This window comes from Balaenoptera physalus (genome assembly GCF_965194825.1).
Source record: "Balaenoptera physalus genome assembly, chromosome: 10".
Lineage (NCBI taxonomy): Eukaryota > Metazoa > Chordata > Mammalia > Artiodactyla > Balaenopteridae > Balaenoptera > Balaenoptera physalus.
Window position 1 is genome coordinate 72,912,523 of NC_138889.1, and position 72,089 is coordinate 72,984,611.

A 72,089-nucleotide genomic window follows, 5' to 3' on the forward strand; every position below is an offset into this window, starting at 1 on the left:
TAGACTAGTATGATTAATACTTGTGGGTATTTTTTTTTTTCTTTTTCTTGTGGGGTAAGTCCTTGGTGATTAAAACCCTGCAAGATCATTAAGGACATAGCATGGAGGAACTCAGTGCCCGGTATCCAAAAGAAAGAGCAGAAGTAAAAGACTTGGTCCTGAAGAGTCTGGCTGGGAGATGTTTGCAGATAGAATTTGGGGATGGGGAAAGCAGAGCATCCCCCAGAGAAGTACGGAAGTGAGAGAAAACTCAGTCATGAGAAGGTATGCAAAGGGAAATTTGGGAACTCTAGGAAAGGTAGACTCCGTAGCTCTGCTCCTTGGGACTGTGAACTCCTCAAGGGCCAGCCTGTGTCTAATTCATCTTTGCTACCCCAAAGCCTAACACAGTGCCTGGGCATAGTAGCCTTTCAATGAATGTTCACTGAGTAAATATTAGCTAATATTTCTTGAATGCTTACTATATGTCAGGCTGGCCTAAGTGCTTTCTATACATTAATTTGTTTAATTTTCACAACATCCCTAACACAAAGATACTTTCATTATTGCCATTTTAAAAGGAGGAAACAGGCACAAAGAGCTTAAGTAATTTACTCAAGGCTACATGGGTAATAAGTGGCCCAGCCAGGATTTGAAGCTATAGAGTCTGGTTTTAGTGCTCACATTTTTGGTGATTTGTGGAGACTTGTCACCAAAATGTAGGGAGTTCATGAACCATTAACCCTCTTGGTTCTTTGCCAGAGAAAGGGGAAATAGAATTCCATGATAATCTTGGGGGGTGGAATAGGGTCTTCCAGAGGCTATACTTTGTTTTCTGCCAGAAAAACAGCCAATTTAATCTCGTTTAATCTTCTTGATAACCCTATGTGATAGGCAGTATTATTTTCATTTAGAAAATTGAGACTCAGCAAGATAAAGAACATGTTCAAAGTCACAAAGCTAGTAAATAGCAGAGTCAGTGTTCTTTTCATTATGCCAAGGTTCTATGTCAGGTAAAAACTATAGTTCCTGGATTATCTTTGATCAGAAAATGAGGCTCAACCCCCCGCCCTCCCTGTATGATACCCTCACCATCTGAAACTTGCTCAAGACAGCCCAGTGTGGTAGAAAGTGCAACAAAAGATAAAGGGACATTGCTTTACTGAAGAACATGAGTTTGTTTAAAATAAAGGCCCTAGACAATGAGCCAAATGGTTAGAGAGACATGAAGGTGATTCTAAAAAAGGAGAATTGAGTTGCTGCCTTCTGGGCTGAGCCATCATCCTGTCTGAGAAGTCCAGAGACCAGGATCCCAGCCTGTGTTATAATTACAGAAGAGTTCAGCTTCCCCGAAAGAAGCTCCCAAAACGAATCCTGGACACCATTCTCTTTAAGCAGAGTTGCTCTCTGCTTTTACACCTGGGTCTGAGGAAGCCCTTTGCAAGTCTGATTGGCTGAGCCCAGTCACATGACCAAATCCTAGCTCAGAACCTGGGCTCAGCCAGTCTCACAATCCTTGACTTTGAACCTGGAGTGAAGAATGCAAAGAAGCAGGCGTCATGATGGAGAATTTGCTGAGCATGATTCTTCGGCAGTTTTCTGAGCTCCTCAATATGCTTTCAGTAAGATACTCCCAAAGACGGATGAGGTGGTCAGGCTCATTCTGCAGCCCCATTCTGCTGCCACGTCCAGGTTTTGCCCAGATTCTTGTCAGGAACCACACAGCCTTTAAAGTCCAAGTTGAGAAATGGGGCTGGCAATTAAACAGGGAATCAAAAGCATCAGCTGAAAGCTGCCTTGGTAGTATGGTACCGTGATTCTCAACACCTGAGTTGACTTCCATCTGTGTGCTCCTTTTGGAGTCACTAGCCTTCACTCTTGGAACTCATCCCTGGGCCTATATTCATCCAGGATGCTCAGTTTCTGTCCCAGTTTTAGGAAATTGCCCATATTGGTATCTGAGTCTCCAGCCCTCTACTCACTGTACCGAATGGACCTTCAGGGGAATCTGACCCTCCCATGCATATCCACTTTCAGCTCGCAGACAGCTCTCTTGAGATGGACTAAGCTTAACCACAGGGGAAGAAGGACCATAAACCTTCAAAAGCCAGGAGGAGACTTGGGTAGAAGCTTGCTTTACCTCTTAGTAGTTGTTTGTCTCAATCTCTCCAAATTTCAATATCTGTAAAATGGGAATAGAAATGGGACCTATCATAGGGTTGTACTGAAGCTTGAATGAGATAGTGTATTAAAAATCTGTTCAATAAATGATCTCTCACTTTCACTTGAATTTGTATCATCCATCTCTTTTCTGTCCATTGTGACAATAAAGAAACATCTTACTAGTGCTCCTTGAATCCCATAACTAATATACTTAATGTATACTAATATATTAGACTACATAATACACAATATACTTAGTTATTTTACACCTATTATTTCATTGGCTCTTAAGACGATTCTTTTGAAGAAAGCAGCGAAGGATTCATGTCTGTTCTACTGAGGTCTGCATCTTTCAGCCTTTAAAATGCAAACAGTCTGCTCATGGGAGTGACCTGTTATTTGCTTAGAGATGTTCCCCATTCAGCCATTTCCCAAGTTACTCATACTTTGTTGGCTTAAAGGTTTAGCCCACTTTTTGGACTGATGCCTTTGGATTTAGTGAACAAGCTCTGAAATATCTACTTGATTCTACTTCTTGGGTAATCCTGTGGATTATTAAATCTCCTTATCAGACCATCAGAATTTCCCTGTTAGAGGCTACCCCGCTGCTCACTGGTTCCACTCAACAGCAGTCACGGGTAAGAGGCACTTGCCCCTTGGCAGCCCAGTTTCCAGCCTGACTTGGTGTTTCACCACTGGTGACCTCATTATACAGAAAACTCTTTCAGTTTAGACAGCTTTCCTAAGAGTTAATGCTGCTTCCTTATATTTCCTTATAGTTCTTATACTTTTTGTGTCTTCTAATTCTCTATGGTTAGATCTTATGTATTGCTATGGTGCACACACATAATCATTCCTTTCCTTCTCAGAAAGTAAACACATGGGCTCTGATGGCCTGCAGGCTCTTAGCACTCTCGGTAAAATTGGAAGCCCGTCCAAAATATAGGGTCTCTCTTCATTCTCCGGTCTAGATCTCTAGCGGACAGTAGCTGGTATTAACAATGGTCCTAGGCTAGTCTGGGTTCTGGTCTAAGCTTTGTCTCTAACTCCATGGAACTTGGGCACATTATTTCACCTCTGTAGATTTCAGTGTTTTCATCTGTAGCACTAGAATAATTATATCTGCCTTGATTAATTCCCAGGGTAGTTGTGAAGATCCAAAGATATGTGAATATATTTAAAAAAATCATAAAGTAGCATATAAATGTGTGATGTTCATATTATTAAATTTAATGCTAATCAAAGTAATTGGCTAAGAACTAAAATGTACAGAGAAATGAACCATTTTAATTATTGGTCAGATGTTAACATTACCAGTTAATCGCTGAAATTCTGACTTTATGAAAATATTTTGGGAAGACTGGCTGATACTGAGCCAGTATTTATATTTTAGCAGAAATAACTAAGTAGATATTCAAGAAATATGAAATCAGGATTTCCTCTTTAGTGGTCTTTCCTCATCAGACAGGTAAATACAGAAAGATGAATTATTACCCAGTTAAGAAATAACATGAAAGATTTTTTTTTTTTAATAGCTAAGGTTAGGAAGGAGCTTGTCAATTCCTAATGTGTGCCTGTGGTGGGTTGGCTGCATGAAATATGTTGCATCATTTAGTTTTGACAACTCTACTGTTCAGTAGTCACTATCGCCCCCATTTTACAGATGAAGAAATTGAGACTTGGAAACAAGTGACTTGCTTCTAGCCACAATGTTAGTAGATGATAGAACTAGGATTCACACTCATGTCTATACTTCCAAAAATCTCTGGACTTTTCACCACCCCTTAGCTTCCCCCACCAGGTACTGAAGAGTCCAGTATGCCACATAAGAAAGGATCTGGAGTGGTAGTAATTTCTGGGAAGGATAAGAAATTAGTGAGGACATCTGAGAAATCAGACAGACAGCTGCACAGACAGACAGGCAGACAGACAGACACATACACACACATACACTCTTTTCCTTTCCCTAGTCACAGTTGTTAGTTCCACTTACATTCCAATCCAATTGAAAGGAAGAAACTTTGGTCTGTATTTTTTACTCAGGCACTCCAAGCATCTAGAACAGCATCTAATATATAACAGATCACAATAAATATTTGCTAGATGGATGAATGAAATTCATTAGTTTACTTGGTAAATAGATGGACATGTGAATAGATTGGAAAAATAGGTATCAGTTTCTGGTACTATGTTTGCTTGTTTTTGCGTAAGGTATTTGAAATGGTTAATGCCTGGTGCAGATGTTCCAATTCAACAATGTACTGGTCCTTTTCACAGCTCTGTAATCCTTCTCCTGAAATTGTTATTGCAAGTTGGAGATAAACATACCACAGTTCAGTTCAAAATTGGGCTCCTCAGTCCCTTTGGTTCATTTCCTCCCAAATTCATGAATTCAGGAAGAGCTTGTCAACTCTCTGAACGAGACGACTGTGGCAGAACAAATTTATGAGTCCAATCAGAAATGAACAGAAGTGATTCCACTGGTTTGATGGATGTGCCTCAACAAATCCCTGCCTCCCCCGGAAGCTGGGCGGTTGGAGGAAGTTTGAAGAGAGGACATGAGAAATCTATTTGTGACGCACTATGCATCCCGAGTGAATGGGCCTGGAGGTAAGGAAGGCAGCAGGCTGCATCCATCAGCATCGCCAACATCTGTCCTCCCTTCCAGCCACTCCACTGAGGCCCACTGACCACAGTCTGTCACTACATCGAGTGCTCAGATGTTCTGCTTGAGCAGAATGTTCACAGCACTAGTGTCAGGGTGAGCCCAAACATTATAGGGAAAAATGGAACTAGGGCGGAGGAAGGGTATAGGGCAGGGCTAGCAAACTCCCCCAGTCATGGCCACCAGGTTGCTAAAGGAATCAGTGTTCCAGAGGACTGGATTCTGTGCTGGAAAGACCTATTCCCACCCCCAACCCCCTTCATATCAGAAGTTGTGTTGACATGTGCCTGAGTTCATTCTACCCCAACTCAAGCATGCAGATATTCCCATGCCTAACTGGTGCTGTTCGGCCACAACCAGCTTCTTGGAAATCATAATCTCAGCCAATGTATTGGATACTTCCTGTGTACCAGGTTCTGTGCTAGGCACTTCAAGACATGATGTCTTTGGATCCTTATGATTAGATAGAAATCAGAGTCACCTCTATTTCACAAATGAAGAAGCTGATGCTTAAAGAAGTTAAATAATTTATCTAGACTACACAGCTGGTAAGAGGGAGAGCAGAGATTCTGTCTTCCCTAGAGCCTGAACCCCAACTCACTGAGAATTGCCATTCTCTGAACTTGAACAACTGTGGGAATACCCCATTCTCACCCCCAATCCTTCAGGTTTGGCCTCTTAGCTTCTCCCAATTCCCAGTCTCCCTTATCTCAACATGGGCATTCAAATGCTTTGCACTTTGTCTACACCTATGATTTACCTCAACAACCACAGGTTCTCTGAGGCTTCCGGCCATGTTGTTCAATAGCTACAATTTTTCATGCAGCTCCCAGTATTTCTGCATAATAGAAAAGCAAAGGGGAAGCAGAGAACTCTTTGACATTGGTGAATCAGGACTCACGGGAGTTACGGTGTCATTAGGAATGAGGTGATGGGGTCTCTGAGAAATATGTAGCTCAGAGGGTTCTAAGAGCAGTTGTAGAGTTCAAATCCTGATTTGACTGCTGTGTGACCTGGGAAAATTACTTAACTTCTTTGGTACTCTAACACCATGTCTGCAAAATGAGGAAAATTGTTCTTACAAGACAGGACACCAGGTGCCTGTAAGGATGAAGTATGTGGGGTCTATGGCCCATTGCCTGATGCTTAGAAGATTAACCAACATTGATTTCCTTGAACCCATGTTATGAAAGGGATGGTTTCTAGAGAGTTCCTCACTGAGGAGTAGTCCCAATGAATAAAACATCGGGTCTTCTGTGCTAGGCTGATCCTCCAGCCCCAGAATCCAACCCCCAAAAGTACTCTCCTACCTTCCTCCTGAGCTCAGATGTGCCAATAACATGGAGCTTACTGATCTTTGGCTCAGGGGACACTCTAAAGGGGAGAATGGAGCCTCCTTTCTGTGAACACTCAAGAGGCCCTCAGAGGGCAGGCACTTCCTAGATATCCCCTTGGTGCTGCAGCTCCTTAGATAGGACCTCATGGATGTCTTCCAGCTCTTACCCAGACCTACTTTTGCAATCTGCACAGACTGATGTCTCCTGGCTTCTTGGCGCAGAACAGAGAAACTGAAGAAGTTTCCCTGACGTGGGAGCTCTCAGCCAGGTCCAAAGAGAAGAAGGAAAGGCAGGAGAAGGGAACTACTACTGACTGCATTCTGTTTTGTGCCAGGTTCTTCCCTCCTCACTGCCTGCATTATCTCCAAAATCCCTAACAACAAGGCTTATGGGGTGGGTATTGTCTCCCCCTTTTTACCAAGGTAGAAACTCAGAGACCTTAAGTGACATGGCCAAGGTCACACAAGTTTGAATCTAGATCTGTCAGAAGATAAGCCTTCTCCTTTAGCATGCTTCCTGACGTGGGAAGGGATGATAGGGAAGTGAAGGGACAGAGAGGAAAGGGACACTGGATTCTGATTCCAGGGCAGAGAACATGCGGCAGTGAGATCTGTGGTTCTGAATGTCAGACTTGGGTCTCAGACATCCCCTTGCATGTACCTCTGAGTCTTTGTTTCCTTAGGCCAAGATTTCAGGAAGACAATTGTCAGGTGAAGCTTGGACACCTGGTCTCCTCTGCTTGGAACCAGGGAAGGTCATCTCATAATTAACTTTGTGACACAACTCATTGGAATGAGAAGGGTATTCTTCAGTTGTTTTGTGGTGCAGAACAAATGCCTCATTAATCAGAAATACATCAACCTGAGCCCAAGCACTAATAATGTGAGGGAGAATAATGAGTTGGCATCACTTGGGACACAACTGCAGCCACAGAGCCATTCTTCAAAGGAGCCCATCATGCTTGGACTTGCAAAATATTCACAGGAGGGGTGAAGGGCAAGAGATGGGGGAGAGAGATGCAGAGAGAGGAAGAGGGGCTCTAGCAGCTCTCCTTCAGAGAAATTGGGGAGCAAGTGAAAGCACAGCGTTTTGAGGACCATGATCCCGGGGCTAAGAAGTAGAGTCAAGGACCAGACTATTTTGGGGTTTGGGACAACATCCCAGAAGCAAAAAATCTACCCCATGGGGCCACACTGCCATGGGCTCTTGGTTCCAGCATAGCCTCTCTGAGCCCATCCAGACAGGAACACAGAGATAGAGATGGGACCTCTAGGTCATGTGCTGGTTTCAAATCCATAAGCTATTACTTCATTTGTTCCTTTGCTCATTCATTCATTCACTGATCTTATCACCCATTCAATCAATAAATAGTCATTGTGGAGAGTCTTGACTTTGAACTGGAAAGACATCTGATGAATGTGGCCACCCTGGTTATCTCATACCAATCAAAAGCTCTGACTGACTGCTGGGTCATCGTAGACTTCCCATATGTTGAATCACAGGAGAATATCATCCCAATATCCCAATTAATGAACCCAGTTTTAGCTATCTTTGATTTATAAAACTGAAAATAAATTACTACATAATTGGTGCACTTTATTTGCAAACAAAAAATTTGAAACAAGATTTAGTGGGACTGGTGAGAATAAGAGGTCCTTGGTGATAAAAAAAGTAAAAATCATCTGAATTAGCCCTAATCCCTCATTTTAAACATAAAGAGACCATTGCCTTCCGAGAAGGAGGCTTTGCCCAAAATCAGCACAAAATCGGAGACAAAGAAGGAATTGAAACCCAGGGAGTCTTGAGTCCTGGTTCCATACCCTTTCCATCACATCATGTCATGAAACCTTCTGATGCGAGGTAGATAGGTGATCTTCCCAGTCATGATAGGACTGGCCTAAGCCCTTAGGAGACAGGCCAACTTTCCCAAGCAGAGTACATCCAGCCACTTGTTGGGGTGTCCATACGCTTGCTGGCTATGCAGGAAGCTGTTCTGAGCTTCCACGCTCCTGGGTCTCCTCAGCCTTCCTCAGCCTCATCCCAGGCCAGAAGCTGGCCCACCTCAGAATAAAGCCACCCTTCCCTCTAACTCAGAACTCAGTCTCCAGCCATATGGGGGTCCCCTTGAAAGAACACGGGGCTCAGGAAAGAGCTTGGAGACTCTGACAGAAAATGTTGAAAGGCTGAGAAGATTTCACAGGAATCCAAAGTGAAGTAGATTAGAGTCAGCAGAAGAGAACCTTCAACTGAACAAAGATATCATCTGAGGAAGGAATTCTTCTTTTTCTCAGTAGAAAGCATCTTTTATTTAGGTAACTGTTTCACAATACAGTGATAAATACACCTGTTGGTTTTAATATATTGAGTGAAGGCTATTAGGAGTTAAAAATATTTTTATTTTTAAAATGCAAAAAAATGTTTATTTATATTTTAATCCAAAGGTCTAATGTGCAGTCAGTCAGACTTCAGCCCCCAAATATCAGACATGGGAGAAGTTGGGGAGGGGGCTTTGTTGTTGAAGTGATGGGTAGGTGCAAACAAATAGTCTTTAAACTATCTTCAAATAGTCAAAATGTCTTCACCCAGGAAGGGATTCCTCTTTCAGTGACCTGGAGGGGAATGGAATGAATGCTGACTTCATACTTTGCTCCATATTAGGACCAAGTCTTATTTTACTTTGCGAGACAAGGCTTATTGTAGGAATGGTCCTAGAATGGGACCAAATCTAGTCAGTACTTTTCAGTCCTTACTCTACAGTCCTTGACTCTTGAGCATTCTTTCCTTTTTAAACTCTTTTCTTCCTACTGCCTCAGTGGTACTTAAATAACTAAATATGTGTGTCTGTGTGTGTGTGTGTGTGTGTTCCTGATGCTTTCCAGCCCTCCACCCTTCGCCCATTCTCTTTGTTCAAGGCCCTAGGACTATTCCATATTCTCTTTCCTCATCTCCAGTTAAAACCTTTTACTGTATCACCATCTCCTTTAACATATAGACTCCTTAAAAATGGCTTTTTCCCCATGGTCTGTTCCCTGCCTATTTGGTCTCATCTTTCCCCATAGTCTCCTTGAATTATGTCTAGTATTTGGAATGCACTTCTTTATTTCTTGCATCTAAGATTTTTCACATATAAGACAGGTTTATAGATGAGGAAATCAGGGCTCTAAGAGATGAGATAATTTACCTAAGGTCACATGATTGTTAGGAGGAAGCCAGAACACTGCTTTGGGTAGCCTGGTTTCTTTCCTTGGAGTCTTGTGGGATCATGTAGCATGCAGGGTAGACAGATTTCGATAACCAGGCTCTCATCCAATATGGTGATGCTTTCTCCAGTAGTACCCATGATTCTTTGCCCTGCCAGCAGGTGAACTGAAATCCACTGTGCTCTAGACGCAACACTGGGGAAGAGGAGAGGCTCACTGGTGCCACCTAGTGGCTAGTATGCTCTATTTCACTGTGCCCTCCAGTGCAGGGGCAAAGGGTTTCCCTGTGCTTCACTCAAGTGCAAGAATAACTACACATCTGTGACCACCTAGATGGGGGGGGTGGGGGAGGGAGGTCCAAGAGGGAGAGGTTATATGTATACATACAGCTGATTCACTTCATTGTACAGCAGAAACTAACACAATATTGTAAAGCAATTATACTCCAATAAAAGGAAGGAAGGAAGGAAGGAAGGAAGGAAGGAAGGAAGGAAGGAAGGAAGGAAGGAAGGAGAAAGAAAGAAAGAAAGAAAGAAAGAAAGAAAGAAAGAAAGAAAGAAAGAAAGAAAGAAAGAAAGAAAGAAAGAAAGAAAGAAAGAAAGAAAGAAAGAAAGAAAGAAAGAAAGAAAGAAAGAAAGAAAGAAAGAAAGAAAGAAAGAAGAAAGAAAGAAAGAAAAGAAAGAAAGAAAGAGTATGAGATTAAAAAAAAGAATAACTACCCATCTCACCCTCATCTTCTTCTCCTCCTCCTCCTCCTTCTCCTTTTTACTTGCTGTCTCTTCTCCATCTTCTTCCACTTCTGTTGTCATTTTTCTACTCTTTCTTCTTTCTCTTTATCATCCTTCCTCTTTTTTTCCTTCTTTGCCTTCTTTTTAAACATTCCCTTTTTCTTTTCCCTGCAATCCTCAGCAGGACAGCATTTTTGATCCTGACTCTCATTGGTCTTTGGCCTCTCACTTGTTATAACAGGAGATCAACAGCTCTCTCTCTTCTCCTCTGCCTCGCATTCCCAGTCTTCTGCAAAGGTCTCATCCTACAGCACTGTGCTGTGTGAGGCTTGAGGATCTAAGTCAGGACACATGTGTTTGCGTCAGGGATTGCTTTAATTAGAGTCTATGAGACTTCAGGCAAGTCATTTCATTACTGAGTGCCTTTGCTGCCTTACTTATTGTAGGGATAATCAAGACTACTTTGCTAGACTGAGGTGAGGATTAAATGAGACAAGACATGATGATGGCATCTTGTCAGCTACAAGTTCTCAAAACCACGGGGCCTGGAACACCTGCTAATTCCTGTGGGGTTACCATCCTCCACGTGCCCCATCACCCAGCCTGTATTCTAGGCACCACTGGTCCCTCACTGCCATCCTGCCCCGTCATAGCATTCTGACCATTGCATTCGTGCCTTTGCCCACATCCAACTTGCGCATTTGTCATCTGCCAGAGACAAGCTCCTATGTCAGCTTTGCCAGAGGCCTTCCTTGCTGCAGCTCCTTAAACATCAACATTCCCTCCAGCACCATGTTCTTCACTCTATGCCTGTGGTAAAGGCTTTTCTACTCAGTTAGGTATAAGCAACAGACGAAGGAGAAATTATTTGCCTTTTAAATTCTCTGTGGCACTAACCTAGCTCTGAGTACAGAGGTGACTCTCAGTGAGTACTTGATTTATTGATTTCCTAAAGCTCTCCAGAGTGCTGCTTAATTCTAGTGCTGGGGAGTAGAAGCCTGAAGGCTCATGAACTATGTCAACACCCCTCAATTTTTTTCTGCAGAAATCAGTGCATGAAAGCATTAAAGGATCAGACAGAAATGGCTTTGAGCCCCAACTCCACTACTCCCTGGCTGTGTGGTCTCAGGCATAATACTTAACTTCTCTGATCCGTATATTGCTTTTTTTCCTGTAAAATGGGACTATTACTAGTATCTACCTCATAGGTTTGTTGTGAGGATTAAATAAGATAATGGTTATTAGGTTCTTCCAAAAATTAGCAATAGATTCATTTTAGCTCCACCCTCTCTACTTTTTCCCAAATGATTCATCTGTCATGATTCCCTTCCTCATAGTAGAGACTGGTCTGTCAGATGAATGGGAGAAATGAGGAATCTGTAAATACTGATGGCTCAAGAAGTCAAAGACACATTCAGAAGGGCAGTGACCTTACAGTCTAGTCATTTAGAGGCAGCCTTGCTGCTTTTTAATGCTAGGGACATTTTAACATGCCTTCTCCTCCCCATTTTCCCTTCCCAAGGCATGGGTACAACAGATACAATCATTGCACACCTGTTCCTATCTCATCCTTGAGCCCAGCCCACATCAAAATGACCTTAGCAGAATCTCCACTTTTGTGCTAAAAAAAGTCTCAAGATGCAATTCCACCATTGGGGCAAGATGGGTTCCCCTACACCACCAAGCAATTCTTAGACACCAGTTGGGTATCCTATAATTCAACTCAATTCTGACACTATCTATGCAGAGATAGCATCAGATTCCACAGGTTAACAGCTCAGTCCCACAAAACGGTCCCCACTTCAAATGCCGATCACAAGTCCAGATTGTTACCTGAACTTCTGACTGACTGGCTATAAATCACAGGTTCCCATAATCCCCTTTTGGGTTTGATTAATTTGCTAGAGCAGCTCACAGACTCAGGAAACCTGTTTACTCACTAGAATAACAGATTATTACGAAGGATGTTAAAGGGTACAAATCAACAGCCAGATAAAGTGATTCATAGGGTGAGCTTCCAAACAAAGGAGTTTCTGTCCTCATGGAGCCTGGGGCTCAGCCTGGTGGCAGGAGAACTTTTTCTAGTTCCCAACCTGGAAGCTCTCCATGTGCCCTCCTTTTGGGTTTTTATGGAGGCTCCATTACACAGGCATTGTTGATTAAATCATTGGCCATCAGTGACTGATTCAACCTCCAGCTCCTCTCCATTTCCCAGAAATCAGGAGGCAAGACTGAGTTCCACCCTCTATTCATGGTTGGTTCCCCTGATAGCCGACTCTCCCCATCCTTAGGTGTTTTCCAAAAGTCACCTCATTAACAGAAGCCCAGTAGTGATTGTGGAAAAGGGCTTGTTAGGAATAACAAGACACTCATTTCACCTTTATGGCTCAGAAGGGTTTTCAGGAACTGAGGACAAGAAGCCAAATATCATAACAAAAGATTGCTCTTATCACTCAGGGAATTCCAAGGGTTTTGGGGAGTTGTGAGCCAGGAGCTGTGGACAAAGACCAAATATGTATTTCTTATAAGTCACAATATCACCCCTGCCAGGGAAGGCAGTGCTCAGACCAAAAGGAGGCTGCTGGTGAGGGCTAAATACTGTTGAGATAGGGACCAAGTGGTTCTAGTAAGGGGCCCAGGCACAGAAGTGCAAACTAAAATACCAGAGGTGTCAAAGCAGAAGTAGCTGCCACCTAGGAAGGCAAGTTAAGAAATGTCACCATCCCTCAAAGCAAGTAAAATGGCTGATACCCCAGTGGGAAGGAAGGTATGGCCCCCAGAAATTCCTGTTAACTTCTTTGGCCCCTAAATTGCAATTTTGGCAAGGTTTTTAAATTCATTTTCTCCGTGAGAAGGAAGAAAAAAATTCTTTTTTAAATTGAAGTATAGTTGATTTACAATATTGTGTTTTAGGTGTAGAGCAAAGTGATTCAGTTATATATATATTTTTTTTTTTTCTAGATTATTTTCCATGATAGATTATTATAAAATATTGAATATAGTTCCCTGTGCTATATAGTAAATACTTGTTGCTTATCTATTTTATGTATAATCACTTGTACCTGTTAATCCCATACTCCTAATTTATCCCCCCCCCCTTCCCCATTGGTAACCATAAGTTTGTTTTCTATGTCTGTGAGTCTATTTCCGTTTTGTATATAAATTCATTTGTATTACTTTTCAGATTCCACACATAAGTGATATCATATAATATTTGTCATTCTCTGTTTGACTTACTTCACTTGGTATGATATTCTCTAGATCCATCCATGTGGCTGCAAATGGCAATGTATCATTCTTTATTATGGCTGAGTAATATTCCATTGTATATATGTACCACATCTTTTTTTTTTTTTAACATCTTTATTGGAGTATAATTGCTTTACAATGGTGTGTTAGTTTCTTCTTTATAACAAAGTGAATCAGCTATACGTATACATATCTCTTCCCTCTTGCGTCTCCCTCCCTCCCACCCTCCCTATCCCTCCCCTCTACGTGGTCACAAAGCACCGAGCTAATCTCCCTGTGCTATGCGGCTGCTTCCCACTAGCTATCAGTTTTATATTTGGTAGTGTATATATGTACATGCCACTCTCTCACTTTGTCCCAGCTTACCCTTCCCCCTCCCTGTGTTCTCAAGTTGATTCTCTAGTAGGTCTGCGTCTTTATTCCCGTCCTGACCCTAGGTTCTTCACGACTTTTTTTTTTTTTTTTAGATTCAATATATATGTGTTAGCATATGGTATTTCATTTTCCTCTTTCTGACTTACTTCACTCTGTATGACAGACTCTAGGTCCATCTGCCTCACTACAAATAACTCAATTTCGTTTCTTTTTATGGCTGAGTAATATTCCATTGTATATATGTGCCACATCTTCTTTATCCATTCATCTGTCGATGGACACTTAGGGTGCTTCCATGTCCTGGCTATTGTAAATAGAGCTGCAATGAACATTCTGGTACATGACTTTTTGAATTATGGTTTTCTCAGGGTATGTGCCCAGTAGTAGTGGGAGTGCTGGGTCGTATGGTAGTTCTATTTTTAGTTTTCTAAGGAACCTCCATACTGTTCTCCATAGTGGCTGTATCAATTTACATGCCCACCAACAGTGCAAGAGGGTTCCCTTTTCTCCACACCCTCTCCAGTATTTATTGTTTGTAGATTTTTTGATGAAGGCCATTCTGACTGGTGTGAGGTAATATCTCATTGTAGTTTTGATTTGCATTTCTCTAATGATTAATGATGTTGAGCATTCTTTCATGTGTTTGTTGGCAATCTGTATATCTTCTTTGGAGAAATGTCTATTTAGGTCTTCTGTCCATTTTTGGATTGGGTTGTTTGTTTTTCTGATATTGAGCTGCATGAGCTACTTATAAATTTTGGAGATTAATCCTTTGTCAGTTGCTTCATTTGCAAATATTTTCTCCCATTCTGAGGGTTGTCTTTTCATCTTGTTTATGGTTTCCTTTGCTGTGCAAAAGCTTTTAAGTTTCATTAGGTCCCATTTGTTTATTTTTGTTTTTATTTCCCTTTCTCTGGGAGATGGGTCAAAAAGAATCTTGCTGTGATTTATGTCATAGAGTGTTCTGCCTATGTTTTCTTCTAAAAGTTTTATAGTGTATGGCCTTACATTAATCCATTTTGAGTTTATTTTTGTGTATGGTGTTAGGGAGTGTTCTAATTTTATTCTTTTACATGTAGCTGTCCAGTTTTGCCAGCACCACTTATTGAAGAGGCTGTCTTTTCTCCATTATATATTCTTGCCTGCTTTATCAAAAATAAGGTGACCATATGTGCGTGGGTTTATCTCTGGGCTTTCTATCCTGTTCCATTTATCCATATTTCTGTTTATGTGCCAGTAGAATACTGTCTTGATTACTGTAGCTTTGTAGTATAGTCTGAAGTCAGGGAGCCTGATTCCTCCAGCTCCGTTTTGCTTTCTCAAGATTCCTTTGGCTATTCGGGGTCTTTTCTGTTTCCATACAAATTGTGAAATTTTTTGTTCTAGTTCTGTGAAAAATGCCAGTGGTCGTTTGATAGGGATTGCACTGAATCTGTAGTTTGCTTTGGGTAGTATAGTCATTTTCACAATGTAGGTTCTTCCAATCCAAGAACATAGTATGTCTCTCCATCTGTTTGTATCATCTTTAATTTCTTTCATCAGTGTCTTAATAGTTTTCTGCATACAGGTCTTTTGTCTCCTTAAGTAGGTTTATTCCTAGGTATTTTATTCTTTTTGTTGCAGTGGTAAATGGGAGTGTTTCCTTAATTTCACTATCAGATTTTTCATCATTTGTGTATAGAAATGCAAGAGACTTCTGGGCATTGATTTTGTATCCTGCTACTTTACCAAATTCATTGATTAGCTCTAGTAGTTTTCTGGTAGCATCTTTAGGATTCTCTATGTATGGTATCATGTCATCTGCAAACAGTGACAGCTTTACTTCTTCTTTTCTGATTTGGATTCCTTTTATTTCTCTTTCTTCTCTGATTGCTGTGGCTAAAACTTCCAAAACAATGTTGAATAATAGTGGTGAGAGTGGGCAACCTCGTCTTGTTCCTGATCTTAGTGGAAATGGTTTCAGTTTTTCACCATTGAGGATGATGTTGGCTGTGGGTTTGTCATATATGGCCTTTATTATGTTGAGGTAAGTTCCCTCTATGCCTACTTTCTGGAGGGTTTTTATCATAAATGGGTGTTGAATTTTGTCAAAAGCTTTTTCTGCATCTATTGAGATGATCATATGGTTTTTATCCTTCAGTTTGTTAATATGGTATATCACATTGATTGATTTGCATATATTGAAGAATCATTGCATTCCTGGGATAAACCCCACTTGATCATGGTGTATGATCCTTTTAATGTGCTGTTGGATTCTGTTTGCTAGTATTTTGTTAAGGATTTTTGCATCTGTGTTCATCAGTGATATTGGTCTGTAGTTTCCTTTCTTTGTGGCATCTTTGTCTCATTTTGGTATCAGGGTGATGGTGGCCTTGTAGAATGAATTTGGGTGTGTTCCTCCCTCTGCTATATTTTGGAAGAGTTTGAGAAGGATAGGTGTTAGCTCTTCTCTAAATGTTTGATAGAATTCTCCTGTGAAGCCATCTGGTCCTGAGGTTTTGTTTGTTGGAAGGTTTTTAATTACAGTCTCAATTTCACTGCTTGTGATTGGTCTGTTTGTATTTTCTATTTCTTCCTGGTTCAGTCTTGGAAGGTTGTGCTTTTCTAAGAATTTGTCCATTTCTTCCAGGTTGTCCATTTTATTGGCAAAGAGTTGCTTGTAGTAATCTCTCATGATCCTTTGTATTTCTGCAGTGTCAATTGTTACTTCTTCTTCTTCATTTCTAATTCTATTGATTTGAGTCTTCTCCCTTTTTATCTTGATGAGTCTGGCTAATGGTTTATCAACTTTGTTTATCTTCTCAAAGAGCCAGCTTTTAGTTTTATTGATCTTTGCTGTTGTTTCCTTCATTTCTTTTTCATTTATTTCTGATCTGATCTTTATGATTTCTTTCCTTCTGCTAACTTTGGAGTTTTTTTGTTCTTCTTTCTCTAATTGCTTTAGGTGTAAGGTTAGGTTGTTTATTTGAGATGTTTCTTATTTCTTAAGGTAGGATTGTATTGCTATAAATTTCCCTCTTAGAACTGCTTTTGTTGCATCCCATAGGTTTTGGGTCGTCGTGTTTTCATTGTCATTTGCTTCTAGGTATTTTTGGATTTCTTCTTTGATTTCTTCAGTGATCTCTTGGTTATTAAGTAGTGTATTGTTTAGCCTCCATATGTTTGTATTTTTTACAGATCTTTTCCTGTAATTGATATTTAGTCTCATAGCGTTGTGGTCAGAAAAGGTACATGATATGATTTCAATTTTCTTAAATTTACCAAGGCTTGATTTGTGACCCAAGATATGATCTCTCCTGGAGAATGTTGCATGAGCACTTGAGAAGAAAGTGTATTCTGTTGTTTTTGAATGGAATGTCCTATAAATATCAATTAAGTCCATCTTGTTTAATGTATTTTTTAAAGCCTGCATTTCCTTATTTGTTTTCATTTTGGATAATAGGTTCATTGGTGAAAGTGGGGTGTTAAAGTCCCCTACTATGATTGTGTTACTGTCGATTTCCCCTTTTATGGCTGTTAGCATTTGCCTTATGTATTGAGGTGCTCCTATGTTAGAAGCATAAATATTTACAATTGTTACATCTTCTTTTTGGATTGATCCCTTGATCATTATGTAGTGTCCTTCTTTGTCTCTTGTAATAGTCTTTGTTTTAAAGTCTATTTTGTCTGATATGGGAATTGCTACTTCAGCTTTCTTTTGATTTCCTTTTGCATGGAATATCTTTTTCCATCCCTTCACTTTCAGTCTGTATGTGTCCCTAGGTCTGAAGTGGGTCTCTTGTAGACAGCATATATACGGGTCTTGGTTTTGTATCTATTCAGCCAATCTGTGTCTTTTGGTTGGAGCATTTAATCCATTTACATCTAAGTTAGTTATCAATATATATGTTCCTATTACCATTTTCTTAATTGTTTGGGGTTTGTTTTTGTAGGGTTTTTCCTTCTCTTGTGTTGCCTGCCTAGAGAAGTTCCTTTAGCATTTGTTGTAAAGCTGGTTTGGTGGTGCTGAATTCCTTAGCTTTTGCTTGCCTGTAAAAGTTTTATTTTCTCCATCAAATCTGAATGAGATCCTTTTGGGTACAGTAATCTTGGCTGCAGGTTTTTCCCTTTCATCACTTTACATATGTCCTGCCACTCCCTCTGGTTTGCAGCGTTTCTGCTGAGAGATCAGCTGTTAACCTTATGGGGATTCCCTTGTATGTTATTTGTTGTTTTTCCCTTAGTGCTTTTAATATTTTTTCTTTGTATTTAATTTTTGATAGTTGATTAATATGTGTCTTGGTGTGTTTCTCCTTGGAGTTATCCTGTATGGGACTCTTTGTGCTTCCTGGACTTGATTAACTATTTCCTTTCCCATATTAGGGAAGTTTTCAACTATAATCTCTTCAAATATTTTCTCAGTCCCTTTCTTTTTCTCTTCTTCTTCTGGGAACCCTATAATTTGAACGTTGGTGCATTTAATGTTGTCCCAGAGGTCTCTGAGACTATCCCCAATTCTTTTCATTCTTTTTTCTTTATTCTGCTCTGCAATAGTTATTTCCACTATTTTATCTTCCAGGTCACTTCTCCGTTCTTCAGCCTCAGTTATTCTGCTATTGGTTCCTTCTAGAGAATTTTTAATTTCATTTATTGTGTTGTTCATCACTGTTTGTTTGCTCTTTAGTTCTTCTAGGTCCTTTTTAAACGTTTCTTGTATTTTCTCTATTCTATTTCCAAGATTTTGGATCATCTTTACTATCATTATTCTGAATTCTTTTTCAGGTAGACTGCCTATTTCCTCTTCATTTGTTAGGTCTGGTGGGTTTTTACCTTGCTCCTTCATCTGCTGTGTTTCTCTGTCTTCTCATTTTGCTTAACTTACTGTGTCTGGGGTCTCCTTTTCTCAGGGTGCAGGTTCGTAGTCCCCATTGTTTTTGTTGTCTGCCCCAAGTGGCTAAGGTTGGTTCAGTGGGTTGTGTAGGCTTCCTGGTGGAGGGGACTAGTGTCTGTGTTCTGGTGGAGGAGGCTGGATCTTTTCTTCCTGGTGGGCAAGTCCACGTCTGGTGGTGTGTTTTGGGGTGTCTGTGACCTTATTTTGATTTTAGGCAGCCTCTCTGCTAATGGGTGGGGTTGTGTTCCTGTCTTGCTAGTTGTTTGGCATAGGGTGTCCAGCACTGTAGCTTGCTGGTTGTTGAGTGGAGCTGGTCTTGGCGTTGAGATGGAGATCTCTGGGAGATGTCTGCCGTTTGATATTTTGTGGAGCTGGGAGGTCTTTGGTGGACCAATGTCCTGAACTTGGCTCTCCCACCTCAGAGGCACAGGCCTGATGCCCGGCTGGAGCACCAAGACCCTGTCATCCACATGGCTCAGAATTAAAGGGAGGAAGAAAGAAAGAGAGAGAGAGAGAGAGAGAGGGAGGGAGGGAGGGAGGGAGGGAGAGAGGGAGAGAGAAAGAGAGAGAGAGAGAAAGAAAAAATTAAATTAAATTAAATTAAAAAGTTATTAACATAAAAAATAATTATTAAGAATTTTAAAAATTTTAAAAATAATTTAAAGAAAAGAAAGAAAGGAATTAGAGAGCAACCAAACCAAAAAACAAATCCACCAATGATAACAAGCGCTTGAAACTACACTAAAAAGAAAACAAAAAGAACGGACAGACAGACCCCTAGGACAAATGGTAAAAGCAAAGGTATACAGACAAAATCACACACAGAAGCATACACATACACACTCACAAAAAGGGAAAAAGGAAAAAATATATATATATTCTTGCTCCCAAAGTCCACCGCCTCAATTTGGGATGATTCGTTGTCTATTCAGGTATTCCACAGATGCAGGGTACATCAAGTTGATTGTGGAGATTTAATCAACTGCTCCTGAGGCTGCTGGGAGAAATTTTCATTTTTGTTCACACAGCTCCTGGAGTTCAGCTTTGGATTGGCCCCGTCTCTGCATGTAGGTCGCCTGAGGGCGTCTGTTCTTCGCCCAGACAGGACCGGGTTAAAGGAACAGCTGATTCGGGAGCTCTGGCTCATTCAGGCCGGGGGAAGGGAGGAGTATGGAGTGCGGGGTGAGCCTGCGGCAGCAGAGGCCGGCTGATGTTACAACAGCCTGAGGCGCGCCGTGCGTTCTCCCGGGGAAGTTGTCCCTGGATCACGGGACCCTGGCAGTCGTGGGCTGCACAGGCTCCCAGGAGGGGAGGTGTGGATAGTGACCTGTGCTTGTACACAGGCTTCTTGGTGGCGGCAGCAGCAGCCTTGATGTCCCATGCCCGTCTGGGTTCCGCGCTGATAGCCGCGGCTCGCGCCCATCTCTGGAGCTCCTTTAAGCGGCGCTCTTAATCCCCTCTCCTCCGTGCACCACGAAACAAAGTGGCAAGAAAAAGTCTCTTGCCTCTTTAGCAGCTCCAGACCTTTTCCCGGACTCCCTCCCGGCTAGCTGTGGTGCACTAGCCCTCTTCAGGCTGTGTTCACGCAGCCAACCCCAGTCCTCTCCCTGGGATCTGACCTCCAAAGCCCAAGCCTCAGCTCCCAGCCCCCACCTGCCCCGGCGGGTGAGCAGACAAACCTCTCGGGCTGGTGAGTGCTGGCTGGCACCGATCCTCTGTGCGGGAATCTCTCCGCTTTGCCCTCCGCACCCCTGTGGCTGCGCTCTCCTCCGTGGCTCCGAAGCTCCCCCCCTCCGCCACCCGAAGTCTCCGCCCGCGAAGTGGCTTCCTAGTGTGTGAAACCTTTCCTCCTGCACAGCTCCCTCCCACTGGTGCGGGTCCCGTCCCTATTCTTTTGTCTCTGTTTTTTCTTTTTTCTTTTGCCCTACCCAGGTACGCGGGGAGTTTCTTGCCTTTTGGGAGGTCTGAGTTCTTCTGCCAGCGTTCAGTAAGTGTTCTGTAGGAGTTGTTCCACATGTAGATGTATTTCTGATGTATTTGTGGAGAGGAAGGTGATCTCCACTTCTTACTCTTCCACCATCTTGAAGTTCCTCCTGTACTACATCTTCTTAAGCCAATTGTCTGTTGATGGGCTCTTGGGTTGTTTCCATGTCTTGGCAATTGTAAATAGTGCTGCTATGAACAGTGGGGTGCATGTATCTTTTCAAAGTAGTGTTTTCTTCTTTTTCGGATATATACCCAGGAGTGGGATTGCTGGATCATATGGTAACTCTATTTTTAGTTTTTTTAAGGAAACTCAATACTGTTTTTGTTTTTCATAGTGGCTGCACAAATTTACACTCCCACCAACAATGTAGGAAGGTTCCCTTTTCTCCACACCCTCTCCAGCATATATTATTTGTAAACTTTTTGATGATGGCCATTCTGACCCATATGAGGTGATATCTCATTGTGGTTTTGATCTGCATTTCTCTAATAATTAGTGATGTTGAACATCTTTTCATGTGCCTGTTGGACACCTGTATGTCTTCTTTGAAGGGATGTCTATTTAGGTTTTCTGCCCATTTATTGTTTGGGTTGTTTGTTTTTTTGATATTGAGTTGTATGAGCTGTTTATGTATTTTGAATATTAACCCCTTTTCGGTTGCATAGTTTGCAAATGTTTTTCCCTTTCCATAGGTTGTCTTTTTGGTTTTTCTTGATGGTTTCCTCTGCTGTGTGAAAGATTTTAAGTTTGATTAGGTCCCATTTGTTTATTTTTTGCTAAAAAAAGAATTCTTAATTGAATGCCTGCTATGTGTTTGACATAATCATATACATGTTATTTAATTACAAATATATCTATAAAATATATTTATAAAAATAGTGTGAAATAACCCCACTTCGTATGACTCTGCCCTCATCTTGTTACCGAACCAAACTCAGGTCCACTTGCCTGTGCACAGCAAAGCCAATCATCTGACACCAGGTTGTGGTGAAGGAAAGTAGTGTTTATTGCAGAACACCAAGCAGGGAGAATGGGCAGCTCATGCTCAAAATACCTGAACTCTCTGATGGCTTTCAGGGGAGGGTTTTTAAAGGTAACATTTGGGGTGAAGGTTGCAGCTTGTAGACTTTCTCCTGATTGATTGGTAGTGAGGTGACAGGGTGATGTTTTGGGAAACTTAACCATCAAACTTCTGGTCCATCCAGTCTGGGGTCTACATGCTTGTGGTCAGCATGTAGTCACTATCCTCCACCTGGGTGGGGCGTCTTTATTTCTGCAGAACAACTTGAAGATATACATCAGATTGTCATGTATATCCCTTGAAGAGGAACTAGGACTCTGTTCTATCGATGAACTATCGTTTAAGCTATCACTACTTTTCTTGCTTGACTTTTTCCTTTGTTTCTGTGTTCCCTCACTTCCCTAATTAGTGACTCCTTGAGTCTGCTCTTTGGAACTCAAAGAAGGCCAGGAGACTAAAGCCATTTTTCACAAACAAGAAATGGGGGACATGGAAGGGCTTTTGTGCCCAGGAGAGCTCCACAGAGTCCTGTTCTGTTTCAGACCCCCTTTTCTTTGATCTTCTCAATCCTGAGGGGAAAAAGAGTGGGATACAAAAGGGAATAGAGATTTGGATAGAGATGTTAATCATAAACTTAGCAGGGAACTCGGTTTTACGGGGACTTGATTTCACTCTCCTGTACTCTGCTCTGCCCTCCCCCCCCACTCTGCTCCATCACATTGGCCTCCATCTTGTGCTTCAAACACTCCAATCTTACTCCTACCTCAGGGCCTTTGCACTTACTGTTTCCTCTGCCTGGAATATTTTTACCCTACATGTCCTCATGTCCTGCTCGTTTCCTCCTTCAGGTCTGTATTTATATGTGCCGTCTAATGAGAGAGGCCCAAATTATGGAGCTCACCCAATACTCCATATCCCCTTTTCTGCTTTCTTTTTTCCTCCTTGGTAGTCATGGCTGTGTACACACACACACACACACGTATATACTAGTGTGTATATATATATATATATATATATATACACACACTAGTATACATATGTATGTGTATAGATATATATATCCAGAGTAATATATATATATATATATATATATATATATATATATATATATACACATATATATATATATATATATATATTACTTTTTGTATCTATAATATATATATATATATTACTTCTTTATTATGCTTTTTATATTTTATCATCCTCTGTTAGAACCTAAGCCCCTTTGAGGCAGGTCAGGGATATGTGCCTGGCACTTAGCATAACACTTGGCATATAGCAAACACTTGCAGAAAAGATAAATGTTTGCAGAAGGAATGAATGGATGGATGAACGAATGGGGATTATTCTTGTCATTTCATTGATGAGGAAACTGAGGCTTAGAGAGGTGAAACGCTATGGCCATGGTCATCTAGGCAGGGAGTGCCTAAACCAGGATCGAAGCACAATCTGCCCAGCCTGAGAACAGCCATGGCCTTGGCCTCTCCATACCTCCCTCACCCAGGGCAATGAAACAGAGGCAACAGGGCATGGGATGCATTGGGCTGAAGTTAAGTGGGAAGGAGAAGTTGAGATGTTCCCACAAGACAAGTTTGAAGAAATAGAAATCAGTGCTTTGAACTCATTCCTACAAACTGTGTTGGGAGGCAAAGCTGGGGCAGCTAATGCCATAGATTGTTTTCACATTGAAAGCCAGAAATGACCAGATATGAGGTTAATGGTTATGCGATCCACTTCATCTTCTGTGTGAATTAAATATTATCATCAGTCTCATTTTATAGGTGGGCGATTATATGCTCAGAGCATTTGAAACTCTTTCCCATGGCTATACAGTCTGGGTCCTGAGACCCTCACCCCACATCCTTTTTTCTTCCCTACCCTGCCTTTCACCTGGTGCCTGATCCCTCTGACCACAGAGAGTGGTGTTCAGGCTGACCCCCAGCCTGCCTCACAAGCTCACCTCTACATGACTGGACGTGAGCTGCCAACTGGGCTCCGGGCTCCCAGCATGTGGCCAGCCTCTCTGGACCAGTCAGCTTATTTTCTCCAGATGCAGGGAGGCATGGGAATCTCCATGGCAGGACATTCAGGTGTTTTATCCTGTGAAATACCACAGAAGGCCCTACTTTGAAATCCTCACCCTCACCAATATGCATAGGTGCTAGAGTCATTCCCATTAATCTGAATCGAGGGCAGGACAGCCGATGACACGAGTGTTGCTTAACCTTGACGCTGGGGAGCTGGAGAGGGCATTCCCTGGTCCACCAGGAGAAATCGCCTCCACCAGGACCTTGGTAAGTAAGAACTTGTGCTCATTTGGGTGGGGAACGGGTGGAAGTCTGTTCTGACTGTGAAGAAAGTGTTTACAAAGCTAACAAGAAGTACAAACAAGGACTGGAGGGGAATGCTGCTGCTTCTAATGTGCTTGATATGCTAATTACAAATTATGCGCATCTTTTTGTATTAAAGCAGGTCCCCTCAGGAATTTATGTTAGCTAGTTGTTCTGAGTACTTGAAAGATGGTCGATGGGATTTCTTTATATAATTTAGGCAAGTGTTACCATCTATTTAATCATTCAACCATTTATTCAGTAAATGTTTACTGAATTCTTATTCTGTGCCAGGGACTGCGCAGGACACTGGAGGTGGGGGAGGAAGTAGGGAATGAAACAGAGGAGGTCCTGCCCTCAGGAGCTTCTGTTGGATGGGGAGGGAGGGGTGGACACTGTTCTGGCTGGACAGGGATGGTGTAGCCTGCTACCATTTCAGAAGCGGGGTGAGGACGTCTCAAAACATGTTGAAACATGGTATCATGCTCTGGCAGTCTGCAGGAGGTGGGGCTCTAGGCCGTACATTAATTGGTGCCCAGGTCCTGATAAGCCTCACTTGCAATGCCAGAGAGATCTAGGTTCAAATCCTAACCCTGCCACTTAGTCGCTATGTGACATGGACGAGTCACATGACCTCCAGGAGACTCAGAGGATTTATCGGCAAAACAGGGATGCTAATTTGAACCTCAGGAGACTTTATGGATTAAATGAGAAAATGGACATAAAACGCTTGTCACAACATAGAAAACAGCATGTGATTGCCACTGTCATCAGCCTTTACCTCTAAAGTATAAGATATCCTGTAATATCCTGAGCTTTGATGTTATTACCTTTAGCACAGGTGTGCATGTGCATATATAGAAAAAACGATATATACGTATTTGTGTGTCAACACTTGCATGTATCTTCACTACACACAAGTATATATGCCCATGAACCTGCAGGATAAGTATGAACGTATTCACAGATGCACACACATATCCACATGCATGTACACTTTATGGCCATTTTGCTCTTTCATGCTTTCTTCATCCACGTGGACCCAGGCCTCCTTTAGTTTTCCAAATTCCAAGTGTGAAGAACACCAGTTACAAGTTACTAAAGATCCTCTATGTTTCTTTCTTCATCTGCTTTCACTCTCTCATTCATATGTGTTTCTTTATTTTCTCCCTGTAGCTCACTACCTTTCTCCACTCCACACTCACCTCCCCTACAGCGAGACAATCCACAGAAGACAGACATTCCTCTATCACTAGGAGTCTAGGGTTCTGAGTTTACTCAAATTGGGAATTTTCACTCCTGCTTTTCAAGCTTTGCCTCTGGGATACCTTCTGGGATTGCTCAGTTTCCCTCTAGTAAACTCCAGGTTCTAGCTCTATGGTGGGAGGAATTTGTCAGCTTAATTGTTGTCCCCTGTTCAACTCAGTCTCTGCCATCAACATTTCTCTTCATCCACACAGACACCTCTGAGCTTCTTCAGAATATTTGTAACTAAAGTTGGAAAGCTGTCCTCTCTCTTCAACTGTGAAATTTGCAAGATGGATTCCCCTCAGACCTTTACACATGCATAGATGGAAATGTATGAACTTGCATTCGGAGACATACACACACACTCTCACGTACCTTCTTTATTTTATCGTTTCTTTCTACTGCCCTTTTGCCCTGTTACTTCAAGTTCATGTGCTAGAAGACAGAACTTTGGTGAAAAAGCAAGTTGAACTTTACTACTTCAATGATGTATTTTTTTTTTTAAACTTTGAGGTTTTCTTCATGTGTATCTTTTTTTTTTTTTTTTTTTTTTTAGTATTTATATATTTGGTTGCACCAGGTCTTAGTTGCAGCACATGGGCTCCTTAGTTGTGGCATGTGAACTCTTAGTCGCATCATGCATGTGGGAACTAGTTCCCTGACCAGGGATCGAACCCAGGCCCCCTGCATTGGGAGCGTGGAGTCTTATCCACTGCGCCACCAGGGAAGTCCCCAATGATGTGTTTTATTCTGTTTCTCATTAAGTCTTTATTTCCACTCAAGATGAACCTGAAATCCTCACTTTTTTCATTCTTCCTTCCATATATTTAGTGGAGATTGACATGTGAGTGAAATGGACATAGGAGTTCGGTGAGGGAAATAGAGGACTGGTTCCCTCTGCAGAAAGGTTCTTAGGATCTTCCCCAGTGAGAATCAGACCTTGACTGTGAAGATTCCCTGGTGTCCTCCAAACGCCTGGAGTTGGCTCATGTAAGACACAACTCTTCCCATGTAAGGTAGGATGTAGTTCTTACAACCATCCATCGAGCATCTGGAGTGGAGTTCCAGTTCTAACCTACAGGGTAGAGGTTAGCTCTAGGAATCAGAGAACAAGAAAGATGCCTTAATCTGTTCAGTAATTCAGCAAATATTTATTGAGCACCTGTTTTGCAGCAGACATCACACTAGGTATTAAAGCTGGTTGACAAGACAGACTCAATTCCAGATAACACTTACAATCAAACGAGGGACATGGGCATTAAATGCAACAGCACACTAACAGTGTTCCAAGTACAACTGTGATAAACACTAAGAAGAACAAAAGTGGGGTCTATGGCAGTGTAAAATAGGGCTCTTGGCCAAGTGAGAGTTTCGATCGGGTGGGAGGAGTGTTACTTAGGGAAAATTCCCTGAGGGAGTGATGTTTTACACTATGACTCGAAGGATACACAGAAGTTGGCCAGAGGAAGAAATGAGGAGAACATTCCAGAAAGAGAAAGTAGCACATGCAAAAACCCTGATTCACTAGGTGTCTAGCTCATCCACAGGGCATAGATGTCAAGGTGGTTGGAACATAGTGAGCAGGGCAGGGTGGTCTGAGATGGAGCTGGGGACAGCGGTGGGGAGCTGAGCACTCTGTTACTTCCATAGTTCACCCTGACGCCTCCTGGCGCTGCGGCCATGTCTACTGGATGAACGAGACACCAAGACATATGCGGAGCAAAGCACGGCCTGTTAGATGTGAAGGTCCATCAGGATACAAAAGATAAATATTTTATGTTCGCCTTTAGACTTGTGCAAAATTATTTCTTTTTGTGGAAAGGCTGTTTTCAAATGACAACTTTACATTTTTCCCTGTGTCAGAAGAGCCACATCAACGTATCATGTACCAAATCCCCTCTCTAGCTGTTGAAATGACCTTCTTAAATGGCTTATCATTATCTCAGAAATTCCACCACAGGGCAGAGGCACCTAGAAGCCAAACCTTTTACTTCTCAGGTTAGTGTGTATGTTTAATCCTCATTATAGCAATACAACTGTAAAGCATCTTAAGTAGTTTTATATCTGATCAAGTTGAACTAATCTGCATAGAGATCTTTAACCTGATTTACTTTCCAACAATCAACAAGCTAAAAATATTTGTTAATGAAGCTTTTTAACTACTTGTTAATGTGAAAAATACTTCTTTAAATTTATATTATTTGTATGATAAAAATGACAGAATGCTAGCCTGAAGAAGTTGAAACACATTTTCAGGAATTGGCTGCTTTACAAAAATCCATGGGTTCTTTGAATGTGGCAGTTAGGCCAATTGAGGTTCTTCATGCAAATGCTGAAGAGATTGATGGCATTGTGAGAGAAGACAGAACATTAAACCCACACGTGCCCTGGGCATTTTGTCAGGCTCCAAATTCCCAGGCAACTCTTTCCCTTCCTGTCAGCAAAAATGAAGTTTTTGACGCAAGCTAGTAATTATAGAAGATACCTTAGGTAGAACAAAGCCTGATCTATATTCACTCCTTAGCTGTGGTTCCAAACCTCAACACCCATTTGAGTGTTACCACTTTTGCCTCTAACAACTGAAAAACTTCGTACAAAAGAGACCTCTGCTTCTTGGACTGGCTAGGAAAGAGCAGTTGAAATTTGTGGAAGATCCAAATTATTGATCTATTTTTTAAGCAAACGCAATTTGATTATTTATTTATTTATTTATAAATTTATTTCTTTTATTTAATTATTTTTGGCTGCATTGGGTCTTCGTTGCTGCGCATGGGCTTTCTCTAGTTGTGGCGAGCGGGGGCTACTCCTCATTGCTGTGCGTGGGCTTCTCATTGTGGTGGCTTCTCTTGTTGTGGAGCACGGGCTCTAGGCGCGCAGGCTTCAGTAGTTGTGGCACGCAGGCTCAGTAGTTGTGGCTCGCAGGCTCTAGAACGCAGGCTCAGTAGTTGTGGTACACGGGCTTAGCTGCTCTGCGGCACGTGGGATCTTCCCAGACCACAGCTCGAACCCGTGTCCCCTGCGTTGGCAGGTGGATTCTTAACCACTGTACCATCAGGGAAGTCCCTAATTTGATTATTTAGAGTGCAGACCAGAATAGGACTGACCCGTGGGAAACGAATTCTGTAACCTCTGCTGTTTTCTCTCCTGGGCTCCCCAGCCTCCTGGCTCATTTATCGCAGCCCATACGATCTTTGCATATGATTTTTGGTTCACCTGTGTATCAGTTAGGAAAAAGATGACACACTTGGAGTGGGTAATTTGAGGAGAGTTTAACAAAACACAAGCATTTACAAAGATGGGGACAGGGATTAAGGAGAACAAGAGCTGGGGCAGGATCCCAGAGCTGGTAATGATGGGGTACTCTTCCCATGCCAGGCCTGAAGGGGCGAGGGGAGGGAGTGGCTACCTGACAGGAGCTTGACCTCTGATGGAGGGACTCAGCCAACCCTCGGCGTCTCTGCTTGGAGGGAGCTGGGAATAAATACCTGATCTCATTTCCCTTGCACGCGCTGACTCCCGGTGCTTCTAGTTGACCAAAGCAAACCAGAAGCCGGTAGACAAGGGAGCACACTGAAGTTCAGCAGCCTTCCAGAGCAGAGTGGGGTCAAGAAGAGTGGAAAGTGAATCGCAGGGACGTGGGGGTGGAGCATGGGTGAATGGAACGTCCTGCACAAACTGCTGGCCTCCTGCACTAGACCGTGAAAGCCTTTTCAACAGGGGATGTGTCTTTTATTTTGTAGCCCAAGCTCCAAACTCAAGCCCTGACAAACAGAAAGGACTTAATAAATTCTGAGTCAATGAATGGATGTAGGGATGGTGAATGGATGGATGATTAAATGACTGGATGAATAACCAAGTGACTGAATGAATGATGGTAAGATAAAGTTTTCCCTACTGGAGTCCTTTCGATGATCTGCTCTGGTAACTACCTTGGAACAATTTGTAATTAACATATCAAATTCTTCTAAAGGTCTTGAAAGACTTTGTCTCTTCTGCAGCTTAAGCAGTCTGCACAGAAGCTTGCGTACTGGATGAAATTGCTTCCTTCATAGCAGAGATAAAGCACCCCCTACCTCCTGTTCCAAAGACCTCAAATTCTGAATTAGGAGAGACATGAATTAATGAGCTCTGCATGTAACAAGAAAAACCTCTTTTAATAACTGGGAGTTAACAGAGTTTGGATCCCTGCTGATCTTATTGGCAAAATTAAATAAAAGTGACATTCTGCTGGCCCAAGCAAATTAGCAGCCAGCCTGTGTAAAGGCTCAGTTAACCCGAGACATTGTGTGATGTATTACCCATTGTTTGACGTACTTTCATAAGAGCAAGACGAAGTGTCCCATCCTTTAGACTCTGGTAATGTGCTTCATTGTTAAATTCAATAGGAAAAGCGATTCATACTGTGGTATGATTGAAAAGAAAATTGAATCCTTTTGATGTTATAAATGTGTCTATTACTGCGTGTGCACACAAATTTTCCATGGAAATTATGGTGAAAGTAGTGATTCTCCTCGAAAAATGCATTAGTGTTGACACGTTCAATTTTATCTGCATCAGAATATAAATACCCTTTAACCATGGTCAAATTGTGCGGAATGTATATACCACATCTGCATAAGTCACTTGTCTATCCATCTATTGGAAAAAAGCATCGAGCTCTGAGAGCTATCCTGGTTCTCCATTTGCAGTTTTAAAAATATATATTATTGAAAGCATTGGTGCAGGATTTGTGTGAGGGTCTTTCTAATTTAAAAAACAGTTTCATAAAGCAAAGGTCTGTAATTTCACGACTCGGTTACACAAAGCTAGTTTGAAGGCTTTGGGAAACCTGATGAGTTGCAGTCTGCGTGTCATGCTAGCATTGGCCCCCAGGCCATTATTGGCCATGCCCTGACCAAGTGGTCACGGAACCTTCTTACAAAGCAGTGGATGATGTCAGGGACATATACTCAGCTTGGCTCTGTGGTTTCAAATCCCATTGTTTACAAGCTAAATGAGGACAGTAAAATGCCTGTCACCTCTTGCCTCCCTCTGCCTAAGATCTGCCCCTTTTCTGCTCTGCTCCTCCATCCTCCTGGCTTTGTCCTTCTTTGGATCTGAAACTCAAGGGAGCCACTTCTCCTCTCTGCGTTTCAGTCTTCTCTTCTGCAATCAAGGTGGATGGTCTCTATGTCCTTCAAAGTTAAATGTTTGGTACTATTTGAACACATTATGCTCTTTTTTCCTTTCCTTCCTATATGTCAGGACTTTTTTGGTCACAAGCAGTAAAAAATTCAACACAGAATGGATTAAGAAATATGAGAATTCATTGCTCTTCCACCTTAACATGCCCCCCTCCAAAAAAAAAAAAACCTCAGGTGCAAATTTGGCGTTGGGCATTGACATCAGAATTGGCTTCTCCTTTAGGGTTGAGTCCATTTGCAAACTCTCTTGGTAATCTCTTCTCCTGGAGGTAAGATGGCCACACTCCTTGTTCACATCCTTCCTACTCCAAATTCAGCCACACAAGAAATCATGAATGTATTTTTGTTCTATGTTTATTTATTTATTTTATTTATAGCTGTGTTGGGTCTTCGTTTCTGTGCGAGGGCTTTCTCTAGTTGTGGCAAGCGGGGGCCACTCTTCATCGCGGTGTGCGGGCCTCTCACTATCGTGGCCTCTCTTGTTGCGGAGCACAGGCTCCAGACGTGCAGGCTCAGTAATTGTGGCTCACGGGCCCAGTTGCTCCGCGGCATGTGGGATCTTCCCAGACCGGGGCTCGAACCCGTGTCCCCTGCATTGGCAGGCAGATTCTCAACTGCTGCACCGCCAGGGAAGCCCTTCCATGAATGTATTTTTGAAAAATATTCCTGGACCTGGCTCTCCTTGGCCCAAATTAGGTCAGCATCTATCCCCGAACCAATCACTGCAGTCAGAGGCAGGCAGTGCTCTGATTTGCCAGGCTGGTGTCACATCCACCCTTGGAGTTAAAGGGCAAATGGACTGAGAAAGGGGGATGGGTAATCACTCCAAGAAAAATTACGTTCCTGTTATTAAAAGAAGGATAAACATGCAATGGAAGGGGATTGGGCAGACACATCTTCTGTAACGTGTTCATGCAAGCAGTTCCTGTTTCCTGAAATACCTCTTTTTCCTTGTCAGTGTGATGAATCCTTGCTTATCCTTCAAGATCAAGTTCAAAAAGCCCCTCTTCACTGAGCCCTCTCAAATCCCTACCTGACTTCTTTGCTCTCTTAGCACTGAAACATATCTCTGTTACAGAATCTGCAATACTCGTCCCATCCTGCCAACAAATATTTTTTGAACACCTATTATGTACAAAGCACTGCAGGGTTACTTTCTCTAAGGATTTGGAATACCAGGCTCTCTGTGCCAACTGTATGACTTACTAGAAGAGAAATGTGGGGCTAACTTAAGGAGGAGGGTGGTGGAAGTGTTGGCAGGGGAACAGAGAAACTAGCAGGAAAAGGTAAAAGAATAACAGAATAACTTGCTCTTCTAGGAGGGCACTGGCAAACCAAGACCGCTCAACACATATTATTATTGAGTATCTACTAAGGGCCAGATACTGTCTCGGTGCCTGGGGTAAATCAGTGAAAAAAAACATGCAGAAATACCTGTCCTTGTGGAGGGAATGTGGAAGAGGGCGTTCCAGGCTAAAGAAACAGCCAGTGCAAAGCCCTGGACTAGGAGTGTGTTTGACTTATTAACAGATCAGCAAAATGGCTAGTGTGGCTGAGAGGGAGTATAGAAGGAGGTGACATTAGAAAGGGACCAGGGCTGGATCATGGAGGGACTAGTCGGCCATGATGAGGACTTTAGCCTTTACTCTTCAACCCACCATCCAAGTCCTGAAGCAATCCGGAACTGGACAAAAATGCATTATCAGTCCGTGGAGATAGTGGGGCTAGGATTAGGCTTGAAGCAGGAATCCTGGGTTCTCACCAAATTATCACATTCCTCTCAATATATCCCAGGCTATGAAAAATGGACTTCTGCCTGAGTTTCCCAATTAACAATTCTTATTGACCAGCTAAACTCTGCTGAGATCGTGACATCTTTGACATAACCTATAGCTCTTGGGGTTGGGGGGTGGAAGAAGGGTAGAGGAATGGGTAGAGTTTAATATTCAAGAACACGATCTGTGAGTCACAGTGCTGGGTTTGAACCATGGCTTTGCCACTTATATGTGTATAGCACTGGGTTGTTACTTGCTCTGAGTCTCATTTTCCTCATCTGTTAAATGGGAGCACGAAAACCTGTTCCACAATGCACTACATAAGAGTATATGTAAACTGCATAGCATAGAATTATCCCTCACTATAAATAATCACTGTTACTACCCTGGATATTTCTTGCAAATCCTCTCTACCTGGGGTTGACAGAGTTCTTTATCCTTCCACTCACTGGCTGAGACCTGTTTTCTAAGAGCCATGAAGCTGCTGCATACTTGGACTTCTAGTGTCATCAGTCACCTGGGTTTTGGCCCTTTATCACCTTTGTTCCATTCCTTCCCAAGAGATGAGTTAGACCCTGTTGGCTCTTAAAGCCTGTCTGACTTATGTCCGATGGCACCATAACTATTTGGACGTGGAATATTTGGCTGCTGACCACTCCTCCAGTTGTGGAGAGCAACCTGAGAATTGCCTTGTTTATACCCACGTAGGTTCTGTCCTGCCTTGTCCCCATTCCTACCCTACAAGCTTGGCTGGTCCCAGCAGGACTTGTAGCCAAGCCTTAGCAGAATCATGCCACATGCCTGCTACGTTCTTCCTCATCCAAAAAGCAGTTTCTCCAGGTGCTACATAAGTAACAAAACTCTTCCTTGGACTGTTTCATACAGATGTTGTCTCTAATTCACCTCCAGGCAAAACTGACCAGTGGCCCCTTTCCTAGGGAAAAACTTCCTTGTGTCATTTCTCAGCCTCTTGCTCCTTTCTCTCTCCATGTGGAAGTCTCTGCCACTCTCCCCCTTGTATCATGTGAACGTTGCCTTGTAAATTGTTCAGAATCCAAGTCTGGGTGGGATATTTACCCAGAGCAAATTATGGCTGGATGCATTCCTATGTCAACATGTGCCATGCTTATTTCTTATAAAGTAGTTCATTATTCTGTGGGGCATAAATAGTATTACCAGATTGATATGATTAAAGCTAGTGAGTTGTTAATTAGCATCTAATTAAAAGAGATGAGTTACATACCCATGTACAGTAGCTAATGTTATGTTTTCCTTGAAAAAGAAATGATTAAGTGTACAGCAATTGTGTTTTCAAAGAAACCATACCAAACCATATGTGAGGTTCTCTAGGGATGCAGGGCCAATGTCTACCTTGGGACATCAGAAAATTGAGTTTGCTACTCCCCAAAGAAGCAGATGACAACATGGGCTAGGATCTCTCTTGTCACAGGAAGCTGGCTTGAGCTTTGCGTGGTATCCAGAAATAGCAACAGAGAAGCCGTCAAGGCAGCTTCGTAGAGCCCAAGCCCAGGCTCCAGAGCTGTGTATCCTTCTGTTCAACTTTCTACTGTGATTATCAACTCACACTGCCAAGTGTTCTTACACTCTTTATCTAATATAATTTTCAAAGAACCCATATCCCCATTTTATAAACCAGAAAACTAAACCTCAGTCAGGACTCAGTTGTGGCTCACTTGATAAGACCAGAGAATTTCTGAAGAAGCACCAGGACACATGCTGACCATCCAAGCCAAGGCCTTCTGAAACCTGATTTTGATGTCTCCATGTAGCCTTCTCTCTCCCTATTCCGTACTTTTCTCCAGCTAAACTGCTCTCCACCATGTTTTTCCTAATGGCCTCATTCTGCTCACAGCCAGCTGAGAAGGCTTCCATGTGTCTACCTCCCACCCGAACTTCCGGATGCAGGCCAATCCTAATTTCATCAACCTTGACTAACCTATACTCCAGTCACTCTCTCTCTGAGAGAATTCTTGGTAGATTTGTATAATAGAACTCAAACGGGAAGAAGATGAGGGTTCACTGGACTCCAGCTCTCCACAATGCAGAAATTTCCATTATGACATCCCACAGATGTAGTCACTGAGCCTGTTTTACAGTTTGTTGTAAGTGGGTTGTTTACATTTTTATTACTTATTGACTCTGAGTATCCAAATAATACAGAAAAATGATCTGGAAAGAAGTAAAAGAAAATAGTGGTTACTCCTATAGAATGGATTAAGGTGGGAATAGGAAGAGAGCAGCTGAGAATGTCAAAGGGAACTTTTATTTTATTAGTACTTGTATCTTTTACATCACTATTATATTCATGTATTGCTTATGTAATAAAAAACAATAAACAAAATCAACATATTCCCATTGGAGGAATCTTGTATATTTATAGAAAGGACAAATAAATAGAACAAAATATAACTCTCTGGCCTATAAATAACTGCTGTTAACTATATATCTACATTTGGTATTTTTATTCTACTTAGTTTTTTATTAAATTTATATTTAGGTATTATGATACTGTATAAGAATTGGGAATCCTTATTTTTAATAGGTTAACATATGCATCTCCCAACTTATTAAAAAGTTTTTGTTAATATGAATTTCAATTATGGCATAATATTCTGTTGAGGGTTGAAACATCACTCATATAACCTTTCCCTGAGGTTGAACATGTATGTTTCTAATATTTTTGCAGTATAAATATTGCTGAGGAAAACATCTGTTTTTAATTGGAAAGTTTAAATTATTTCTATTTTTTGCCATAACTGGTATGCTCATTTGTTCTTGTTCTATTATATTTTTTATATTTGATCCTTCCTTGCTGTTTTCTTTGGACCATCTTCTCTTTCATTACTTTTTCCCTATGGTAGTTTTAAAGATATATATGTTGTTTTTAACTCTACTAATGTTTCCTTTTAACCTTAGTACTTAATGGTGAACTATTCAAAGTTCTCTTCTAAAGTTTCTAATCTTGTTCCTCCAGTACAATGATGACTAGCTAATCCTACTGTTAAACTCATCTACTGAGTTCTTAATTTCAATCATTGTATTGTTCTTGATTCTATAATTTCAATTTGATATTTTTTCATAGATTCATTTCTCTGGAATCTTAGCCAAACCGTTGCAGATTTTAGTAGATACTTTTCACATGATTAAAAGAATTATACCATTGTTTTTCCTTAATATATTAAGGAAAAACCCATACGCCCTTTTTGGCCAACCGAATCATTGGCAATGTTGAGTTTTATAGCTATGATATAAAGTATATTTAGATTCAGAATTTTTGTATCTTCATGGGGGAATTTGTCATTTGCCATTATGAATTATATATGTTTACTTCAAGTATATTTGCCTTTAAAATTTCCTTGTCTGGAATTACTGGTTATAATTCCTGGTTATATCAGTTTTTTGTTCTCTTCTTTTTTGAAATACAAATGATATAGGCTGAAATGCACTTCACTGAGTTTTAACAAATTCATATAAATATGAAGCTCATATCCCTATCAATATACAAAATATTTTCATCACTCCAGAGAGTTCTAAGTCAGTCTTTTCTAAATCTTTTACAATAGTAAAAAGAGTTGAGTTATGTATCCATGTACCTTTTGCTCATTTACATATTACAGTATGTACAGTATATACTCTTTTCCATCAGCTTATTTCACTTAGAGTAATGTCTGTGAAATGCATCCACATTGATGCATGAATAAGAAATGTTTCTTTTTGTTTTGGCATAATATTCCATCATGTAAATATACCACAGTTTATTTATGCACTCACCAGTTGATAGACATTTGTACTGTTTCCAGTTGAGACTACTATGAATAAAGATTCTATGAATATTCTTGTACAAGCATTTGTACAGACCTAAGTTTTCATTTCTTTTGAGTAAATGCCTAGGAAAGGGATTGCTAGTTCATAGGGTATGTATGTATATGCTTAATTTTATAAGAAACTGCCAAACTGTTTTTCAAAAAGACTGTACCATTTTACACTGCTACCAGAAATATATGAGTTCTGGTTGTTCTACGTTCTCAAGCCGAGGAAGTTCCTTCTATTTCCAGCTTCCTGAGATTTTATCATGAATGTGTATTGAATATTTCAAATGCTTTTTTTGTAGATATTGAAGTTATCACTTTTTTTCTTTAGTTTGTTCATGAATCTTCTTTAGTCTGTCAATTAATATTTTAAAGTTACACAACCTTGTATTCCTAGAATAAATTTCCCCTGGTCATGATATACTATCAGTTTTATACATAACTAGATTTGATTTGCTAATATTTTATTAACAACTTTTGTATCTTTTGTGTTCATGAGGATTATTGTTCTGTAATTTTCTTTTCTTGTAGTGTATTTGCCTGATTTTGGTATTAAGGTTATCCTGGCCTTATAAAATGACTTGAAAAGTGTTTTCGCGATTTTCTGGAGAGTTTTGGTAAAATTGGCATTCTTTCTTTCTTAAAGATATGGTAAAATTTACTAATGAAGACACTGAGTGTGGAGTTTTCTTTAAAATAATGTTGTCAGTTACAAGTTCAAGTTATTTAAACAGATATGGGACTATACAGCTATTTATCTTTTCTTGAGCTAGTTTTGACAATTTGCATCATTCAAGGAATTTGTCTAATTTATCCAAGATGTAAAATTTATTGGCATAAAATTTTTCATAATATACCCTTATCCTTTTGATATCTGCAGGATTCGTAGTGATGTCCACTCTGTCATTTTTTTTTTTGATACTGACAAACTGTGATTTCTCTTTTCTTGATAGTTTAGCTAGAAGTTTATCCATTTTTTTATTTTAATTTTCCTTCAAATACCAGCTTTTGGTTACATTTTCTCTGTTGTTTATTTTATATTTCATTGATTTTTTTTCTCTTCATTATTTTCTTCCCTCTTAATTTGGTCTAATTTGCTCTTCTTTTTCTAGCTAGCTTCCTAAGATGGGAGCTTAGATTACTGATCTGTTTTTCTTTTAAGTTAGTTTGATTAAGGTAGAATTTAAAATAAAACAAAATCCATCAATTTTATGGGAAGGGGTATATTGTTCAATGAGTTATGAAATGTGTATACACCTAGGTCTCTATCACCAAAATCAATACATTGAATATTTTCATCTACTCAAAGGGTTTCCTCAAACTCCTTTTCAAGAAATCCCTCAACTTTACAGCAACCACCATTGTGATTATTTTCCACAATGAATATTTTCTTCACCTCAACACAATAATTTTGGGATTTATCAATGCTATTGTACAAATCAATATTTTCTAGTATTCCACTTAATCAGTATACCAAAGTTTGGGTGTTTTTGCTCACCTGTTGATAGATATTTGGGATGTTATAAATAAAGCTGATATTTTTCTTTCTTTTTTATCTTCTGAGCCCCTTTACCTGTTTCTCCGCCCCCCCCCCCAACCTCTCCTCCGGCAACCACCAATCTGATCTCTGTATCTATAAGCTTGTTTTTTTGCTTTTGTTTTTGTTTAGATTCTACATATAAGAAATATGATATTTGTCTTTCTCTGACTTATTTCACTAAACGTTATACCCTTGAGATCCATCCATGTTGTCATAAATAGCAAGATTTCATTCTTTTTTAGGCTGAATAATATTCTACTGTATATACAATATGCAGCAATTATTTCATCCATGCATCCATTGATGGATACTTAGGTTGTTTCCATATCTTGGCTATTGTAAATAAAGCTGCAGTGAATATGGGGGTGCACATAACTTTTTGAGTTACTGTTTTCATTTTCTTCAGATAAATACCAAGGAGTACAATTGCTGGATCATATGGTAGTTCTATTTTTAATTTTTAAGGAACCTGCATACTGTTTTCCACAGTGGCTGCACCAATTTACATTCCCACCAAATGTGCACAAGGGTTTCCTTTTCTTCACATCCTCACCAACACTTGTTATCTCTTGTCTTTTTGATAATAGCCATTCTAATAGATGTGAGGTGATACCTCATCATGGTTTTAAATGCATTTCCCTGATGATTAATATTTTGAGCATTCTTTCCTGTACTTGTTAGCCAACTTTATGTCTACTTTGGAAATATGTCTATTCAGATTTTCTGCTCATGTTTAAAATCAGATTGTTTGCTATTGTGTTGTATGAGTTCTTTATATATTTTGAATATTAGCCCCTTATCAGATATAGGATATGAAAATATTTTCTCCCATTCAGTAGGTTGTCTTTTCATTTTGTTGATGGTTTGCTTTGCTGTGAACAAGATTTTTAGTTTGATACAGTCCCACTTATTTATTTTTCCTTTTGTTGCTTTTGCTTTTGGTGTCAGATTAAAAAAATCATTGCCAAGACGTATGTTAAGGAGCTTACTGCCTATATTTTCTTCTAGGAGTTTTATGTTTTTAGGTCTTATGTTCAAATCTTTAATCCATTTTGAGTTAATTTTTGTGTATGGTGTAAGATGGTGGTTAAATTTCAGTCTTCTGCATGTGGCTGTCCAGTTTTCCCAGCACCATTTATTGAAAAGACTGTTCTTCCCCCAATGTATATTCTCTGCTCTTTTGTTGTAAATTAGTTGACCATATATATGTGGGTTTATTTCTTGGTTCTTTATTCTGTTTCATTGATCTATGTGTCTGTTTTTATGCCAATACCATACTGTTTTGATTACTGTAATATAGTCTGAAATCAGGGAGCATGATGCCTTCTGCTTTGTTCAAATAAAGCTGACTTGACCTGTCATGTACAAGCCTCTTTATGGACATACGGTTTTATTTCTCTTAGGGAAATATTAAAAAGAACTACTGAATCATATAAGTGTATGTATAACTTCATAAGAAATTGAAAAATATTTTCTAAAGTTATCATACTATTCTGTACTCCTACCAGCACTGTATGAAAGTTATAAATGCTCCACATCTTTACCAACACTTGATATTCACAGGTTTTAAAATTTTAGCCATTATAGTGAGTGTCTGGCAGTATCTCATGGTGTTAATTTGCATTTTCCTGATGGCTAATGCTACTGATCATCTTTTCTTGTGCTTATTGGCCATTCATATATCTTTGTGTGTGTGTGTTTGGAGTGTCCATTCAAATGTTTTGCTCATTATTACTGAATTATTTATATTATTTTGATTGACTTGTAAGATTTCTTCATATATTCTGGATACCAGTCTTTCATCAGATATATGTTTTATGAATATTTTCTCCCAGTCTGTGACTTGCTTTCTCATTTGCTTAATGGCTTTTTTGAAGAATAGAAGTTTTTAATTTTAATAGAATCCACTTCATTCATTCTTCCTTTTATGGTTTGTGTTTTTTTGTCTTAAGTCATCTTTGCCTGCCATAAGATCACAAAGATTATTTTATGTTTTATTCTAAAAGTTTTATATTTTTAGCTTTATGTATAGGTCTGTGATCCATTCTGAGTTAATTTTTGTGTATAGCATGAAATGAGTCAAGGTTGTTGTTTATTGTTTGTCTACCACATGGTTATCCAGTTGTTCCTTTTCCATTTGTTGAAAAGACTATCATTTTTCCACTGAATTACTCTCATGTTTTTGTAAAAATTCAAGTACCATATGCATGGGTCTCTTTCTGGGCTCTAATTTGTTTTGTTCATTTACTTGTCTCTCTATGAAAACACCATCAGGTCTTAATTACTGAGGATTTCTAGTAGGTATTTAAATTAGATGGTATGGATTTTTCAACTTTGTTCTTCATTGCTAAATTTATTTTTGTTATTCGTTTGGTTTCATTGGTTTTCTCTATTGTTTATTCATTTTATATTATATTAATTTTTATTCTTATTATTATCATATTAGTCTTTATACTTTGAGTTTAATTTCTTCTTTCTACCTTCGTGAGGTAGAAGCTGAGATCATTGATTTTAAATATTCTTTTTATTTTCTAAAATAAACAAAACTAACAAAAATTTCTCCCGAAGCACTGCTTAGATTAGTTGAATACACAAATTTTGTTATATTTTATTTTTATTATTATTCAGTTCAAAATATTTTCTAATTTTCCTTGTGAATTTTTCTCTGACTTTTGTGTTATTTAGAAATGTGTCGCTTAATTTCCAAATATTTGAGGATTTTCTAGATATATTTGTGTTTGATCATTCATTTTTATTGTAATCTAATAACATATTGTGCAGAAGTTCATTTTTAAAAATTTGCTTAGACTTTGTTCATGGTCCAGTATTTGGTATAGCTTGGTGACTGGCTGTTTCATACACACTTGAAAAAAAAAATGTCTTCTGTAGCTGTTGAGTATAGTGGCATATAAATCTTAATCAGGCTACTTTGATTGATAGTACCTTTCAAATCTTTTGTATTCTTCCTATGTTTTTGTTTACTTAGTTTGACTGTTGGAGGAATATTAAATTTTCCAACAGTCATTGTGAATTTTCTATTTCTCCTTTCAGTTCTACTAGATTGTGTTATATGCATTTTGAACCTCTGTTATTACATGAATACTCATTCAGGATTGTTATGCTTTCCTGATGGACTGACACTTTTCATCATTATGAAATGTCCCTCTTTATCTCTGGTAATAACTCTTTGTCTTAATGTCAGCTTTGTCTGGTATTAATATAGCCACTTTAGCTTCTGGTGATTAGTGTTTTCATGGTATACCATTTTCTATCTTTTACCTCTAAGCTTCCTGTTTTTGTATTTAAAATGTGTATATTATTGTATATTGCTTTCATATCCAATCTGCCAATCTTTACCTTTTAATTAGGGTGTTAATGACATTTATATTAATATAATTATTAATACCACTACATTTAAATCTATCTTATAGTTTTTCTATTTATCACATCTATTTTTTGACCATTTTTTTCTCCTTTTTTACCATTATTTTGGACTAATTGAGAATTGTTTTTTAAGTTCCACCTTTTCTCTTTTTTTTAACTATAACTCTTTGTTTTATTATAATTTTTTTTAGTGGTTGCAGTAGGGCTTACAGTATGTTTTCTTAATTTATTGTAATCTTCCATGAGTTAATAGATCACTTCTCAGGTAATGTACTAACATTACAAGAGTACCCTTCAATCTACTCCCATCTGTTGTGCTGTTGTTATCATACATTTTATTTCTATATATGTTATTTTCCCACAATATATAATTAGTTTTGCTTTAAATAGTCAATTATCTCTTAAAGGAATTAAGTTTAAAAAAAGGCTTATATTTACCTATACATTTACCATTTCTGGCACTCCTTTTTCTTTCATGTAGGTTTGATTTTCCAGATGGTGGAAATTGTTCATTTTCAAGAACTTCCTTTAATATTCCTTGTAGTACAGGTCTGCTGGTGATGAATTCTCTTAGATTTTGCTTATTGGAAAATGTTTTCATTTTACCTTTATTTTTGAAAGATATTTTGTCTGGATATAGAATTCTAGATTGACAGCTTTCTCTTTCAGCACCTTAAAGGTGTTGTTTCTCTGTCTTCTAGCTTGCTTTGTTTCTGATGAGAAGTTAGTGCACATGTTTATTCTGAGTGCCTCAGTGTGTGTGTGTGTGTGTTTGTGTGTGTGCGCACGCATGTGTGTTTTAAATGTGTCCTAGCTGTGGGTCATAGAGCCTCTTGAATCCGTAAGTTGATAGCTTTCTTTAGTTTTGGAAAATTCTTATCTAATGTTACTTCAAATATTGCTTCTTCTAAATTCTCTTTCCTCTTCTTCTGAAGCTTACAAATTCTTTTATACTTGACCTTTTCAAACTACCCATATATCTTGTGCACTGTGTCACTAATTTCCATTTCTATGTCATTATTTTTCTCTGTGCTTCATTCCACATATTTTACAAATATATATTCTAATTCATGATTCCTCTTTTTTGCTTCTAGTTAATAGGTAATATATTGTGAAACCATGTATCGAGTTCTTAATTTCAGTTGCTGTATTTTTCAGCTCTATAATTTCTATTAATGATTTTTATAGATTCCAAGTCAATTTCTCTACCTTTTCTCCTATATTCTTGAACATATAAGTCATATCTGATAAAAAATAAAGTCCATGTTAGATAATGCCAAACAACTAGATCATCGTTAAGTGTGCCACTATTGCCTTTTTTCTCTTAATTTTTAGTCATTTGGTTCTTTTTCCTGAAATGCAATTTAATTTCTAATTGCCATTAGACAATTTTTTTAAATATTTTAATTAATTAATTTATTTATTTATTTATTTTTGGCTGTGTTGGGTCTTCGTTTCTGTGCGAGGGCCTTCTCTAGTTGCGGCAAGCGGGGGGCCACTCTTTGTTGCGGTGCGCGGGCCTCTCACTATCGTGGCCTCTCTTGTTGCGGAGCACAGGCTCCAGACGTGCAGGCTCAGTAGTTGTAGCTCATGGGCCTAGTTGCTCCGCAGCATGTGGGATCTTCCCAGACCAGGGCTCAAACCCGTGTCCCCTGCATTAGCAGGCAGATTCTCAACCACTGCGCCACCAGGGAAGCCCTAGACAATTTTTTTTTAATAAAAATGGTAGAGGCTTTGGATGCATTATCTTCCTACATTATTTTTTTTTTCTGAAAAGCTATGAGCAAGTCACTGTCATCCAACCACAGATTGAAGTCATTTGAGAGTGGATTTCAGGCATCACAAGGTCTGGCTTATTTATGAGTTGTCTTAAGTATAGCTTTTCAGGTGTTTCAGCTGAAAGCCTAAGGTTTCCATGCTAGGTCTGGACTCCTATTTTTGTGGTTTTAGGGCTATGAAACTGCTGAAATTCTGTTTACCATTTTCATCTCTTAGCAGTCACTTTCTCCTTGTTGTATTTTGGTCTCTTTATAGGAGTATGTGCAACTTAAAATTCAGCTTAAGATTCAGCAAATTCCTTTGAAGGGAATGTTAGGCTCACTTCTCTGGGGTTCCTTTTACTTCTGGGATCTCAGCTCCTCCATCCTGGTTACCTTGAAAGCCTTGGACTCTAATTTTTGTCTTCTAGCACAATGAGACTGCCATAGACTTTAGGCTTCCACTTTCTGATCAGTATCTCTGCCCCACACTATGAATTTAAAAATGCCCCACAGGGGGACTTCCCTGGTGACACAGTGGTTAAGAATCCGCCTGCTAATTCAGGGGACATGGTTTAGAACCCTGGTCTGGGAAGCTCCCACATGCCTCGGAGCAACTAACCCCATGCGTCACAAGCACTGAGGCTGCACTCTAGGGCCTGAGAGCCACAACTACTGAAGCCCATGCACCTAGAGCCCGTGCTCCACAACTAGAGAAGCCACCACAATGAGAAGCCTGCACACCGCAATGAAGAGTAGGCCCCGCTCGCCACAACTAGAGAAAGCCCTTGTGCAGCAAAGAAGACACAATGCAGCCATAAACAAACAAACAAATAAATAAATAAATTTTTTTTTTTAAAAATGCCCCATAGGGAAAAAGCAATGATGAATATAGGAGCCTCAATGTGTTTCTCTTCTCTCTGAAATCTCATACTCTCATGTCTATCTGCTTTGCTTGTTCTCTTATGCCTTCAAATGGCTAGATTTATTTTTGGCATTTATCCAGTTTTTACAATTGTTATCTGTGGCAGAGCTGGCCTAATATATGGTATTCTGTCGTAGCCAGAGCAGAAGTCACTACTTTTATTTTTGTCAAAAAATATACTTGAGCCTATACTATGAAAGCATATGTAATTATTTACCTCCTTCAATGAAGATGGATAATACATCTTTTCCCATCCTTATTTTACCTACGACCACCAGTTTTAATTGGTGTAAGATAATTTTACCCAGTTAATTGTTGCTCCTTTTATAAATTAAGAATCTTCTCTTTCAGGAATTATTTATGACACTTTCATTCTGTTTTGTAACCGTATTTACCACAATTATTTAGAATAAATTATGTGCTTACATGCTTTCAGTTGCTCATTACCAGTTCTTCCACACCATGACTTTACTATTTATGATTTTAAAATTTTAACTCTTTTTTTCTTTTCAGCTGCCTGAAGTAGATCTTGGAGTAATTTTTCAGGAAGAATGTATGAGTCAAGTACTTCATGAGTCCTTGCATAACTGAGATTATTCATCTGTTGACTTCATATATGAACCACAGTTTTCAAGTATTTAATCATTTACCTAAAAAAAAAAAAAAAATCAAACACTTACCTGGGCAAAGTATTGTGCTAGATGCTAGGAATACAGCCATATGTAAACTGTGCATGGTTGATGATTTCATGGAGTTTACACTCTGGTGGGGAAAACAGACATTAATAGCTGATTCCACAATTAATTACTGATGATCATAGTAACAAAGGAGACTAACAGAATTCTAGTCAGGAGAGGAGCAAGGGGCAGGAAAGGCTTCTCTGAAAGGGTAATAATTAAATGAAGACACCTAAAGTGAACAAATGACCTTGGGTGTTTCTATTTGGGAAGGGGTGGTAAATTCTAGGCAGAGGGGGCAACAAATGCAAGAACTTGAGGCTGGATGGAATATGAAAGAAAAGCAGTGTAGATGGTAGGCAGGGTAAGGAAGAGAAGTGTGACATGTGGCTGGTGAAATGGCCGAAGGCTGATGACACAGAACCTCGAAGGCCTCATTCAGGATTTGGATTCTTACGCAGTGCAAAATCACTGAAGGGGTTGGAGCAGAGATGTGGAATGATCAGTCCTGACTTTTTAAAAAAGTCGCACTGATTGTGCTGTGTTTAATGATTCAGAAAGGAGTAAGGAGATGAAGATGGACCAACCAGGAGGCTATTTGCTGTCGCAAAGGTTCCAGTGAGAGATGATAGTGGCTTGGGTCAGAGTGGTGGCAGTGGAAACTGTAAGAGGTGGATATATTTAAGACATTGTTGGAGATGTCTTTCGCTCTTCTCACGCACCCAACATCAAATCCATTAGCAGTCTGTCTGCTGTACCTTTGAAATATTTCCAATCCAATCACTTCTTACCACCCCCTCCACTTTCACCCCAGTCCAAGTCCCCAGCATCTCTTGTCTGCAGGTTATTAGTATTACATGATTATATTGTTGTCGTAGCTTCCTAGCTATTCTTTCTGTATTTACTTTTGCTCCACTTCACAGAATGATCCTGTTAAAATGTAAATCAGACTAGGTCGTTCATTTCAAACCTCTCCAACAATTTCCTATTTCACTCAGACGTTCTAACAATGCCCCACAAGGCCAAACGTGATCTAGCCTTGTTATTTCTGATATCTCTTGTCACTGTCTGTTTTGCTTATTCTAGTCCAGCTACACTGGTCTCCTTGTCATTCTCTCACCATACCCAGGGCCTTTGCACTTGCTGTTCTCTTTTTGAGGAACACTCTTCCCCTAAATCTTTGCATGACCTGCTCCCATATATTATTCCAGGCTCTACTCAAAGGTGTCAGCTTAAGAGACGTCCTCCCTGACCATCGTATGAGAACTGCTCCATTGCCAGCCTCTATCCTCTGACCCTGCTTCATCTTCCTTCAGAGCACTGACATGTTGGATAGCTTTGTATTTATTTGTATATTGTTTCTTTTCCTCAACTGGAATGTGAGCTCCTGGGGAGCAGATGTATTGCTGTGTTATTGTTACATGGTCAGAAATATCCACCATGTAAATGATTTGGTTGAATGTGGCAGTGAGGAAAGAGACAGTGCTGAGGATGGCTCCCATGTTTCCAGCTTAGAAAGTAGGGTAACTGGGAGTGCTGTCCACTGAGATAGGGAAGTTGGAGGAAGAAGGGTTTTGGAGAGATCGGGAGTTTGAAACTGGACAGGCTGAATTTAAGATAACCTTAAAACATCAAAAGGGGATATCTAGTAGCCTAATGGACACATGGGCTTGTAAAGTGATCCATATATGGGGGTTCTCAGCCCTAGGTGACCAATTCCTCCCGGTTTGCTTAGGACTTTTCCTAATTTTACCACTATGTCCCAAGTCTTGTTGAAACCCCTCAGCCATGGACAAACTGTGCTGGTTGGTCAACCTACAGTCATCACGTAGGTCATAGATGGAAGCCATGGCATGACTGTCGGATCACAGGGAGAGTGTGCAGAGTGAGAAAAGATGCTTGTCCAAGCTTGAGCCCTGTGGAGCTCCAGTGATAAAGACACTGTGTGTATGCTTCATCTCCCGTTGGGCTCTGGGCTCCCTGTGGGCTGGGAGGCATGATGCATGGTAGCTGCCCAATCATATTTGTTATGAATGAAAAAAGAATTAAAGGTTGAATAAGTGAGGCACAAAGGAGGCTGAGAGAAATAGGAGTAAAGAAGAGTTTTAAAGTAAAGTTTTAAACATTGTGTTACTTCTGTCCTCTGTTCAAAACTCTTCAAAGATTTTCTCAGGTAAAAATTCAAAAACCTTGCTTGCAAGGCCTTGTAGGCTCTACTTTCTCCAGCGTCATCACCTGCTTCTCTTTACCTTGCTGCCTTTGCTGCCACAGGGCCTTTGTACATCTCTGCCTGTTATGCTCTTCCCTGATAACTGCAGTGCTAGTAGAAGAGGAAATTGGAATGAAGAGGGATCTTTTCTATCTTTTTAAAACTCCCTCCCTCTCTTACGTGTGTGTGTGTGATAAGTTTCTCTAGTCATCTTGGTGGGTATGTGTATGTAGTGATATATCATTATGGTCTCAATTTGCACCTCTATAACAAGAAATGATGTTGAGTGTTTCTTTTGAACATTTGGACACCCCATTTTGTGAAGTGCCTCTTTAAGCCCTTTTTGTGTAATTTTCTATTGGATTGTTTTTCATTTTCTTGTTGTTTTGTACAAATTCTTTACATTTCTGGATACTAAACTTTTGTCAGATATGTATTATAAATATCTTCTACTCTGTGGCTTTCCGTTTCCCCATTTTAATGGTATCATTGATAAATTCTTAATTTAAAAGTATTCCAATGTACCAATCTTCTTCTTCATGGTTTGTGCTTTATGTATCCTACTAGAATAATTTTTTTTTTTTTTTTTTTGCCAACCTGAGGTCATGAAGATATTCTCCTATATTTTCATCTCGAAGCTTTATTGTTTTTCTTTTCACATGTAGAGCTACGCTTTCTGGGACTCCATCCTTCCCATGCTGTACTACAGTGCGACTGTTCTTACACATCAAGTGGCTATATGTGTGGGTCTGTTTCTAGATTTTTCATTCTGTTCCATTGGTTCCTTTGTCTATCTTTGGGCTAATACCACACTATGTTTACTACTGTAGCTTTATAACAAGTCTTGATGTGGCACAGGGTGTGCTTGACCTATGTTGATCCCGTTGCCTCTAGTGTGAAATACAAACTCCTTACCAAGGCCTACAAGGCCCACATTCTTGTCCCTGCCTATGTCCCCAATCCCATCTCTCCACTCTCCTAACTCACTACATCCCAGTAGGCGTTTCTGTTCCTTTGAAAACAGACATTCAAGACTTGTTCCTGTCTTAGCACCTTTGCACTTGCTGTTCTGTTTCTCTGGATCTCTCTTCCCCAGATCATCACAGGGTTAGAGCCTTCTTGTTATTTCAGATGCCAGATGAAATGTCCCTTTCTCAGAGACTCTTCTGATCACCTTCCCTAAATAAATTTTCCCTCTCCCTTCTGCCCTTGCCCACACTCTGTCACCTTGCCCCGTGCAATTATAAGACTTACCAGTATCTGAAGTAACATGTTTATTTATTTATTTGGCATATTATAGTTCTTCCTTCCACTAAAATGTAACTTCCAACGGCCATAGGACCTTGTCAGTCTTTTGTATCCTTGCTGGATGCTTAGCTACTAGACTAGTGCTTGGCACATAGAAAGTTCTCAATAAATTTTGATGGGAAGAATTTGCTTTTCTTTAATTCATTGGTCTCAGTATCCTCTGAAGACTTTCTTCCTCTTCTCGGTGAAGCTTTTGAGATATTTGAAAGCAGCAACCATTTCTCCCTGAAACTTTCTCTTCTTAAAATTAAATGTCTTTAGTTGCTTCCACTTATACATGGATGCATCTTTGGCTTAGCTGTTTTGTTTAATCATACAGTGAGTTCATCAACACTTTAGATCACACTTTGTACCTTCTCTCTGTGAACCTATTCCTACCATATACACACAAATACATCTTGCCTTGCCTGATGCTGCTCATGGCCAGGAGACTCAGGAAATGTTTGCCAAATGAAAGGCTGAATGTAATGTGCTACAAGCAGAGAATCCCTGGTGCTCAGGCCTTGAAGGGTGAAAGGATCAACATGGCTTCCCTGGCCAGATTTATTACTCTCCCTTTCACTGCATTCTGTCGCCCACACTCCCAGGGCCTTTGTAAATCACTGGGTGTTATTCCTTCACTTACACATTTTTTATGACTGTCCTTTTAGGACCACATAAATCACATGTCAAATCAGGTTATTAGTGGGAGCTATTTTTTCTCTCCTGTCAACAACCTGGTATTTTAATTCACTTTGGACTTTTCTATTTCTATTTGTAACCCTTCTCTGGGATGTTGGATGCTGGCAGAAAGATTTGCTCTGAAGGAAAATCGGGGGGCGGGGGGGAGAGTTAGACCAGATATCAGACAACAAGTGTATAGTCTTATAGTTATGAGAATGATGTAAAAAAAGAACCTTCTACCTTTGTCACCGAAAGATGACCTTAATCCCTGGGTTAATCAGGAGGCTTTCCTTATTAGCTAAGGAAAAATGAAGAATTTCCCTCAGGAACATAGAATTGGAGAAATATTTGGTTTAGGGTAGAGATTAAAGGTCATTCCATCATTCAAAACATATTTGAGTGAACCAATAAGGAAATATGAAGAGGGAGGAAGTTACTTGTTTAAGTTAATGGCAGAGATGTGCTATGAACTCAGACCTCTTACTATTTTAGGTGTTAAAAAGAAATTTTAATGTCAAAATACTATAAAATACAAAAAATTAAAAATCCCTCATATTCCCACTATCAACAGTTGAAAGTGTTAACATTTTCAAATACTTTTTACTTCTGGATCCCTTTGATTTCCATCTTCAGTCTGACTTTCACTCCCTCTACATATATGGGCTCACTATTATGCTTCGTATGTTTTCTTCCCAGACTTCATTTTTTTTTTCTTTTCTTTTCTTTGCATTTATTTTTTGTGGCATTTATTCCCGGGCCATAAATTTTTGTTTCTTCAGTTTCTTCTAGGCAACCTCCTCTTCTGGTTTAGGAACAATCTGTTCTTTTTCAGTAAGGATCAGTTCACTGTGGCAGGGAGAGCTCACGTATGGGTTGAGTCGACCATGAGCTCTGTAAGTCCTGCGCCGCATCTTGGGGGATTTGTTCACCTGGATGTGCTCAGTGACCAGAGAATCTACATCTAAGCCCTTAAGTTCAGCATTACTCTCTGCATTTTTGAGCATGTGCAGTAAAAATTCAGCACTCTTTTTGGGCCACTGACCGTGTGTCCAGCCCCACTGTTTGGCCTGGGCACACCTACCAACTCCACCATTGTAACCATGGAATGGCACACATTGCTTCTTTAAAGAGACATCCTTCATTTACTTGGTGGCTTTTCAGATATGCATACCCTTAATGGCCTGGGCAATTTCACGAGTGTTCTTAAAGTGAACACGAAGATTTGAACCTCTTGAATTGCATGATTTTGTGGGGTTTTCTGGGTCAAGTGAATAACAAACCATATTTAGAGGTCACCTCAGGCCGCTTACCAGAAAAGTTCCCAGCCTTTTAAAATATGTACTTATGCATTTTTGTGCATATCCATAGATCTCTATAGTAGTATTTTTTGTGTGCTTTTAAGATTTATAAATATAATCACAATGTTTATAGCAGTATGCAACTTGTTTTTTTCACTCCACAGTGTTTTTTTTTAAGGTCTTTCCATGTTAATTCACATTAACCTACATGTTTATTTTAATTGCTGCATGGAAGTTATGTACCCCCATTTTTTCCTTCATCCCTTTTTTTGATGCACATGTAGATTGTTTCTGACTTTTCCAATTATCAAATAATGATATTATGAACATTCATGTAATGGTCTCAGTGCTTATAGGTATGATTATTTTTCTAGGTAAATAATTAATCCTAGAATTGCTGGGTCAAAGGGTATGAACAGTTTTAGTTTTAATAGAAACAGTCAAAACTTCTCCAGAGTGGCTGTACAAACTTATATTCCTATTAACAGTGAATAGCAAATGCTTTTTTCAACAAGTCCTTGTTGAAACACTTAATATTATCAGAATATTTTAAGTTTTCCAATTTGACAAATTAAAAAAATTCTCATTTTTGTTTTAATTTCACTGAGCTTGAAATTAAGCTTTTCTTATGCTTATTGATGATATTAAAATTGTCCTTATAACCTTTGTCCCATTTTTTATCTTTTTATTATTGCTTTGTGGGAATTCTTTATATATTCTGGATCTTGAACGTTGGTTGGTTATTAGTCATTGCAAGTAACTCTCCCCATTTTATGGCTTGTCTTTCCACTTTGTTTATAGGGTATCATATTAAATGGACATTTTCAATTTTTAATGTAGTTAAATTTATCATTTTTTTCTTTATGACTTGGTACTTTTGCTGTCTTTTTAAAGAAATTTTTGTCACTTCTGATCAAATATGTTCTCTTTTTTTCTAATAGTTTAAAGTTTGACTTTTAAATTTTGGTGTTTTAATAAGTCTGGTATTTATTTTTGTGTATAGTACGAGATAGGGATTTAACTTAATTTATTTTTTGTCTAGATAACCAATGTTCTACACCTATTAATTAAGACTATTATCTATTCTTTCTTCATTACTTATAATGACACCTTTGTCAAATACTAGATTTCCATATATGTATGTACTAGTCTTTGGACTCCCTAATCTGTTCCATTGATCAATTAGTCTATTTTAACTTTGTTTTAATTTTAATATCTGGTAAACTGAGATACCTTACTTATTCTTATTTTCAAAATGGTCTTGGTAATGTTTCTTTATAAAAATTAACTTTTAAAATTTATATATGAGAAAAACACACAGGTTTTAGATATACCATCTGATGAGTTTTGATATACCTATACATGCGTAACCACCACCCCTACAAATATGTAGAACATTTCCATCATCCCAGAATATTCCCCTAGGCCCCCTGCAGTTAATATCCCACCCTACCCCAAAGCAGGACTGGAATATAATGAGTTGAATAAGACAACTAGGATGCAAAATTTAAGGAAGCATTTGCTCACAATTCTGCAAGTGAGTGCTTTCTTAAATCATGTGCGATAGGCTCTTCACTAGCCTAGCCCTAGTGCATCAAAGGCAACTGCTGGTCCAATTTCTATCATCATAAGAGAGTTTATTTAGCCTGTTATGCACTTCATACAAATGAAATAATAAAGAAAGTACTCTTTTGTGTCTGACTTCTTTTGCTTAATGTAATGTCTATGAAATTCATCCATGTTGTTGCATGTATCACCAGTTGGTTAATTTCTATTACCTACTAGTGTTCCATCTAGAATTTACCAAACACAAAAATGTTTATTCATTCATCTGTTAATGAACATTTGGATTGTTTCCAGTTTTAGTTATTATGAATAGTTTCTGTGAATATTTGTACACATCTTTTTTTGTGGGCGTATATTTGTATTTCTCTTGAGTAATGTCTAGGAGAGGACTTTCTGGGTCATAGAATAGGTGTTTGCTTAACTGTAAAAGAAACTGGCAAATTATTTTATAAAATGATTGGAAAATTTACTCTCCCACCAGCGATTGGAGACCTCCAGTTTTTCCACATCCTTATTAACTAGTCATAGTTTGCATGAAGTTGCATTTCCCTGGCAGCTAAAGTCCAGAATCTTTTCATGTGTTTATTAGTCATCATAACTTCTGTGAAGTACCTGTATATTTATTTGATTGATTGTCTTCTAATTATTGATTTTTTAAAGTATTTTTTATATATTCTAGAGATACATTCTTGTCAGTTATTATTATGACTTTTTTTTATCCTGGTCAGTAGCTTGAGTTATTTTTAATAATGTCTTTTGAAAAGTAGAAGTTTATAATTTTAATAAAGTCCAATTTATTTTTTCTTTATACTTTATTATTTTTGTGTCCTATCTACCTACATCTGTGATTGCTAAGATTTCTCCTAAATTTTCTTTAGAAGTTTTATAACTTTAGTTTTTATGCTTTTAAGATCTGTGATTTACTTTGAATTAATATTGAGTATGGTATGAGGTAGGGGTCCAAGTCTGTTATTTTCCTGGATATGGATATCTAGTTGTTTAGCACAATTTGAGGAAAGGGACATTATTTTCCCACTGAATTGCCTATTAAAATCAATTGATTGTATATGTGTGAGTCTATTTCTGAGCTCTCTGCTCTGTTCCATTGATCTAATTTTCTAAACTTCCACCACTATCATACTGTTTTGCTTTATAACAAGTGATGAAATCAGGTAAAGTAATTCTTCCAATTTTGATTTCCTTTTTAGTGACTATACATCAATTTGAAAAGAACTGACATCTTAACAATATTGAGTGTACCAATCCATGAATATGGTATATCTCTCCAAGTATTTCGATATTTAAAAAGTTTTTTTCAGTAATCTTTGTAGGTATTAGTGACAAAGTCTTACACATCTTTTATTTACATATTCCTAAGTATTTTATATTTTTTGTGTTATTTTAAATATAATTTTTTAAATCAGTGTTTTTATTTTTTATTACTAGCATGTAGAAATGCAGTTTATTTTTGTATATTGCCATTTTTTCTGTAACTTAGCTGAATTTACTTACTGATTTCAGCACTTTTTGTAGAGTTTTTAGGTTTTCCATGTAAACCAGCAATCTTCAAAACTTTTTTAAATCTCAAGAGTGTTTAGACTCTTACAAATTGTTGGGAAACCTAAAGAGCTTTTTAATATGGGTTAGATTAATTGTATACCTACCCATTTAGAAATATAATCAAAAAATTATTTAAATATGTGTGCATCCATTTGAAATAGCAATAAACCCATTGTACATAAACATAAATAACACATTTTTATTTTTAAAAAACTCTACTTTCCAAAACAAACAAAATAGTGGAATTGTTTCATATTTTTGTAAATTTCTTCAATGTCTAGCTTAATAGAAGATGGATGGATTCTTTTTTTTTTTTTTAATTAATTAATTAATTTATTTTTAGCTGTGTTGGGTCCTCGTTGCTCTGCCTGGGCTTTCTCTACTTGCGGCGAGCAAGGGCTACTCTTCATTGCAGTGCACAGGTTTCTCATCACGATGGCTTCTCTTGTTGTGGATCACGGGCTCTAGGTGCGCAGGCTCCAGTAGTTGTGGCACGTGGCTAGGTAGTTGTGGCTTGTGGGCTCTAGAGCGCAGGCTCAGTAGTTGTGGCGCATGGGTGTAGTTGGTCTGTGGCATGTGGGATCTTCCCAGACCAGGGCTTGAACTCATGTCCTCTGCATTGGCAGGTGGATTCTTAACCACTGTGCCACCAGGGAAACCCCCTGGATGGATTCTTGTATCTGTTTCTACATTCTATCTGTTACAATATCACACATCATGCCTCTGAAGAACTACACTGTACACTCATGAGGCAATGTGGATAAAAAAAGCAAGTAACATCTTAGTATTACTTTGAAAATGTCTTTTACCTCATGGACTCCCTAAAAGAGACTCAGGGACCTGCCAGGAATCCTTGGACAATACTTTAAGAAGCACTTTTGAGAGCAATTATATCAGCTATAAACAAACAAAATGAGTTTTACTCTCCCAATTCAATTTTTATATCATTTATTTTTCCTGTCCTTTTGCTTTGGCTAAGACCTCCACTACAATGTGTAATAGAGTAAGGAGAGCAGACATCATCACCTTATTCCCAAACTTGGGGGAAAAGTTTTTAAAATATTACCATTTACTATGATGTTTTTGTAGATGCTTTTAAGTAGATTGAGGAAGTTTCCTGCATTGTAGTTTTCTGAGGACTTTTCTTTTGTTTTATCATGAATGGCTATTAAATTTTGTCAAAATGCTGTTCTATATCGAGATGATTATATGATTTTCTTCCTTTTTCTGTTAATTGTGGTAAATTTTATTGATTTATTTATCATTGATGAATCAACCCCACACTTCTAGGATACACCCCACTTTGTACATATTTTTATATATTGCTGGATTAAATTTGCTAATGTTTTAGAAAGCATTTTTGCACCAATGTTTGTAAGATTTATTGGCCTCTCATTTTCTTTTCTTGTAATACCCTTGTCACGTTATTGCATTTATGTTGACCTCACAAATTCACTGGGGAAACACTCACTCCTCTTTTATTTTCTGAATGAGTTTGGTTAGATTGCTATTATTTCTTTTTTAAGGTTTTGATAGAATTCACCAGTGAAACCATCTGGGTCTAGCTTTGTATAAGTTCTGATTATAAACCCTTTTAATAGATATAGGCTGTTCACTTTTTCTATTTTTAGTTCTTGTGGCAGTTTTAGTAATTTGTGCTTTCCAAAAAATTAGTCATTTTCTTCTATGTTGTTGAATGTATTTACATGAAGATGTTTATATTATTCTCTTATTACCCTTTAAAGTCTATCTTATCTTCAATAATATCTACTTTTGAATTTCTGGTATTGTTAATTTGTGTTTTGTCATTAATTTTTTAAAGAATTTGTTAATATTAATAACAATTTTTAAGAAACAAATTTGGGTGTTGGTAATAGTCTCATTTTTTTCCTATCATTGATCTGTTTGCATCTGTATTTTTTTAATCATCAGATTTAACTTCCATGTTTTTTGTTCCTTACTTCTTAATTCAAAGATTTAGTTCATTGATTTTGAATCATCTTCTTTTCTAAAATAGGTACTTTAAATGCATACATTTATCTCTATGACTGCCCTGGTTGCCTCCTATATTTTTTTTGTCATCATTCAATGCAAAATAATTTTTGATTCCCTATTAATTTCTTCTTTGATTTGTATATTATCTAGAAACGTGTTTAAATTTCAACTATTGAAGGATTTTTAAAGCATATCTTATTGCTATGGTTTTCTGATTAAAACACTTGAGTCAGACAATATACTGTATAAGATTTCAATCTTTTGATGAAAACATAGGATCTATCTTGGTGAACTTTTTTTTTTAACATCTTTATTGGAGTATAATTCCTTCACAATGGTGTGTTAGTTTCTGTTTATAACAAAGTAAATCAGCTATACGTATACATATATCCCCATATCCCCTCCCTCTTGTGTCTCCCTCCCACCTTCCTTATCCCACTGCTCTAGGTGGACATAAAGCACTGAGCTGATCCCCTTGTGCTATGTGGCTGCTTCCCACTGGCTATCTATTTTACGTTTGGTAGTGTATATATGTCCATGCCACTATCTCACTTCATCCCAGCTTACCCTTCCCCCTCCCCATGTCCTCAAGTCCATTCTCTACAGAGAATTTGTTTCATTGGGTCCTATTTGTTTATTTTTGTTTTTATTTCCATTTCTCTAGGAGGTGGGTCAAAAAGGATCTTGCTGTGATTTATGTCATAGAGTGTTCTTCCTATGTTTTCGTCTAACAGTTTTATAGTGTCTGGCCTTACATTTAGGTCTTTAATCCATTTTGAGTTCATATTTGTTATATGGTGTTAGGGAGTGTTCTAATTTCATTCTTTTACATGTAGCTGTCCAGTTTTCCCAGCACCACTTATTGAACAGGCTGTCTTTTCTTCATTGTATATTCTTGCCTCCTTTATCAAAGTTAAGGTGACCATATGTGTGTGGGTTTATCTCTAGGCTTTCTGTTCTGTTCCACTGATCTATATCTCTGTTTTTGTGCCAGTACCATACTGTCTTGATTACTGTAGCTTTGTAGTATAGTCTGAAATCCGGGAGCCTGATTCCTCCAGCTCCATTTTGCTTTCTCAAGATTGCTTTGGCTATTTGGGGTCTTTTGTGTTTCCATACAAATTGTGAAATTTTTTGTTCTAGTTCTGTGAAAAATGCCAGTGGTATTTTGATAGGGATTGCAGTGAATCTGTAGATGGCTTTGTGTAATACAGTCATTTTCACAATGTTGATTCTTCCAATCCAAGAACATAGTATGTTTCTCCATCTGTTTTATCATCTTTAATTTCTTTCATCAGTGTCTTACAGTTTTCTGCACACAGGTCTTTTGTCTCCTTAGGTAGGTTTATTCCTAGGTATTTTATTCTTTTTGTTGCAATGGTAAATGGGAGTGTTTCCTTAATTTCTCTTTCAGATTTTTCATCATTAGTGTATAGGAATGCAAGAGATTTCTGTGCATTAATTTTGTATCCTGCTACTTTACCAAATTCATTGATTAGCTCTAGTAGTTTTTTGGTAGCATCTTTAGGATTCTCTATGTATGGTATTGTGTCATCTGCAAACAGTGACAGCTTTACTTCTTCTTTTCTGATTTGGATTCCTTTTATTTTTCTTCTCTGATTGCTGTGGCTAAAACTTCCAAAATTATGTTGAATAATAGTGGTGAGAGTGGACAACCTTGTCTTGTTCCTGATCTTAGAGGAAATGGTTTCAGTTTTTCAGCATTGAGAACGATGTTGGCTGTGGGTTTGTCATATATGGCCTTTATTATGTTGAGGTAAGTTCCCTCTATGCCTACCCTCTGGAGGGTTTTTATCATAAATGGGCGTTGAATTTTGTCGAAAGCTTTTTCTGCATCTATTGAGAAGATCATATGATTTTTATTCTTCAATTTGTTAATATGTTTTATCACATTGATTGATTTGCGTATATTGAAGAATCCTTGCATTCCTGGGATAAACCCCACTTGATCATGGTGTATGATCCTTTTAATGTGTTGTTGGATTCTGTTTGCTAGTATTTTGTTGAGGATTTTTGCATCTATGTTCATTAGTGATATTGGTCTGTAGTTTTCTTTTTTTGTTACATCTTTGTCTGGTTTTGGTATCAGGGTGATGGTGACCTGTAGAATGAGTTTGGGAGTGTTCCTCCCTCTGCTATTTTTTGGAAGAATTTGAGAAGGATAGGTGTTAGCTCTTTTCGAAATGTTTGATAGAATTCACCTGTGAAGCCATCTGGCCCTGGGCTTTTGTTTGTTGGAAGATTTTTTTTTTAACATCTTTATTGGAGTGTAATTGCTTTACAATGGTGTGTTAGTTTCTGATTTATAACAAAGTGAATCAGCTGTACATATACATATATCCCCATATCTCCTCCCTCTTGCATCTCCCTCACACCCTCCCTATCCCACACCTCTAGGTGGTCACAAAGCACCGAGCTGATCTCCCTGTGCTATGTGGCTGCTTCCCACTAGCTATCTATTTTACATTTGGTAGTGTATATAAGCCCATGCCACTCTCACACTTCGTCCCAGCTTACTGTTTGAAAATTTTTAATCACAGTTTCAATTTCAGTGCTTGTGATTGGTCTCTTTATATTTTCTGTTTCTTCCTGGGTCAGTCTTGGAAGGTTGTGCTTTGCTAAGAATTCGTCCATATCCTCCAGGTTGTCCATTTTATTAGCATATAGTTGCTTGTAGTAATCTCTCATGATCCATTGTATTTCTGCAGTGTCACTTGTTACTTCTCCTTTTCTATTTCTAATTCTGTTGATTTGTGTCTTGTCCCTTTTTTTCTTGATGAGTCTGGCTAATGGTTTATCAATTTTGTTTATCTTCTCAAAGAACTGGGTTTTAGTTTTATTGATCTTTGCTATCATTTCCTTCATTTCCTTTTCATTTATTTCTGATCTGATCTTTATGATTTCTTTCTGTCTTCTAACTTTGGGGTTTTTTGTTCTTCTTTCTCTAGTTGCTTTAGGTGTAAGGTTAGGTTGTTTGTTTGAGATGTTTCTTGTTTCTTGAGGTAGGATTGTATTGCTATAAAGTTCCCTCTTAGAAATGCTTTTGCTGTATCCCATAGGTTTTTGGGTCATCGTATTTTCATTGTCATTTGTTTCTAGGTATTTTTGGATTTCCTCTTTGATTTCTTCAGTGATCTCTTGGTTATTTAGTAGCATATTGTTTAACCTCCATGTATTTTTGTTTTTTACCGCTTTTTTCCTGTAATTGATATCTAGTCTCATAGCGTTGTGGTCAGAAAGGATACTTGATACGATTTCAATTTTCTTAAATTTACCAGGGCTTGATTTGTGACCCAGGATATGATCTATCCTGGAGAATGTTCCATGAGCACTTGAGAAGAAAGTGTATTCTGTTGTTTTTGGATGGAATGTCCTGTAAATATCAGTTAAGTCCATGTTGTTTAATGTATCATTTAAAACTTGTGTTTCCTTATTTATTTTCATTTTGGATGATCTGTCCATTGGTAAAAGTAGGGTGTTAAAGTCCCCTACTATGATTGTGTTACTGTCGATTTCCCCTTTTATGGCTGTTAGCATTTGCCTTACATATTGAGGTGCTCCTATGTTGGGTGCATAAATATTTACAATTCTTATATCTTCTTCTTGGATTGATCTCTTGATCATTATGTAGTGTCCTTCTTTGTCTCTTGTAATAGTCTTTATTTTAATGTCTATTTTGTCTGATAAGAGAATTGCTACTCCAACTTTCTTTTAATTTCCATTTGCATGGAATATCTTTTCCCATCCCCTCACTTTCAGTCTGTATGTGTCCCTAGGTCTGAAGTGGGTCTTTTGTAGACAGCATATATACGGGTCTTGTTGTATCCATTCAGCCAGTCTATGTCTTTTGGTTGGAGCATTAATCCATTTACATTTAAGTTAGTTATCGATATGTAGGTTCCTATTACCATTTTCTGAATTGTTTTGGGTTTCTTATTGTAGGTCTTTTCCTTCTCTTGTGCTTCCTGCCTAGAGAAGTTCCTTTAGCATTTGTTGTAATGCTGGTTTGGTGGTGCTGAATTCTCTTAGCTTTTGCTTGTCTGTAAAGGTTTTAATTTCTCCGTCGAATCTGAATGAGATCCTTGCTGGGTAGAGTAATTTTGTTTGTAGGTTTTTCCCTTTCACCAGTTTATATATGTCCTGGCACTCCTTTTAGGCTTGCAGAGTTTCTGCTGAAAGATCAGCTGCTTTCCTTATGGGGTTTCCCTTGTATGTTATTTGTTGCTTTTCCCTTGCTGCTTTTAATATTTCTTCTTTGTATTTAATTTTTGATAGTTTGATTAATATGTGTCTTGGCATGTTTCTTCTTGGATTTATCAGGTATGGGGCTCTTTGCTCTTCCTGGAATAGATTATTTTCCTTTCCCATATTAGGGAAGCTTTCAACTATAATCTCTTCAAGTATGTTCTCAATCCATTTTTTTTTTCTCTTCTTCTTCTGGGACCCCTATAATTCGAATGTTGGTGCATTTAATGTAGTCCCAGTTGTCTCTGAGAGTGTCCTCAATTCTTTTCATTCTTTTTTCTTTATTCTGCTCTGCAGTAGTTATTTCCACTATTTTATCATACAGGTCAGTTATCCATTCTTTTGCCTCAGTTATTCTGCTATTGATTCCTTCTAGAGAATTTTTAATTTCATTTATTGTGTTGTTCATCATTGTTTGTTTGCTGTTTTGTTCTTCTAGGTCCTGTTATACGTTTCTTGTATTTTCTCCATTCTGTTTGCAAGATTTTGGATCATCTTTACTATCATTACGCTGAATTCTTTTTCTGGTTGACTGCCCATTTCTTCTTCATTTATTTGGTCTGGTGAGTTTTTACCTTGCTCCTTCATCTGCTTTGTATTTCTCTGTCTTCTCATTTTTCTTAACTTACTGTTTTTGGGTTCTCCTTTTCTCAGACTGCAGGTTCGTAGTTCCCGTTGTTTTTGGTGTCTGCCCCCAGTGGCTCAGGTTGGTTCAGTGGTTTTTGTGGGCTTCCTGGTGGAGGGGATTGGTGCCTGTTTTCTGGTGGATGAGGCTGGATCTTGTCTTTCTGGTGGTCAGGACTGCGTCCAGTGGTGTGTTTTGGGGTGTCTGTGAACTTATTATGATTTTAGGAATCCTCTCTGCTAATGGATGGGGTTGTGTTCCTGTCTTGGTAGTTGTTTGGCATAGGGTGTCCAGCACTGTAGCTTGCTGGTCGTTGAGTGCAGCTGGGTCTTAGTGTTGAGATGGAGATCTCTGGGAGAGCTTTCGCCATTTGATATTATGTGGAGCCCTGAGGTCTCTGGTGGACCAGTGTCCTGAACTTGGCTCTTCCACCTCAGAGGCTCTGGCCTGACAGCCGGCCGGAGCACCAAGACCCTGTTAGCCACATGCCTCAGAAAAAGAAAGAAAGAAAGAAAGAAAGAAAGGTAGGGAGGAAGGGAGGGAGGGAGGAAGGAAGGGAGACAAAATAAATTCATTAAAATAAAAAATAAAAAAATAGTATAAAAAATTTAAAAAGTGATAAAAATGAAGAAAAAGAAGGAAAGAAGGAAGAGAGCAACCAAACCAAAAAACAAATCCACCAGTGATAACACACACTAAAAACTATACTAAAAAAAAGCAGACAGAGAGAACCCTAGGACAAATGGTGAAAGCAAAGCTATACAGACAAAATCACACAAAGAAGCGTACACATACACACTCATAAAAAGAGAAAAAGGAAAAAAAAAAAAATATACACATGTATTTTAAAAAAACAAGGAAGAGAGCAACCAAATCAATAAACAAATCTACCAACGATAATAAGCTCTAAATTATAAACTAAGATAAACATAAAAACAGAAACAAATTAGATGCAGAGAGCAAACCCCCAGTCTACATTTGCTCCCAAAGTCCACCGCCTCAATTTTGGGATGATTTGTTTTCCATTCAGCTGTTCCGCAGATGTAGCGTACGTCAAATTGATTGTGGAGCTTTAATCCACTGCTCCTGAGGCTGCTGGGAGAAATTTCCCTTCTTTGTTCGCACACCTCCTGGGGTTCAGCTTTGGATTTGGCCCCGCCTCTGCATGTAGGTCACCTGACGGCGTCCCAGACAGGACAGGGCTAAAGTAGCAGCTGATTAGGGGGCTCTGGCTCACTCGGTCCAGGGGGAGGGAGGGGTACGGAATGAGGGGTGAGCCTGTGGTGGCAGAGGCCGGCGTGACGTTGCAACAGCCTGAGGCGCGCCATGTGTTCTCCCATGGAAGTTGTCCCTGGATCACAGGACCCTGGCATTGGTGGGCTGCACAGGCTGCTAGGAGGGGTGGTGTGGATAGTGACCTGTGCTTGCACCCAGGCTTCTTGGTGGCTGCAGCAGCAGCCTTAGCATTTCATGCCCGTCTCTGGTGTCCGTGCTCATAGCCATGGCTCGCACCCGTCTCTGGAGCTCGTTTAGGTGGTGCTCTGAATCCCCTCTCCTGTGCACCCCGAAACAATGGTCTCTTGCCTCTTAGGCAGTTACAGACTTTTCCCTGGACTCCCTCGCAACTAGCTGTGGCGCACTAGCCCCCTTCAGGCTGTGTTCACGCAGCCAACCCCAGTCCTCTCCCTGGGATCTGAACTCTGAAGCCTGAGCCTCAGCTCCCAGCTCTGACCCGTCCCGGCAGGTGAGCAGACAAGCCTCTCAGGCTGGTGAGTGCTGATTGGCAGTGATCCTTTGTGCAGGAATCTCTGTGCTTTGCCCTCTGCACCCCTGTTGCTGTGCTCTCCTCCGTGGCTCCGAAGATTCCCCCCTGCCCTCCCCCTGTCTCCGACAGTGAAGGGGCTTCCTAGTGTGTGGAAAATTTTCCTCCTTCACAACTCCCTCCCCGAGGTGCAGGTCCCGTCTCTATTCTTTTGCCTCTATTTTTTCTTTTGCCCTACCTAGGTACGTGGGGAGTTTCTTGCCTTTTGAGGTCTTCTGCCAGTGTTCAGTAGGTGTTCTGTAGGAGTTGTTCCATGTGTAGATGTATTTCTGTTGTATTTGTGGGGAGGAAGGTGATCTGCACTTCTTACTCTTCTACCATCTTGATGGTCTCTCCTATCTTGGTGAACATTTTACATGCACATGAAAATAATATGTATTCTGCAGACATATTGCTTAAGTTTAAACTTTGAAACCAAGTATGCATATTAAAAATTTATAGGTAACCACTAAAAGTCAAAATAGAATGGATAACTTATAAACCAAGGAAGTAAAGAAAACTTGATAATATTAATAGAAAACAAGAATGAAAAACTAAAACTAAACAACAAAGATACTGATAAATAAAAATGACAACATAATAGAGTAAAAATAAAATATGTCAACAATTATAATGAGGTAAACAAATTTATTCTCCTATGAAAGATGGTAGGTATCAGATTTAAAGAACACAGCAAAATTGTTACATGCTATTTATAAGAAATGCAGCTAAAATGCAAAACATAAAAGTTGAAAAAAAAGGAAAAGAAAAATACATTAGACAAATGTCAAATGAAACTATTATAGTTGTATTACTAACAGACAAAATAAACCTTAATACAAAAACCAATATTAGAGAGAAAGAGAGTCACTGTATAATGATAAGAGAAAAAAAAATCAGTAAAATGTAAATATTTTAAACTCATGCTCTTAATAATGTAACTTCAAAATAAATCATGGCATAATTGAAAGATATTTGAGGATAAATTGTTAAGTCCACAAATGCAGTGAGAAGTGTTAATTCACCTCTCTCAGGGACTGATAGATAAAGCAGCCAAAAATTCTAAGGCTTTAACAACACAACTAAGAATCTATATCTAATTCTTATGCAGAACCCTAAATTGAACTATCAGAGCAGTGGTTTTAAATTTGAATGATATCAAAATCATCCGAAGAGTTTGTTAAAACAGAGTACTGGTCTCTATCCCTAGAGATTCTGGGGTGGGGCCTGAGCATTTGCATTTCTAACAACCTCCAGGTAATGCTGGTGCTACTGGTCCAGGGACAACGCTTTAAGAAACGATTATAGTAAAAAATACATTCCTTCAGGTACACATGAAGTATTTAGAAAGGTTGAGCATCTGCTGGTCCACACAACAGATCTCAAAGCATATTCCGAGAAGTCAGTGTCATATATACCATGTACTCTGACTTCAATGAGGTTATAAATCAATTTACAAAAGAGAACCCAAATCACCCACAAGAACAGACATTAAACAAACACACATTAAAAAAAAAACAACTCATGGGTCATAAAATAAATCATAATAAGAATTAGAAAATATTTAGCACTAAATGTTGCTAAATAAACTACATGTCAAAACTTGTGGGGTGCAGCTAAATTATAGGATAAACAGAACTGAAAATAATAAATTGAAAACTTTCCTGACAAGGAAAAAAATGAGGAAGAGAAGGCATAAATGCAAAATGCCACAAATGAAAAAGCAGACCTAACAATAAATACAGTAGAGATGTAAGAAATTAGGAGAAAACACCATGGCTGCCTGCATGGCCAAACATTTGGACACAAGGTCAGTCTTCCCAAGTCTGCTGCATTAGACTTATTGGGCCTTTTAGAAAAGAGTGATTCCTAGACCCCTCTCCAGTGAAATAAATCAGAATCTCTGAGGGCCAGGCAGGTCATTAACTCCAGCAGGGAATTCCAATAGGCAACCAGAGTCCAGAGCCGCTACCCTAAGCAGTTACAGGCTCAGGAGAGAAGCTCCCCCCATGCTGAGGCATCAGCCCTCTGAAGTATTGGTAAATCACAGAAGCCCCCCGCCCCCATCAACAAGACATGAGTAGCAGACCCCACAGAACACTAAAATCTGTCACATGTCCTCCTCCATCTCCTCACCATGATGCTTAAACAGCAGAGGCTACTCTTCCTCTATGACTAATATTACTCCCACAGAAATGAGCATCATTTTCCAGCCAGTGGCCCTGGGTCTCTTTTCCTCTGGGTCAACAGTACATTTTTTATTCTCTCCTGTGTGATCCTGATTTATTTTTGAAATCAGAGTTGAGAAGACAAGTAGTGCTTTCTTCAAAATAATGATGGTTGCTACATATGGAGCATTGTATATGTGATGTAGGGGAAGATTAAGACAGGCAAGGCCCTAAGACCTTACAGTCTGATTGAGTGTAAAGGATTCACATGCACACAAACACATGTGAATGCACACATATGCATGCACACGTGAGCACACACACACATATTTGTTGGGTTGTGTAAGACAGTCTTTGACTAAACGTGGGTTTGACTGGTGATATCAGTCAGGGAGCAGGTGTAGGAAAAAAAAGAAACCATTTAAACTATTTTAAGAAAAGAGAGATTTAATACAAGGAATTAGGTGTTTGCAAAGTCCCTGGAAGGTCTCAAGGAGCAGGCTCTAGGCTAGATCTCCAGAGATGATTCTAGAGTGCTAATGCCTAACTGATCCACTGAGAGAGCTTCCATTTCTGCTTCATCATTTGGCAAGAAGGGATATCAGGAAACTTCTGGGCCAACTGCCAGCCCTAGGAGCACACCCACAGAGCAATGATTTGTGAGTCATGAGCCTTGGCCGGAAGTGTTGGCTCCAAAACCAGGCTGTGGCTTCTAGATCTACTCCAGAAAAAAAAAAAAAAAACAGATGCTTCACTGGCATTCACAGATGCCATGCCTTCCCCCTAGTTAACTCATTTCCAAATTCTAGCCTCCCAAGAGTGCATTTCACTGTTGGAATCTAAGGCACAAGTGAAACCATAACTGTAAGGCAGTCTGGGAGGCGGCTGCTAGCTTTCCAGGCCTACGAAGTCAGGAGGAGAGTGAGCCAGGCAATCTCCCTTACGGGAGGTGGGGCATCAGATAAAGAAGAAAACATGTGAACCAAACCCTTGAAACCTTGATGCCTTCCTCTCTTGCTCTCCCTTTGGATAGATAACAAAACAAACTGGCCATCAGGACCCAACGACTTCTACTGCATAAAATATTTCACATGGGTCTCCGCTTTCATTTTCTTCTGCCAGTCTCTTTGATCAAAGTTTCTTCATATTTTGACCTAGGTCACTGTAAGAGCCTTCTGACAAATCTTTCCATTTATAATTTTATTACTATAAACCATTTTGCACAGTATTTCTACATGGATCTTTAAAAAATATAGTTCATTGATCAATACATTCATCTAACTGTATCATAATTGCTCGAGGCTGTAAGCATTGTTTTCGTTGTCTTTTATTCTCATCTCTTGTCATATAGTAGATATTCAAAATTGTTGTTGAATGAATGAACAATAACAGCATTTCCCAAGTGTGATATGCGTATGAAAAATGATTTAAGGTGGTGCATGGGTGAATTATTTTTATTTTAACAGATATATCACTATATTAAATGTAATAGAAAATATAGCCAGTACATCAAGCCTATGATACTATAGATGTCATTTAGGATGAGGCTAAAGTAAAGAGTGAGTGCATGTTAAGAAGACAAAAGGACATTAGAGTTAAACATGGGATGAAAATATCATAAAAATTCATGATGACAGAGTATGAATAACCAATATTGGAAACAACTACTAGTGTTACTCTTTGGCTGAAAGACGTCCAAGGCCCCCAACACCTTGAGGGTAACATCCAACCTCCTGAGTGGAAATCCTCTCCCACCTGTTTCCTAACTACCTACTCAGCCTCATCTTGTGTCACTTCCATTCCATCCCCCAAACTGTATATCCTACACAGCCACATGAAAATCCTTACTGCTCCCCCAACACCTTGAGGGTAACATCCAACCTCCTGAGTGGAAATCCTCTCCCACCTGTTTCCTAACTACCTACTCAGCCTCATCTTTTGTCACTTCCATTCCATTCCCCAAACTGTATATTCTGCACAGCCACATGAAAATCCTTACTGCTCCCCCAATGTCATTTTCATACACCCCCCTTGTCTTTGCACATGCAGCTTTCTGCCTGAAATGCTTGCTCTCCACTGCTTCTCTGTTGAGTAGGGGAACTCCTGTTCATCCTTTAAAACCCAACTTAGATGTCCACATTGCAACTGTAGTAAGCTAAAATAGAGAAGCCATAGACAGACACAAGGTTGTATCCCAGAGAGGCCCTCCATGTGAAGTAAAGTTTATGTAAGTTCATCATGATCTGATGAGAGGTCTTCCCACTTAGAGATGCCAAAACTCAATTTTTGCAGCTCTCTCAGAGCTGATTGAATTCAGAGGGAATGCCCCACATGAGCTCAATAAACTCTCATGGTTCATCACTAGACACCATATCCATATACATATATGTTATCACTAAGGCTCTCTCTTTCTCAGTGCCTTTGACCCTGCCCTCATGAGGATGAAGCACCAGTCTCGCTCCATGCGCTCACAAGTGACCCAGTCATCTCTGCAAAGTCTCAGGGGCTTCTAAGTATCAGTGCTTAGAATTGGCATTTCATAGCTAAAATAATACTATTTTTATTTTGCTTATTTTTTGGGGGTGTACAGAAGCTTAATTGAAGAAAAATTGAAAATATGAAAAATTATAAGAAATAGAAATAAATATATCACTCATAATCCCACTACCTAGAGGCAAAAAAATAATACTAATGTTTTGTCACATTTCCCCTCAGTCTTTTTTCCACTCCTTTCCGCCTCCCAGTTTTATATACTGTACTTGTATTCTGCTTTGCTCACTTACCATTGCTCTTCTGTGTTATTAAAAATTCTTTTCAAACATTAATTGCGTTAATTAAGCATACCTTAACCACCAGCTATTTCGCTACTTCCAGGATTTTTATTACACATAATGCTGCAATGAAAAATTTTGTGCATAAATCCAGGACTGCATTTTAGATTCTTTCCCTAGCACTGGTACCTAGTTGTGAAATCATTGGTTCATAAGTTATGAATATTTTAAGACCAAATTAGGAATACTTCTGCCTCTAGATTTCTATTTCAGGGCTTTTCCCACTTCAACAAATTATTACTCTCCTTTGTCAAAATCCATGTGAAGAAAAAAATCACAGGAAGTTTGTCTCCCCAGACTGGCACAGTATTCTCATAGCACACAGTTGAAGCCACTGATACTGTAGAAGTCTCTTTAGAATCCCCCATAATGTGCCTCCTGAGTCCCTCTTGTCCTGATCTGGAAAATCCAGGTGTCCATGCTATTGGTTTATACCTGGATTGTACCTGCCTCACACTTTGGGGTTAATATCTTGGTGGGACTCTGCCATCTTTATGTTTATTTTTTCAGGTAAAATTCTGCAGGAGATCTTGCAGTCTGGCAAGGATATTTTAACTGCTCCTCAGATATTCTGGAGCCTTCATTCCCTGGTTTCCACTGACCCCGCTGGAAAGAGCTTATTGCTGCTGGACGCAATTACCATAAGAACTTGTCCTTTCATTTCTGGAATGTAGGTGGCATAGTCACATAGCTGATTCTGTACTGACTTCATGCAAATCGCAATGAACTCCTCCTCTGTCTGGACACATGCTTGATGAGTGGGCTGCATTTTTGTGAGAAAAACAATGTGCACCTTCTTCCAGGTGGCTGTAGCCCTGCATCAAAGCACACTTGGAGTTCAGTCCTTGCCTGCCTCCCAGCTGGGCACCTCAGGGTCAGGGCAATCTGCACAGGGAGGTCGAGCCCTTGGTATTATTCTACCAGCCAGGGATTTTTCCTGGGTTATCTGTGTGACCCCTTTAAGACCCTTCTTTCAGCAGTCTTTGGATATAAGGGATGGTGTGCTCCTCAGATAATGTCTCTGGACAGAAAGGACAACCTGACATGGAAGAAGGAAATAAAATGGCAAAGGTGAGAGAGAGAAGGTCTTTCCTCCTATTCCTATGCCAAAGTGGATTCTGATGGGACTGTAAGAGTAGGTGTAGCACTGCTTCTCCCTTATTCCCCTGGACCTTCCATTGTAGAGTCTGGCAGCCAGTTGCCAACATCTGCATCTCTTTGCCTGAAGGTTTTTTTTTTTTTTTTTTTTTTTGTGATTGGAGCCCCATCACGCCCTTGTGCACAACAGGCCAGATAACTGGAGAATTAACACCCCTCCTCCAGCAGCCCTTATCCAGTGAGTGCCAAGATGAGAATTGGTGTCAACGTAGCCCAGTTGTCTGGCCCCTCAGGTGCCATAACTCTGTAGCAAGCCCTCTACACAGGCCCCCAGGGTTCCCCAGCAGGAAGCCCAGTTCCCCACAATGGAAACTCACTTGGTACCATACTTTTTCTTGGCCTCTTCCATTTCTTATTTTACCTTCTCCTTTATTTGTTTCCTAGGATTACTTCCTGTATTAGTTTGTTTGGACTGCCATAACAAAATACCAAAGACTGAGTGGCTTAAAAAATAGAAATTTATTTTCTCATTGTTATGGAGGCTGAGGGTCCAAGATCATGGTGCCCGCAGGGTTAGTTTCTCCTGAGGCCTCTCTCCATGGCTTGCAAATGGCCACCTTCTTGTGGTGTTCTCACGTGGTCTTTCATCTGTTCAGCATCCCTGGTGCTTCTATGTATGTCCTAATCTCCTCCTTTCATAAGGACCTACCCTAATATTTTCGTTTTAACTTAATTACCTTTTTAAAGGCCCTGTCTCCTATTACAGTCATATTATGGGGTTAAGGCTTCAACATATGAATTTTGGGGAAAGTTCAGTCAATAACAGCTATTCTACCAAACTACTTATTCCTGAATCCTTGTCCCAAAATATGACAGCAAATAAAATAGCCACTCTGAATTAGTGACTGTGGAGGAGCCTTGGATTAGAGAGCATGGGGAGAGATCCAAACACCTTGCTGGGATTAGCAAGGCCCAGGAAAGAAGCCCATGTTGAAAATGTCTCATAAGTTTTGTTACCCTAGAGAAGGCTGGGGTGAGTGGAGAATTTACCAGCTTTGTACACTGAGATATTGTTAAATATTGCACATTTTGATTATAAATCTTCCTAATATAGTTCTGCTGAGTAGCTCTTGCAAGGTATGTGCTGGGAAAAGATCACCACCTGGTTTACTGTAGTAAATATTTTCAGTAAAAAAAAAATGTATATATATAGAGAGAGATTATCTCTATCTATCTATCTATCTATCAACAAAGCACGTTAATTCCAAACTTCTTCAGCTAAGTTCTTTGGAGACCCGCAACGAATAACACAGAAAGAACAGGTAGTCAGTGTCCCTGTGCCTTGTTAATATGTTTAAAATTGGGTTAGACTCCATAAATAAATAAAGTTGGGTTTCTTGGAAGGTCCAGGACTTGCTGTTCTGAAAATTAGTAAGATTCCAGTGGATGCCGAGCAAATCTGCACAAATGGCAGAAACACACAAGGGAAGTCAAAAAGAGGCCCGGAATTCTGAAGTCAGAGGGCATAGTTGGGCAGCAGGCAGGTGGGCAGAGTTGGTAGCCATGGCTGTGGCTGCTCAGATGCCCCTCCAGTCTCGCCAGTCCCTGACCCTGTCTTCCATGTATTATGGTGCTTTGAGGCCTGGAAGTCAGGCTGAGGGGCCACCCTTGCAATCAGTGAGCTCATTACCCTGGGAGATGGTTTCTTCTCCTTTCAGCTCCTTTGCAGATTTCATTTGCATTTCCCCAGACCTGTTTTTATCTCCATCAGCCTGGGCTGCCTCATAATCAAGTTACCTCCTTGATATTGCTTCTGGTTGGGCCTGTTTGGGCTTGCTTTGGCAGCACAATCCCAAGTGTCATTCAGGCAATTAAATAAGGTATTTTATTTTATTCAAGGGGGCTGTATCATGCCTTTTTCAGGAGCTATTTGATGGGAACTGGGGCAAAAAAATGTCCCTTGAAAATGGCATCCCATCTGTAGCCCGATGTGAAAGGATCACAGAATTAGCTTTTCTTTAACACTATTATATTCTTTCAATAGGGTGTAAAGTTTTAGGAGATGAACTTTCATGCTCCATGTCACGGGAGCAGATTGGTTTTGCATGTGTGACAGAGCAGGCCCTGAGATTCCAGCCATGGGGGGATGGTGCAGAAACACAGAATTCTTAAGTGAGTCAAATGTCTTTCCAAGGCCTGCATCAGCAAAAAAACTTTCCCTGGATTCCCCGTGTCTGTTTTCCCTAATTTGTTCACTTTCTTTTAACTCTAATTTGCAGAGTAACTTTGGGCAGCTGTTCCCTGTTCTTGTCTAGAAGTCCACTTCTTCGTTAAAATGTGAATGGAACCATGATCCTATGCATGTTGAGTGCCAACTCCAAATGTAGGCCATTCCAGGTCTTTTTGTCTTTTCTTGCCTTCAGTTTCCTTGAAAAGGATTCTGCTTTGGTTTAGATTCATCTACCAGGAGACCGAGGTCCCAGACCTCCTTGTGTTTGAATTCACAGAGAGTAATCTGTGGGTTTACAGCCCCACCTACTATGAGGTCATGGTTGGAACATAGGAGTCATTTATTTTGTGTCCTTTGCTCCTCTCCACCCTTCATCGTTTGTAGAATACTAAATTAATTTTTAGACTAAAACTTAAGGGATTTTGACATGAAAGTTGCCTGGAACATGGAAAAAAACAGAATATAATATCTAGAATAATATTTGTTAAATCTTCTTTAACAAAGGTGGAACAAAAATGGAACACTTTACAATAATTTATTCATAACTATAAAAATTTTCTTGCACAACAAATATAAGGTAAAAAAAAATTCCAGGAGTATATAAGGCTAACAATAGTAAAGTCATCAAATTAGCTGTTAGAATAGCAAAGAGGAAACATTCTAATTGGCCTTAAAAACAGAAATTCTGGTACTATTTGAAATCACTTTGTTATTATACACAAAAAGCGTTGTTTGTTTTCTTTCCTTTGTGAAGAAGTACATAGCATATCTTAGTATATTAGCACTTGGTTTCCACAAGGTCTGTGTTCTAATAGATGTATATTTGTATGAAGCAAATCTCTCAATTCATGGTGAGGTGCAGTCTAGATACCAGTGTAACTACTATTGTACAAGCATTAGTTATAGAGAAGAACATTTTTGGAGAACTTCCCGGCACCAAGAATAGCAGGACTAATGGAAGGTGAAAAGACCTTTCAGAGGGGTTCTGAAAGGATGCTTTGAACACAGGAAAAGGCCAGAAAATGGTAAACTAAGCTGGCAATTCAGAAAGAAAAGAAAAATAAATTTCCCTTTCCCTTGTGTTTTTCTCTCATTATCCTTAGTGTGGAGGGAGTATAATTGAAACTCTGGGATGTTCAGTGTGTATATAGCATAGCTCCACTGCCTTCTGCCTCTGGGGGTTAGGTACTCACCAGAGTACCTAACTGGGGACTGGTCCCTGTGTTCTAGACGTCTCAGGGTCCTTCCCCTGGGGCCCCAGTTATGCCACCGAAACCAACCTAGCTGATCACACTTTGGAACTGCCAGTTCATCAATAAGAAACATGATTGAAATCTCACTTAAGGCAAAGCACTGCTAAAGATGCAAAGAGTTTTAAAGAAGATGTCACTATGTTCAAGGAGATCCCAATTGTTTTGAGAAGATAAGGCATAATCATGTGGAAAATCAAATATGAAAAAATTCGTTAACGAGTTTAAAATATTAGTATAAAAAGTGCCAGAGAGGGCTGGATAGAACGCTTACCACTCCCCATCAGCCAGAGTAACTGAGTCAACAAGCTGGCCTACATACTTCAAAAGACCTGCCTTCACATCCAAATTTTGCCCCATCCCGTCACATGTTGGCTGCTAGTTGCCTGTTCTATAAGCCTTTGTTTCTTTAGGTACAAAATGAGCTTATATTACCCATAGGATTATTACCCTATGGATGTTATCGTAGGATTATTAAGGATTACTGGAATAATTTACGTGAAGTCCCTGGTGTAAAGTATGAAACATAATGCACATTCAAGAAATGTATTCACCTTCTTCCATCTACGCATATGTTGTCTTCAAAGGTTTAGGACAGCAGAGACTACGCAGGATGAAAAGTCCTGAGAAATAATACACTAGAATCCAGTTACCAGCAATTTTGTAACTACTAGTCATCAGATGGAAAATTCTGATTTAAAAAATCAACCTTCTATCCATCTCTCAGTAGAACCTAACTTTCACCCATCCCCACCTTACACTTACTTTTTACACACCTCAACTGAGTTCAGGCCAAGAAGAAGTGCATTTGACCTGACAATTGACGTAGGGATGTAACACCATCATAGGTATCTAGTCCTAACGGATTATAGGATGGGGGAAGTTCTGGGGAAAGTGCTGCCCCAGTAGGAGGATAGGAATCTGCTCTAAGTTCTCATCGAAGCAGTGGGTTCACTGCAACACCTCCCTGGCCCTGTCTCAGCCTCCAGCACAAG

The 72,089-nt window shown here is 39.3% G+C and overlaps 1 pseudogene across 1 annotated transcript; it reads right to left on the reverse strand.

Annotated features, from left to right (window-relative positions):
• Positions 1–22,645: 22,645 nt before the first annotated feature.
• Positions 22,646–55,947, reverse strand: LOC309668148 (large ribosomal subunit protein uL22 pseudogene; annotated as a pseudogene). The gene has a single exon. The product of its transcript is annotated as a large ribosomal subunit protein uL22 pseudogene (transcript).
• Positions 55,948–72,089: the final 16,142 nt, after the last annotated feature.